Here is a 69,782-nt window from a genome sequence, read left to right as displayed (position 1 = left end):
CCTAGTGTCACATTTTAAAATCCAAAACTCATCAATTTAAATAATTTGGAATATAAATTATTTCTGCATCTAACTCTCAGTGTAATAGGACTGATCTCATGTAATTGTGTAATCTGACAATCATCACAACCATTACTCTCACCCACCCAAGAGTGGACTTCTCGTAAAGATAAAGATCTGACATTTTCATCCTGTTCCTTGCCCTCTTGCTTCACTTTTGGACCCCTGGATCTGTGTTACGTGAGAAACTGCAGGAACACGATGTAGTACATCCACCACTATAAAAAGCTAGGCTGACTGGTTACAGAATTTAAAGTGTATTATTTCACTTACGCTGCTTAAAATTAAAGCCATGTGTTAGCATTCGGTCCATTCTGTAAAACCTTTATTTTTTAACTCCACTGTTAACATTTATTGTGGTTTCATGCTTAAATATTTTGACACCATTTTGATTTGAGCAAACCTCGCCCTTTTATTTCCACACAAGTTTCATTACAGGGACACATATACCAGTCATGGAGGCGTTTCAGATTGAGTTCCTTGGCTTGGACTCTGTTTTGTTGTGTGGTTGTACATAACACAGAGTATCCTGTGCTCACCAGCTTAGATTTTCCATTTCTGTTTCGGGGGGGGGGGGGGGGGGGGGGGGGGGGGGGGGAACAGCATGGTTCTGTGATTTTGACCAATGAGCTTAAGTGGGAGGAACATTTACAAAATGGCAACTAGAGTCAACAACAGAATAAGTTGGCTGGAACTAATTCATGCAATTTATGTCTAGTTTCAAAAGCATCATTCCTCACGAACACTACTTTTTGTCATTGTTTTGACTAGCACTTTCTGTAAAGATGGCATACCTGTTGATGTTCGTGACCCTGCTACACCTGGTAACCCTGGCCATGCTCTTCATTGCCACCATGGAGAAGGTACAGTATATCACTTTAACACGACTCACAAAACAGCTTCTCATTTACCAGCATTCTTGCTTATGTTGACACACATTCCTCTTCTCAGTCCTGGTGGGTTTGGAACGGGATGGAGAGTTCCGATCTCTGGTACAACTGTCGGTATGACAACGACTCTGGAACCTGGTTGTGTGCATCCACTGAAGAGACAGGTAAACACTTTTTCTCTCCCAGGTACAGTAATCCCTTCTCTTTCACCAACCACCCACCCCTACCTGTCCTGCATTGTGATGGTTATGTGATGTTTTCCTCAGTGATTGTGATGTTTACGTCAGGTTTTCCTCAGTGTTTATGATAGTTATCGGATTTTTCCTAGTGAGTTACGTGATGTTTTCCTCATATCACATTGATATTAACTGGACGACATCAGTGCATTTGATGTTTACGAGATGTTTTCCTCATCTCTTCCTCAGAGTGGCTCCAGTCAGTCCAGGTGCTAATGGTGCTGTCTGTAGTGTTCTCCTCTGTGTCTTTCCTGGTGTTTCTCGGCCAGCTCTTCACCATGTCTAAAGGAGGCCTCTTCTACTTCACTGGGCTGTGTCAGGTTGTCGCAGGTAATGGAACTGAAGAAGAAATAAGCTCTCTATGCTTCGGTTCACACATACGAGTCGTGTTATCCAGCTGTTTGATAGATACTCTCGACACACCATCAGCAGAATCAATCTTCATCAACTCTCCCAAGAGTGGTGGACCATAGGCTCCCCCTTGTGGTGAATTGGGAAATAGGTGTAACTGCATTTTGGAGGGATGATGGGTGGATGGATGCATTGTTTGACCTCCTACTGTACATATTGGGCATATAGGTTCCATGATAGAAAATACTTTCTCTGGATAAATAAAGGTTAAATTAAACCTTCTCGCATGCCTCTCCCAGGTCTCACAGCATTCACGGCAGCTCTGATCTACACTCTGCACAACAAGGAGATTCTCCTGGACTCATGGGAGAACAAGTCAGGTCACTTCGGCTACTGCTTCATCCTGGCCTGGGTCTGTGTGCCCCTGCTGCTCTGTAGCGGGGTCATGTACATCCACCTACGCAAGAAGGAGTGACAGAGAAAAGAGGAATCGCATGAGGTGTTGAGCTGTGGTGGTTGACTGTCCACATCCACCAAATGAGGGGTGAATCAGGGTCAGGATCTGTTTTTGAATGGAATAGATGCAGCTAAAAATCCAAAGATATATATTTTTCAATATTAAAACGTTTTTTTACTGTAAAGATTTTAGATGCAAGTATATAATCTCCGGCTTTAGGAAAACAGGGTTGGGCTACTGGTGGAATATTAGTCTTTCTGGCTATTTTCTTTTTTTGTGTGTCTGAAAACACCTAGATGTACCGGTATTTATTGTAAATAAAGTGACTTAATTAATCACAATAGTTATGCTGTCATCTATTTTTCTACCAAAATATGATCTCATGTTATAATACAACAATCTGTATTATTTTGCTGGCTCTTTTTAAATAAAAGGTTGTAGTAAATTCATGAGTTGAATCTTCTTTGTTCAGCGAAGATGTTGCTTTCTGAAGTGAAGTTCTTAGAGAGGAAATAGTTCCAAGGTCGTCTCCATAGAAACTTAAAGGCGTCCGGGCAGAAACAAGGTGCTATGGTGGCTAGATACCTATACAAATTACATGAAAACGACCGAATAATTAAGTAGTGCTGGTTAACCTGAAGTTCTGTTGGTCATGTCAACCACGCTAAATCCACTTGCCAACCCAAGAGGAGCGAAAAAACTATGTGAGCTTTGTCAAAAACCCGCATACTTGCAATGCAACAATTGTCGTGTCACTTTCTACTGGTAAGTTGGCCAAGGTAGGCCTACTTTAATTTCAACATTCAAGTATGAAATCAGCGTTACGTTGCTGAATATAAGCGTATAATGTTGTTTATAAAGTCAATGTTATACACATATGTCGAGAAATTCTGAATGAGGGAATCTCAAAATATTTAGACACTAGGTGGCAGTGTTTTCAAAGCAATGAGGCCCATAAACCAAAGACAAATGGAAACTTGCTTTGCTTCTAAATGTGGTTAGAGAGAGGAACAGCTGGAATCTAAGTTATCCGGGATATATATTTATATATTTAGCTACACGAGAAAACTGTAAAGGAAGTATGCTTAGGCGATCATGTGGTCAGGAAAAAAACAAATATGCACTAGCTTTATGCAACACATCTTTCTTCAATCTAATTACAATGGTTGGTGTCAGTTCATAACATGTCAGACTCTGTCTGTGACAATTTGGGGAAGTAGGCTACTTAAAGCCAGCCATGTAGTTCTTGGTGACAGCCTCTACACTAAGCTTTAGGGGATGAGCCAGTAAATCTTTTGCCTTAGAGGAAGCTTAAAGCTACTTCTATCCCTGGCTCTCTTGTGTGGCTTCATGCCTTTAAAACGAAGCGTTTGTCTCATGTGATGTGCATTTTCGTGAATCAATGGAGCATTGTACAGATCGCTCAAGTATGCCACAAAACAAGAGACAGAGAGAGAGAGAGCGAGAGAGGGAAAAAACAACTGGTCCACCTCTGGGCCAGCTGTCGGCCTGTTTGGATTAATAGACTTGTCTCTGTGCCAAGCTACTGCATAAGATCCGTGCTGCAACACTATGACCAGGGACCTCTCCCCATTTCCCCTCCAATCCCTTCACAACCCTTACCTGCTGCCTGGTAGGAGTTTGAGAATCACAGTCATGGCAATCTCTGTCAGAAAGGACGGCTCCAATATCCTGGAGAGCCCCTTGACTTCTGTGTGAGTGCATGTGTGAGTGCATGTGTGTGTTCTGATGTGTGTGTGCATGTGTATGTGCATGTGTGTGTTCTGATTCTGATGTGTGTGTGCATGTGTATGTGCATGTGTGTGTTCTGATTCTGATGTGTGTGCACGTGTATGTGCATGTGTGTGTGCATGTGCACGTGTATGTGCATGTGTGTGTGCATGTGTATGTGCATGTGTGTGTGCATGTGTATGTGTATGTGTGTGCACATTTTCAGCCCTCGGCACCCGTCAGCCAGCCCATAGACTGAGTGTTATTGTTGCCATGACGTGGCCACTGCACTGCTTTTGAATTCAGACCAGTAAAAACACTGAGAAAGGAACATGCGCGCGCCGCAGACAGAGAACGCCATGCGGAGGGAGTCAGACCAGAGTTTCCAAAGCCGTGAGGAGATGTGAGAAAAAAGCAGGATGAGCAAAATTACAGACCTGTTATGTAATGACATACAATTTAGCATTCCTTTTGTGAAAGTGAAAATACTGCACACAAAAGAAAATAAGGAGATGGGGTGTTTCGGTGTCGTAACCGGTTAAGAACGCGTACCACAAGAGCGAAGGCTTTACTGCATAGGCCTGAAGCATTTTCTTTTAACCGTCGGGCTGTCTCAGACCCCCCCACATTAAGAATGTTAAAAGAAAATTATTTTGATTTGTTTTTGTATTGGGTAAAATTGGGTAAACACAACGATGGTTCGTTATGAACCTTTGGGTCATGTGACCCGAAGGCAGCACAAGGGTTAAGCTTCCACAGCGAAGCTTCCACCCAGCCTTGAGAGATTTACACAGCACAGGTCAGCGAGGGCAGAGGAAATGGAGAGAGAGAGCGACCTTTCTGGATTGGAATTCAGCCCTGTGTGTCTGTGTTTCACAGTGACACGGAGCACCAGCAGGCAGACTGGGTGGGGATCCACGACAAGGTCTGCCAGCTGCTCATCCCCATCCGCTCCGCTGTGCCCTTCCACTCCCTGCAGTCCGACAGAGACCTCCACCAGTCCCAGACACGGCACAGGCAGGTGAGGAGGTGGTGGAGGAAGAGGAGGTGGTTGTAGTGGAGGTGGTATTCCTGGAGTGAAACAGACAGACAGCATTCCATTTCGACGTCTTTAGTGTGTTCCATGTGCACTTTCAGTAGTTAACCCATCATAGATGAGTAACTCTCCTGACAATCACCTACACAGACTTCACACTATACCACTTCATATACTCACTCATATTCACTTGGAAGTTTATATCAGCACAACACAAACTGGGCAAGTCTCAGGAGATCAGAGCAGTCACATCGACACAGACCCACAGACTTCCCCACACTCTCGGCCTGACCCTTCTCTCCAGGAACAACTGATTGAGATCTCCAGGTCAGTGGCCCAGAACAAGCTGTTTGAGGGGAAGTTCCAGGAGTCTCTACCTGCCTCTCTGCTCTCCCTGCGCTGTGCCATGGACGTGTATGGCCCCAGCGCGGCCTCGCTGGTCCCTGCCTACCTGCTGTTGGCAGAGGCCAACGTCGGTGAGAACCCCCAGATAGACCACCTACCTGGATTCTTACGGAAATAATACATTATCGGCACAACCCAATGCCAAGTCGGTCTGTAAACATGTAATCTTAGAAGCCTCGACTACAGTGGTTCGTTTGCGGAACGCTGAGTCACGAGGCGTGCGTCCGCGCGTGTGTTTGTGTGCGTGTCCAGGTCTGGGCAGCCTAGCGCAGGCTGAGAAGTACCTGTCTCAAGCAGAGTGGACCGTGACCAAAACCCCGGACTGCAGCCAGGCAGTCCGCCACCAGCTACACCGCAACCTGGGCCGACTCTACACCTCCACCGGCAACCTGAAGGGAGCGCTGTTGAGCTTTGCCAACGACGTGGGTGGCACGCACCGGCCTGCAGTGTTTACCATAGTCAGCAACATGACATCATCACTCACTGCGAGGCAGGATCCTGGCAACCGACATAAACAAATCATTGAAATATGGATCTGCCAGGACCGCTTTAACAGGGGTGCTTCTAAGTCGAGCTTTCCGGGCACACCCACACACGGCTGAGAGCACATGAGGGGGCAGTTGACCGGTTGTCTGATGATGATGTCATTTCGCTGAGTCTTTGCCTTTTAATGTGGTGCTTCTACAACAGCTAGAGGCAGGGAAATCACTCTTATGCCCGTCATATTGCACTCTTATTTTATTGTAGATCTTTATATCTTACATTGTATAGTATTGTTTTAGAATTAGACTTGTACTTTTTCTACTTAAGATCCTTATATGTTTACCGTATGCACCTTCCTGCCACAGTAAATTCCTTGTTTTTGTGAACTTACAAGGTGAATAAAGCTAATTCTGAATTCAGAAATTATGAAATGTTAAATGATGGCTGTAGCTTTATTGGAGATGTACTCTCTGGCCTTCAGGTGTACTATGCCAGTGACGAGTACGGTTTGGATAACATAGTCACTAAAGGAGGTTACTTTCTCATGGCCAACGTGTTCATGAAACAGGAAAAGAAAGACATTGCCCATTCCATGTACGCCGAGGTAAACCACATCTCACATGGAAATGAACACATTTCAGAATGTTTTACATCATAATTATTGTTATGCTTACGATGATTTACAATTAAACAAAATGGGATGTAATGTGCCTATTTTATGTCAAATTTCTATCATAGGTGGCAAAAACATGGCACTCACACCTGACCAGACTCGTGGAGGCCCACACTCAAAGCTCCATATCACTGGAACCATGTTTTGGTGGGTGTGGACATTCATACTAACTACATTACTTACACTTTAATATTTTGAAAAGTGCTAGTAGCAAGCAGTTTTCTGACAATTTAAAGTGAAACTGGATCTGAAAGGCAACCATTGTTCCCGTCAACCTAATGGATAAGCACTCCACTCATGATATTCATTAGTCCCCCATTATGGAATCTCACTAGCAAACACTAGATGCAGCTAATGACACACTGTCACAACATGAGGTTGTGATGACACGAGCCCCAGCAGCAATTGGCTCCATTCGCGTATCATTCAAAAATAAGGTCAATGGCGCTAAATTTAGCTAGGCTAGCCTGACGTGCTATCCAAGAGCTAAAGCCCAGCTTTTCCATCAGCATGCCAGCGGCTGACTTAGACCACTCATGACACATCTCCGGCTGTGCGGCATCCGCGTCTCAACCGCCTCTCGCTGCTGCTGCCCTAGTTATAACGCTAAGCCTGTTAGCCTCTATGTAATTTCCCAGGCTTTTCGGCCAGCCGCCGCAGAGCGTGACCTTCCTGGGTTAGTTCACCCGCACTGTCTCCTGCTGGGTCATCGTCATACCGGTGTCTACGGCAGGCTGGACATGAAAACATAAAATGGCTGCGTTGTGGTTAAAATACCTTTGGTGGATGCTACAGCACACCTTGGTGGTGGATGACGTAGCTTACCATGATGCTATCAAAAGGCCTGTGTCCGTGTAAAGTGTGTGCGTGTTTGTAGCTGTACGTGTACTTACTCGTGTGTGCTGTCTGTGTGTGCTGACCCACAGACGAGGCTCAAAGAACAGAGGCAGATCAGATGCTAAAGACCATGCTGGAGGTTCAGGCGCAAAACAACAAACAGGATGTGGCCCAGATTGCTCTAGTGACCCACTCCTTGGCCATGTTATGGTTCCTGGGAGGATCTCGTAACAAGGTAAAGGCTTTAGACACACACGTACACAAACGGAAAACTAAAAACAGAAACACTCAGCTCCCTCCGCAGTTTGTCTGCTGGCACCATGACACGTTTCTTCACGTGCGCGGCTCCCATGTAGTGCTGTCTAGAGACGGGATTAGCTCTAATTGGTAAAGCCTTAAAGACTATCACTCGGGATTTAGCGGGAGTTTACGCGACTGGCCTGGTAGTCTAACTCCCGGTCTTGAGGCTCAGCCAAGACTTCTCTCTTATCTGGCCGGGAGGCTGGCTACTGTTGCAGGAGCTTAATGTGAAAGCAACCGGTAGGTGTGTTCTCTTGCAGAGGCCGGGGTTGCGCCTATCGGTAGGCAAATACCCTAGGTATAAAATAGGGAGTCAGGTGGCTGAGCGGTGAGTACTACCCTGTACTTACTGTAAGTCGCTCTGGATAAGAGCGTCTGCTAAATGACTAAATGTAAATGTAAATAAGATAGGATTTCATTCACTCCTGAGGAAAGGTGTCGACCCTTGGCTAATGCTGGGTGATCCCCAGTTCAGTAGATCAGGAAAGGGGGGTAGGAGGGCGGAAGAGATCAACCTTAACTGGGTTAATTTGTTAGGTAGCTAGAACACGCTTACCCTAACACGTAAACGGACATAACGGGGTTCAGTACCACCGCCGTACAGAAGACTGCCCCCTTTGTCAAGATATTATCGAAGTAGGGTGAACTTGAGTCGCCATTTTAGGTGCTGGTCCTAGGTCTGTCTTTCAACAGCTAAGATTTTTAAGAAATCTTCGGTACAGTATCCAAGGTAAGTAAGAATAAGACAAGTTGTAGATAATATAGGATCTAGAAACCTAGACAATCCCCCTGTTCTTCAAATAAGTATTATATTGTGTAGGAACAGGAGTGTGCCCTCACACAAACAGGTGTGATCATTTGACATGCCAAACCCTATATGAAGTCATGAAGCTAAGCTAACGGCTTAATGTCTTAAAATGGCCAGAGCAACCAGTTCAAGCCTGTTCTCCATAGCTGATATGTCAGCAGTGTCCTCAACCTACTCAGCTGACCTGGAGGGAATAAAAGAGACAAGAGCCAAGAAAGGGATTTGATTTCCTTCTCAGCCTTGTTATCAGTAGAAGTGAATGAAGGAGAGAGGAGGGGTGCGATCTACCGTTTCAGCCTACACAAATGTTAGGAGTCCCGGCTCTATTGTGGAAATTATCTTCCGAGGAGAACATTCAATGAAGGGCGTTCATTCATTCCGAGCCAGTCTTCTCCTTGGTATTTGTCACACCATATCCACATGTGGATTTTGTTTAGCTATGTATGACATATGAAATAGTGTATGTTAATTAAATGTATATTACATTTACGTATGTATAATAGTTTGAGTTTTATTAATAGTCATAATAAGGGTAATAATACCTAAATATATAATACTTATATAATTCATTATCATTCAATAGTTTAATGATATCGTTTTATACCTATTAATAGTCAAAAATAAATATTATAATAATTAACTTTAAAAAAAATGTTTGTCAACTGTTTTCTCTCATCCCTGCGTGTTGTACTTTTGTGTGTGTTCTGTAGTTCCGTAGCTCCCTCCAGCTCCTCATGGAAACCCTAAACGCCTCACCACGCCCCACTACGTGCGCTGCATCAAGCCTAACGACGAGAAGGAAGCATTCATGTGAGTGAACGTCTAAACATTCGACACGACACCAGACCCCAGTCTGACGGAGTCGCATCCAGCGACTGCTGCTTGTTGGCAGGTGCCGGACCCTCATCCTACCCAGGCTAGCTGACCAGCCGGCAGCACACATGCCCGATACCCCATCCACCAGCCGGCACCCCCACCAACCACCTCCACTGCCCAGAATTTAACAACCCTGGCTCCTGGGGTCAGTAGAATCTTGACAGAATAAAATATTCTAGAATTTGTGTGGGTTCTGACTGACAGTTATGTGAGATTAGGCATGACACTAATGTTCTGTATTAGGATAGGTTAGATTTTTGTTGTTGTTGTCCAGGGCTAAACACAAGACATCAAGTTCTAAATCCAGTTATTTCCTCTGGTGATTAGATTGTCTTTGATTGAATTGACATTAATAAAATAAGCTTGACATTTCACTGAATGTTGGCACTTTATTCCCCAAGTGAAATAAAAGACAGACAAATTATTCCTGTTTTCAATAATGACTCATTTTAATCCAAAAGAAAAGAAATAAAATAAAATAAAGAGGGGGTGTATATTTACATAATTTTGCACAACTTAATTTGCAAACCAAAACCAAATTTGGGATCAATTTTGCCATGCTGTCAAAATGGTTCACAGTAATGATAAGAGCAATGATTTGAACTAATTTTCTCACACAAATGTCTTGTATGACTCGTACCTCCAGAACGGCCTAAGCAGTTCAAAACCTCTTAACTTAAGGCTTTAACATGTCATCACACCCAATTTGAGGATGACCCATCTTCTCAAGATAACGGGATCACACTCAATTGATATTCTGGATTTTAACCAGCAGAGGAAGTTCAATTCTCCCCAAAAAGCATGTGACAGATCTTTAGTATTTTTGAAATTTACTTGACTATATGTTTCAATCTATATGGGGGACTGTTGAGCAAAGTCAGCTGTGTCTAACACATCCATGGATTAATGGGACTCTAAGGATCGCTTTAAAATCCTAAATATGTACATTTGAGATGTTTTTAATATCATTTATATCAAAACAAAATCAATATTAAAAACATTTCACTAGTTTTATTAGTACTGAATTATACAACAATGCTTGTTTTTGGCATTCAGATTCATCTTCTAGTTGTTGAGAGGCAACGAAACTTGGAATTAGTTAGATTCCTCATGTTCCCTTTTAAATATTTGAGCCAAATATACATTAGCAGCAATTCAGAAATAAATAGTAACCTTGTGTTGTGGTGCAGTACAGACACTAGGGGGGGGGGAGGGGTCACAAACCAGCCCGTTCCCATTGGTCAGTATGGCACACAGCCACACGGTGATGCGTTACATCATCAAAACGAGGACCACTTCACGACTTAGCAACAGTTCGTCTAAGCTGTGTCATAAATAGGCAGTTTGACCATCACTTGCTTCCCCTCCCTGTCTTGGTTCAGTTATGAGCGCTGACTTGAAAAGCTTGGGATAGCCAACCGGAAGATGGGTCTTAGTCTTTTCTGGGCTGAGCTTCTCAGATCAGCGCTCACAAACAAACTGGGACAGTAAGACAGGCGTTCTAATGTTTACAGGGCACAGATGTACTGAAGCAGGCCGACCTGTGTTGATGTGCTTTCTGGATAAATGCAGTAAAAAGTAGAGATACTATTTGAACAATGAATATGTTGAGAGCAAAATGGTCTTCGTTTCATTCTTTGCTATGGCTGGTCTTAAGGTCTAGAAAGGATATGTCCCATCTTTGATTAACATGAATCTACAAAGCAATGAAAGTGGAATGGCACAGGCTTCATTCTACACAACACAACAAAACATAAACCGGTTATTTGAAGGTGGAAAAAACCAACAAAAAAGGGGTGACAACTATTTTCAGATTGGATCTCCCATGAGCTGTGGTCGCTAGGGTGACATGTTGGTGCTCACACCCCCTAGCCTATCATGTCAAGTACAGGGGGGAGGGATTCACAGTTTGTTAACTCTCAGAAAGAGATTTCTTATGCTGAAACACATCACAGTACTGTATTGGTAACCTTCAACCTCCAGAGAAACCGCTGCGTCACTTAACCACCAAGACTTCTGTTAAAGAAGTCACCTTCTAGTACTTTTGTTTAATTAATTTTTCCTTTCTTTATACGTCCTGTTCGGATTTGGCACGCTTGTGGCTCCTCCCTCTTACAGACCCGTGAGATTCTAGCCGGTTAGTAACATTTTCCCCACAAAAAACAAGCTTCACAGCGGCTTCACGTTATTGAGACGAGATTAGTGCACACAAACCACTTTTTCCTTAAAAAAGAAAAAAAGAAATACCATAAATTAGGAGAAAAAACACTGAACATTATAAAAACAAGCAAGGAGAAAAAAGAACAGTGCATGGTACCATGGTTCATGATACACCGCATCTTTTTTGTAGTTAGAATTTTTTTTTTTCTTCTTCAGTTTGTTTGTCGATACACATGTTTTAGGCAGATCTCTAGCTAGGATGGATATGTGACATGCCTTGAGAGGGTGAGAGCGAGATCCAGGCTGCTTCCCTGAGTTGGGTTTGAGTCTCAACTGGCGGACTGTTGGGCTGGGAATCTAAACACTGGCTCCAAGCCTCCCTCATTTGGCTGGGCTTGTGCTTGTGATAGTGTCGTTTCAAGATGTTTCTGGCTTGTTTTGTTTTTGGTTTTAAGGGCAGATGCCCCAGGCTTGGTAGCTATGGTGATTCCAGGTGTTATTAGAATAATCTACAGACTAGAGAGGTGAAGAGAGATGCTCTCTGGTCCAAACCGAAATTGTTTTCCTGTTGAGGAAGGAGAACAAATTGATTTGCATAAGATGTTTGGTGAGTTGAGAGTTCAGCTCACTGTTGGTGGGGGAAAGGAGAAAACATCTTTGTCTTTGTTTCAAACTACATTCAGACGAATTCAGAAAAGTTCTAAAAAACTTTTTTTTGTTCATACTTTATTTTCAATATTTGCAGTTCTGTATAAGCCAATTGTACACAATACTGTAGCTTCTCAAAATACTTAAGTTGAGGAAGGTAGCAGTTAGTTCAGCCATTACTAATCAACCAGTCTAGCCAGCGTAAAGATTGCTACATTATCATTCACAAACGACACGCTCAGATGTCAACTATTAACAGGATATGAGAGAAAGCTTTTAAAACCCAGGCTCATTTGAAACGACCACGACGCTGGATGAATGACTGCTTGCAGGACCAGTTTTCTATGGCAGTGAGAGAAGTTCGGTTTGTTCTGAGGTATATTCTGCTTGTAGGTGTAGTGGCAGCTTTCCAACCACATCCTACCCAACGTAGCCAAGTTCCCAGCATGCAATTCATATGTTTATTATAAAGTGCTTTATTTCAAATGAAGGTTAAAAAAAACAGCATTTTGGGCAATAATAGTCCGGCCGATAACTACTGTTTGTTGTATTCTAAAAAGCTAACGAAACGCTAGCCACTAAAAACATGAATAAAATAAAAAAGAATCCAAGCACCTGTTGTGCTCTTTTAAGTTTGTGTAACTTGGATTGACATTACTGTGTTTCTTCAGAGGGCTTGTTCAGAGTCCAAACCTCTACAGGACCTATGCCACCACACACCTTGCAACAGAGTCCACCCCCTCTTCCACAAGCTTGAATCCGTCCTAGAAACCGCTACACCTCATCTGACACATTAGAATCAACACTGACTAGCAGTCCACTTAACAATCTGTCTCCGCCCCCTCCTCCTCCCCGCTCATCTCTTCATGGAGAAAATCACTTGCAAAAAAACTTCATGCCACTTCCAATCAGCTGTCCCCCTGGCTACTGTACGCCACCCAACTCCTCCCCCTACCCCGGACTCGGAGTGTGTTGAGCTGGATTAGATCGAACCACGTTGCGCTGGTCTACATGCTGGTGTGATGGATGAGTCCCGCAACCCCCTGGCTCAACTGAACCCCACAAAGCAATAGAGGTGTGTGTGGGGGGGGGGGGGAGAACTGCCAAATTCAGCTAGCTAGCTAACATTCTGTGTTCCACCTCTGCCACCACAATGCAGCGTGTAAACTTTCGTTGTGAGGGAGGTGGGTGGTGGAGGAGGGGGGGAGGTCCGTGTGCAGTTCAGGGGAGCAGCCTCAGATCTCTGCGTTTACATGGGGTGGGGGAGCGGGGACGAAGAGGGCGAGTAGTTAGTATGAGAAGGAGCGTGCGTCTACATCTGTTGGTAGTTATGTCAGTTTTGGTGGTCATGGCATGTTCGTGTGTCGCTGTTTTGTGTGTTTTGTTTGTTCAGCTCATGCAGCTCATGTAACATCTGCATGTAACATCCTGCCTGTGTTACGTGTATAGGAGGTTTGCTGTGTGCTTGTGTGTGTCTGTGTAACAGGAATGTCCGTTGCAGTGTGTGTGTGTGTGTGTGTGTGTGTTATATCTCTGTGTTATACATCTGTGTGCTGTGTGTGCGCGTGTGTGAGCATGGCCAATCCCCGCTCACTCAGTCAATAGTTTGATCTCGTTGGCGAGGATGGTGTTGAAGTTGTAGGCGGGGTCGGGGAGGTTGGGGAGGGCGGAGCTGGCGGCCTGGCGCGGGGAGGACTCGGCCAGCTCGGGGTCGCTCTCGGAGGAGGTGGAGCCCACGCTCATGTTGCACGCCGCCTCCGGCAGGACGCCCACGCCGCTGGGCGCCGGGCACACGGCGCACACCTCTGGCTCGCTGCTGGTCTCGCTGGTGCTGGACACCACGGACAGCAGGGACATCTTGCGCGTGAGGCGGCTGGGGAGCAGCGACAGGGCGTAGTCGGCCACAATGCCGGCCACGTCCATGCCGCAGGCCTGGTCGAAGGCGATGAAGCCCACATTGGCGTTGGCCTCGCACACCACGAAGGAGCCGTCGTTGAGCTGCAGCAGGTCGATGCCGCACACGTCCATGCCCAGGATGTTGGACACCTGCACGGCCAGCTGCTTGCCCTGCTCGCTCAGAGGGCACATCATGCCCACGCCGCCTGGGGGGCAGAGGGAAGCCGTCAACACACACGTCTACAACACACACATACGCTCAAAGAGTCATTACTCTTCATGCTTAAATGTCCTATAAAACAAAATCCTGACGTAACTTTTTGGATGGATGATGCATCATTAATATATACCATTTATAACAATAAAACCGTTCAAATCGACCTCTGCACATGAGCCACAGACATTTCCTTCCAGTTGATTTTCTCCCAATTGAAAATCGCTTGAAACGGTAATGTGATACAACTGTGGTGGTAGAGCAGCCTCAGAGAGGCTAACGAGGAGCTGCACTCCTGCTAGGCCTCCAGAGCATCATGCCAAACACCATGTGACACTTGTCACATCATGGCGGACCAATCAAAAGCCGGTGTCCCCAAAATGTCACAGTGCATGATCGTGCCGGCGTGCCCTGACACGGCAGACGCTACGACAGCGGTCAGATAGTTTGTCGTCAGAGGGAAAGCAGCGTCTGGTAATGTCCTGAAATGACACTGAGGGGGATGGAGGGACAGGCCGTGGCCAGCCTGTGCCCCAGCTCCCCCTGCCCCAACTCCCCCTGCCCCAGCTCCCCATCTTACCCAGGGAGCAGTTGCTCTGCATGCGTCCGTCGGTGGAGCAGCGCAGCATGGAGCCGATGACCCGGCCCCCCACCAGCACCACCCGCACGTCACGGCCGTGGGACTCCTTGACGTACTCCTGGAACAGGTAGGGGGCGTCGTGGCGGATCAGATGGCTCAGGTCCGACAGGTGGTGCTTGTCCCTGGCCAGGAACACCGCCTTACCTGGGGGGAGAGGAACATCAGGAGGGAACGAAGGAAGGAATAAAGGAGGTATATAAAGGAAGCAACAAACAAATGGTCGGGTAAACAGGAAGAGGAGAAAAAAACGAACAGGAGAGAACGAGTGACTCATTGGTTTCCACTCGTCCCCAGGACTGTGAAACGCAGCCAGGCGGTGAGACTGAATGAAACCTGGGCAGTTTGAGACTCCAGATCTGCAGCACAAGCTGACTCACCCTTTCATAGCCACCACAGGGATTCAGCACAGTCATCCCTCCTCCTCCTGCCTAACAACTAACGCTCTGGACACCGAGTGCTTCTCGCACAGCCCGGAAAGAAATGCCTGTTTTAATTAGCACTGCGTTTGTCCTTGTGCTAAGAGGCACGTCCTGTGACCCTTCCACAGAACCAAGAAGATCAGGACCACCTCACTGGTGTGTGTGTGTGTGTGTGTGTGTGTGGACTGGCTGCCTACTTCAGTATGTGGCGGAGGTTGTGCGTGCAAACAGGACAGTAAATAATGACACAGCACTGCCAGTCTCACAGGACGACCGTGTATCTAACATCTCTACTGATTATCCCAGCCCTACCTGTCTCACAGCCCTCCCTTCCTGTGTCACAGGACTACAGCCTGTCTCACAGCCCTCCCTTCCTGTGTCACAGGACTACAGCCTGTCTCACAGCCCCCCTCCCTGTGTGACAGAACTACAGCCTGTCTCACAGCCATCCTCCCTGTGTGACAGAACTACAGCCTGTCTCACAGCCATCCTCCCTGTGTGACAGGACTACAGCCTGTCTCACAGCCATCCTCCCTGTGTGACAGAACTACAGCCTGTCTCACAGCCATCCTCCCTGTGTGACAGAACTACAGCCTGTCTCACAGCCATCCTCCCTGTGTGACAGGACTACAGCCTGTCTCACAGCCCCCCTCCCTGTGTGACAGAACTACAGCCTGTCTCACAGCCCTCCCTTCCTGTGTCACAGGACTACAGCCTGTCTCACAGCCCTCCTCCCTGTGTCACAGGACTACAGCCTGTCTCACAGCCATCCTCCCTGTGTGACAGGACTACAGCCTGTCTCACAGCCATCCTCCCTGTGTCACAGGACTACAGCCTGTCTCACAGCCCTCCTCCCTGTGTGACAGAACTACAGCCTGTCTCACAGCCCTCCCTCCCTGTCTCACAGCCCTCCTCCCTGTGTGACAGGACTACAGCCTGTCTCACAACTCCACTGTGTGTCACAACTCCACTGTGTGTCACAGCTCCCTGTCTCACAGCTCCCTGTCTCACAGCTCCCTGTCTCACAGCTCTGCTCCGTCTCACAACCCTCCATGTCACCAGGCTACACGACACTCAGGGAGCTCAAAATACGACTTCACACAAATATAATATAAAATCGTTCAGACGCCAACTATCAAGGATTCTGACTGAACGTTTTATAGCTTTTGCCAGCAAAACGTTATGCGCCGGGAAACTTATGAACATTTTCTGTGGAAAACGCTGTCATGTTTCTGCCATGTTAACGGTTGCTTGGTCCCAAAAAAAAAAACTTGTGACCAACAGCTGTTGTTCCTTCAGCGAGCCTTTGTATCCCTCATCTACCTTGCCCTCTGGCCTGCCTCCATTGTTTCCCACAGAGACAATGAGATGGCCGGAGACGACCAATCAGAAGGGTAGGACGAGCGGTCAGCTGACCTCAAGGAAGCACCAGAGCCTCGAAACAACTGTGACACGAGAGACTCGGAGTCCAGAGGAGCGAGAGCAGATCAAAGCAGGTGACGGTGGAAGACGGGCCTGAACAGGGACAGATGTTGCGCAACGCTGCAGGATGCTGGTCTGCTGTCTTCTGACCACACGACACTTCTAATCACTTCACACCGCGCTGGGGAATGTGTGACCAGGGTGGGCCTGGCTGGCACTGGGGAAGCAGATTGCTGGGACGAGGGGGTGGGGGGTTCTGAGGAGGAGAGGCATGTGTTTGGGGATGAACTGCTTGGGGACGAGGGGTTGGGGGCAGGGTGAGAGGGGGGCAGGGTGGGGAATGACTGACCTCGGTGGCCGCGTGCGTTCTTCACCACCACGGGGTAGCCCAGCGGCTCCGCCTCGTCGATCATCTTGCGGAAGTTCTCGTGGCCTCCTGTGAAGAGCAAACACAGACACAGTGAGACGGAGGTGTGAGGCAGGGATGTGAGGCAGGCGGGTGAGACGGAGGTGTGAGGCAGGGATGTGAGGCAGGCGGGTGAGACGGAGGTGTGAGGCAGGGATGTGAGGCAGGCGGGTGAGACGGAGGTGTGAGGCAGGGATGTGAGGCAGGGATGTGAGACGTTCTTCACTCCTCTCCTGCTGAGAGGAGTGAAGGCTTTTCTGCTTTATGTTCCCCTCCTCATCTACCCAGAGCCTTTAGGTTGGTTATCGGTGCTGATATATAATTTTGTTTACATTTTTCATATGAAAAAGGCCAAGCAAGTTGGATTGGATCTGTGAAATGTGTGGGGAAAATCCCATGAAGCCTTCTGAGCCTACATGACACAGTTGTTGATTGAAAACTGAAGCTTATTCTGATATAAAAAAAGAAACGCCTTATCCATGTAACATCTACCACACGTGATCCACATGACCATTGCGAACTTCCATACGTGGGAACAGGCTTCATCTTCCCCTCTGAGGGTGACAGCTTCATAACGTGTGGCTAATGCTGACCTCTCCTCGCTCTGATCTTCCTCTCTCTCTTTCGCTTTCTCTCTTTTCCTTGCCTGTTTCATGCGTATCGACAAGACCAGATGTGAGTTGGTGAACCAGATGCCTTTTCCAAAATGCACACGGCCGCACCAGTGTGTGTGTGTGTGTGTGAGGGGCGAGGAGAGGAGCACAGCAAATGTCAGCCAATCACGTCACCGCTTTCTGCAAGGGGAGGAGGAGAGCAATGGGGGACTCTTTTATTCCTAAAGTCATGAAGGGAGGGAGGGAGAGAGGAAAGAGAGGGAGAGAGAGAATGAGGAAGGGAGCGAGAGCGGGGGTGGGGGGGTTATGCTGGTTACATAAGCGCTTCAGCCTGTCTGTGCACCGCATGGTCCTCTGAGCTGGGAGAAGAGTGGAATTTGGGACACAAACCTTCCCCCCCTCTCTCTATCTCCCTCTCTCTCTCTCTCTCTGTATGGCTGTCTCTCTCCCTCTCCACTCCTTTCCGAAACAACACTGGATTTCGCTGCGGCGCACAAAAACAAAAATACGCCATGGTAGCTGTCGACTCTGGTCTCGTCTTAACGAAAAAAACAAAAACAGTGTGTGGTTTTGCTGGCTCCAGGCTCCGAAGCCCCCCCCCGCACCCAGCACAGCCTGCTGGGGGCCCGGGCCCTCCCTGACCCCCCCCCCCCCCCCCCCCTGACCCCCCCCCCTCCCTGACCCCCCCCCCTGACCCTCCACCTCAGGACCCAGCGCACCGACGGCACACATGAGGAACACTGATCACCAGAAAAAAATATTAGGATTAGTGTGAGAGAGGATATGAGAAAAGCTGGTACAGGGATCAGAAGAAGACACGCTCTTGTTTTGATGCATGCAGAAGATAAACTATTGAATAACCGTTGTTTATCCCCGACATTCTAGCTATATGGTGAGTATATATGGGGAGTGTGTGACGGAACACACTTGACCGGCAGTTTAAACCGTTGTCAACAAGGGAAAAAACACTGCAACGTTAAGACAACACAAGGCCGGCAAAACCTGAAACAACGGCCTGGCAAACGAACCAACCGACCTGGTCCTGACTACTTATAGCCTCTGTGATACATACATACGTTATGAAAAGCTGGGAATGGCGGTTTGTCATTAAAAGGGAAAGTTATGGCAACTTAAAGGGCATTACATGTCAACGCATCCACACAGGCCCTTCATAAAGTATTCAAAAGCATTACAGCCCAATAAAAACTGGGTAGCTTGTGGCTGTTGACACAGGCGTTAATTAATTCCTACGTGGGTCTTTCAGGGACAGCTTATGACTGAGTGCGTTATTATCTAGGGCCCCTGATAAGTCCTGAATAAAACCCTTCAATGCTGCCACAGTAAGACCGCAGAGAGAGAAAGCTTTCCTTTGGACGACAAGCAGAGAACCCTTCCTCACCTAGCTGTTGTCGTGAGAACTACGTGAGAACCACAGTCTGTACAGCAACTGACATCTCGAAGAGCACAGCCATACCAACCGTCAACAAACCAGAATGGAATCAGATAAAGGCGAGTAGGGTGAAGTGCCTTGCCCAAGGACACAATGTCATTTTGCACGGCCAGGAATCAAACCGGAAACCTTCTGATTAATGGCCCGATTCCCTAACCTCTCAGCCATCTGATCCCTTTTTAGAGGGAGGCGGAGCTGGTCTCAGGTGGCCTCAGCCTTAACCAACCAACCCCCCCCCCCAGGGAACGTTTTTTGGGGGAGGGGGGCCTGGTCTCAGGGGGGGGCTGGTCTCGGGGGGGACTGGTCTCGGAGGGGGCCTGGTCTCGGAGGGGGCCTGGTCTCGGAGGGGGCCTGGTCTCGGAGGGGGGCTGGTCTCGGAGGGGGGCTGGTCTCGGAGGGGGGCTGGTCTCGGAGGGGGGCTGGTCTCGGAGGGGGGCTGGTCTCGGGGGGGGGCTGGTCTCAGGGGGGGCCTGGTCTCAGGGGGGGCCTGGTCTCAGGGGGGCCTGGTCTCAGGGGGGCCTGGTCTCAGGGGGGCCTCACCGTAGGAGAAGGTGTCAGGGAGAGGCACCCCGTGCCCGGCCAGCTCCTGGAAGGTCCAGAACTTGTTGACGCAGTTGAGGATGGCCTGAGGACGGTTGACCAGCCGGCAGCCCATCTTCTCAAGGTGCCGCAGGACGGTGATGTCGCTGTCCGACTGCACCCACGGCGTGGGCACACGCACCACCGCCACCTGGGGGTAGGAGGTCACCACCTCCTGCTCCACCCGCAGACCTGGAGGAAGGGATGGAGAGGGATATTTGAGCATGTAGAAAATGAAAATGGCCGAAGCATTCAGCACGTGTCCTGTGGTGGAAATGTGTCTGTAATAAAAAGGTTCACGATTCAGGAGTTGTATTTTCTTGAGTTTTATTAAGCTTGCTAGCTAACACACAGACATTAGCGAAAAGGCAAACACTGTGTTTTCCTCACAGGCCCGAGGCCCTTTCCCTCCTCAATCTGAACATGGGAAGGTCAGCATATCAAAGCCCGTGGCCTTAGACTCTCCACTCCGACTGGGAAGTTTTGTTTAAGAACAAACTGTACTGTAATCATTTTTGATTTATTTCGTTGATGTTGACCCTCGACTGGGGTTTCATACGAACGGCGCCCATTTACAGCACAACAGCTTCACAAGGCCTTGAAGAAACACTGTCAACATTTACATTTAGCAGACGCTCTTATCCAGAGCGACTTACAGTAAGTACAGGGACATTCCCCCGAGGCCAGTAGGGTGAAGTGCCTTGCCCAAGGACACAACGTCATTTGACACAGCAGGGAATCGAACTGGCAACCTTCAGATTACTAGCCCGACTCCCTCACCGCTCAGCCATCTGACTCCCCTGTCAACAAATGCTTGTTTCTAGAAATCTCTGAATAAAATTGGAAAGACCATACGCCAATTACCCAAATGCCACATGATTGAGCAATTGCCTTAATACTCCTCCACCCCCCCACCCTGCCCTGGGGGGTAGAGAGCAGGGATGGGGCCCTCCACCATCACCCTGCTGACATCAATCCGTCATTTGGACCTGCTCCTGCCAGGCACGCTCGTTCACACCACACACACGCGGCCCTGCCAAGGGCTCCGCCCCCTTGTTAGGGGGGGGGGGGCAAGGCCCCTGGGCAGGCTACCTCCAGGCAGACTGATCACTAAAAAAAACTGTCTCAGAGATGCTAAGCAGGATGGTTTATGAAATGTATGACGCAGATCCTGCTCATTTTGAACCCAAAGGAGATCGGGGTTTAAATACATCTCAGGTATTCCTAAGAGGGCAGCACACACACGAGCGTATGCGCACACACACACACACACACACGAGAGGACGGCCACCAGAATCTAGCCAGACAGCTTATTTTCGTACATGACTTCTGAGGTTTCCCCTGGTTTCCTTTCCAGACTGTACCTTCCAGGTGGAGGCGGCAGATAACGTTAAAATATTCAGCACATTTGCTATGCTGATGTAACTCTACAGCTAGCCGGCCCCTTAGCAATTCGGACCAGCTCCTACCAGCCTGTTGACCAGCCATTTTACGGCAGGGGAACACCCAAGTGTTAGCAGAGAGGCACATAATGGTGGCACAGAGAGACGACGCGCTAAAAAGGGAGGAGGGGGTGCACACGACGAAGGAGGGATGGAGGGGAAGAAAGAGGAGGTGTGCTCAGTTAGGATATGAGCCAGGGGGCTGTGGCCCAGCCGCTCAGCAGGGAGAGACAGATGGGGTGATGATGGGATGAGAAGAGGGGGAGGAGGAGAGGAGAGAGAGAGAGGGAGGGAGGGGAGAAGGAAGGAAGGAGGGAGGGGGCTGTAACTGACGCAGCACTCTTCGCTCTGCCACTCCGTGACCCGTTTTCCAGCCATCTTAAGATCTGCGTGCTCGCGGAGACGACGGCTCCAGGGGCCGGCGGAGGGCTCCCGTGTCCGAGGCACAGCGGGCCGGGCCTGCAGGCGCACGCTTAACACATGCTTAGCACATGCTTAGCACATGCTAACGAGAGTGATGCTGTGCAAGGACAGACATGGAAAGGAAAGACAATAGGAGAGAGGAGAGGGTGGAGCAGCAGCGCAGAGGAGGCTGTGCGGGGGGGGGGGGAGAGGAGGCATCACAGCGGCAAGACGCACGGCCTGCCGACAGCCACACATCCCCCCCGTCGCCGTCTCCAAGGAAACCAAACGCAGCCGGTGTCGTGGCCGTGAATCCCCCCCCCCCCCCCCCCCCCCTTCACCCGAGCAAGCGTCCCTACTGTACGGCTTCGCTGGCGCCTGACCTGGTTCTCTGCAAACACTCGACCCTTCAGGACGCATCAGAGGTCACTGTCGCAAAACAGGAGGTCATAAACAGCCACAAGTGTTTTATTTTCAGTTTGAGCCGGGAGCTTATTTGAGATCCTGCTGAGATGCAGGTCCTGCTTAAACATGAGGAAGGCTTGTGTACTTATGGTCAGCTGAACTATGCACAAACGTGTGTGTGTACGTGCTTGTGTGTGTACGTGCTTGTGTGTGTGTTATTTATGTTCTGGCTAACAGGCCCCATAACTGCTGAGTGGGGGGACTCCCTCATTCTGTACATTCCTTTGTGACGTCACAATGCGGCTGGGCGCTGACACGCGCCATGCCGGGGTCGGCTTGGCGGGTCCTGGCAGCCTGGGGCAGCGACACTTCCTCTGGGCACAGAGGTGGGCGGGAAACAAGGCACAAAAGGTCCGGGGTTGTCCGTATGCGACGGGCGTGTAACGGACACCCGTCACATGCCTGAAAACACACGTGACCTTGGCTGTGTAACGGTGCCTATCCAGGGATGGGGAGGGAGGGGGGGCCCATGCACAGTCATACACACACCATGTAAAAAGCACACAGGCAGACAGACAGAAGCCACACACAGACACCAGCTGTGATGTTCAGACGTGACGCGTCACGGAGACTCGACCCCGGGGCGAAGACAAGTCAAATCCAGCGCTCCCATCAAACCCTGCGGTCTGCGTACTCAAGACACGGCAGGACACGAGTCTCGCTTTCCTCCGGAGGACACGCAAGCGTCTTGGACGAGTGGGAGAAATGTCGGGAATTCATGCATTCACTGAAATTCCTGGAATTCTCCTTCACTTCGGGTTGATCTAAGGAGCCTTCTTTCCTCTCTCTCTCTCTCTCTCTCTCTCTGTGTGTGTGTGTCTGTGTGTGTGTGTGTACACACATTCATCTCTGAAGGTACTGCGAACCACACTCTGGCATCAGCTTTGTGGAGTAGTGCACATGTCAGCAAGCAGGAGGCTGGGCTGGAGAGAGCCAGCAGAACCAGCTGAACCAGAGACAGCCAGTATTTGGCTGATGCAAGAACTAAAGATTTGTTTTTTTTAAAGGGAGGAGGAGAGAAAACAGGGATGGAGAAGGTGCATGATGTGAGGAGATGAGTGAGGGGGGGGGGGAGAGAGGGAGAAAGAGAGAGGGACAGCTTGTGCATGCGAGACCACACTAAACCAGATCTGTGCAACAACACCTTGGGCTTCTCGAAACCTACTAAGCCTAGTTCTGTCTGCAGGCATGTCAGGCCTTGTTGTTGCATCATCGTAACCTGTGAGGTCATGCAGTGTGTCACCTGGGGGCATTTAACAACACCTACAGATGCGCATCCTTTCCTCTGCTGGAGCCGACAGCGTAGAGGTCATAAAAAAATGACGTGCTAGCTCCCTTTTCAAATCACCTTGGATGGCATTTTCAGTTACGCTTCGGTTAAACCATGCAAATACTTTCCCTCTCACTTCAGGGCATACAAATGAGTTTTCGTGACATTGGCTGGCCTCTGTGAAGCACGAGGCTTTCACAAACAGCTGGCCCGGTGCTTCACACAATAACAGGACTGGAGGAAGTCGGAGAGACTGGAGTTGAAAGCATACCTCTAGGTGATTACACACTAAAGCAGATTCACTGGGCATTGGTAGCTATGAAACGACAATCAGGTGACAATCCACTCGCTATAACCTAGACTTGCTTGCGTTATTTAAGGATGACGAAGACTGATATGTTCCCCCCCTTATTTACTCAATAAAATGTTTACAATCCACTATTAAATAACAGTGAAGCTTACACTTAGATATATTAAAAAAGGCTTGTTGCACGCTCATTTCAGTAATCTGTTTTGGGTTTTGCCAGTGATGAACAGAGATAAACAATAACCTACTCAAAGGGTAGGTGCTCAGATTAGGATTACGGGAATCTAGCCAACACTAGATCCCGCCTTTAGCTAATAGGGAATTAGGTGGCTGAGCGGTTAGGGAATCGGGCTAGTAATCTGAAGGTTGCCAGTTCGATTCCCGGTGGTGTCAAATGACGTTGTGTCCTTGGGCAAGGCACTTCACCCTACTTGCCTCGGGGGGAATGTCCCTGTACTTACTGTAAATCGCTCTGGATAAGAGCGTCTGCTAAATGACTAAATGTAAATGTAATGTACCCTAATTGTTCCACGGTCACATGACCAAAACGTCACTCAGAGTTCCGCTCGGTGTTCCTGTGCAGAATAACACACAGGTGCTGCATTCCACATCAGGGAATGAAGCGTGGGCCTGTCGCAGTAGACGACACGAGGAGAGCCAACATAATTCAACATCTTGGCATTTCCTGTGATCTGAGCTTACGCCTCGGCAACATGAAAATCCCCCCCGGGCGATCACCAGACTGGGGCCTTTGACATATCTAAAAAACAGATATGTCAAAGTCTTTTTTTTTAACCCTTGTGTTATCTTCGGGTCGTTCTGACCCATCAGTCATTGTGACCCACCGTCGTATTGCGACAACTTTACCGCATACAAAAACAAAGTGAAGCATTTTCTTTTAACCGTTGGGCTGTCTCAGACCCCCAACATTGCGAAGGTTAAAAGAAAATTATTTTTATTTGTTTTTGTATTGGGTAAAATTGGGTAAACACAACGATGGTTCGTTATGAACCTTTGGGTCATGTGACCCGAAGGCAGCACATAAGTTAAGTCTGTTGTCAAGCTGTCCTCTAGCTGTTAATCCGTGATGGCTCTCTAGTCTGCATTGACGTCTAGATCCGGACCCAGTCAAGACTACAGCCAGCCCTGCTTTAGTTGAGGGGCAACTCCTACAGGTCCAGACAAATGTCTACCTTGCTAGCTATCTAGGCCATACCCTCTCCTCCTCTTCCTCCACTGGGTACATCCATTTCCCTTTCCAACTCTTTCTGTAGTATGGCAGAGCCTGTGGCCAGTTACTTTGTGGCCATTAGACTTGATACTGAAAAAAGTATAGGTAAATTGAGACTGGTGCCAGCTCCTAAGATGTGCAATGAGTCATAGAGCAAAAAAATATATCCATTGTTATGTGTAACAATAAACATTCTTAATTAATCTGAGATATATAAATATATATATATTTTTTTTTTACGTAAATATCCTTTCAGAGTATATAATTTGAACCAATGGGAGTACAGTATGAGGGTTATGGTGCTTTAAGTGCTGCCAATTTCACTTCTATGTGTCAATGAGACATCTCCTTATTAATATCCTACAGACTGCGCTAATTGAGACCGTCCCTGATACCTATAACCCCCCACCTTCTACCACTCCCACAGCCTCACTGAGTGAAATGGCCCCTGCTCGCATCTCACGATGAAATTCCATGTTCCCTGCCCTCTGTGACTCTAGTCTTGTCACTGGGTTATATTTATACATGTCTAACCTGTATAAATAAAAGTTGAAGGAAAAAAAAACAACACCACCACACCAAAGGTCAACATGTTACTAGTAGCGTTACAATAACCATCATGATAACTGAACAGAGGCAGTGGTCCACGCGTACTCAAACTGATAATGACGCGATGAGGAAATAAATAAATAACAGCTAAAACAAGAGAACCAATTCGTCGATTTAATAGCGGGCGTCAGATATGTAGTTAAGATATGTAGACTACGATGTTCGAAACCTTCTCGTCACGATAAGTCGTGTCACTTAGCTAACTTCCTTCAACATGAAGCCACAACAATTCCATGGCGCTGTCTCTCATGTAATGTAATCTACTGTTTAGGCTAGCTAGCCATCCATGCCTCATTTAGGCTCAAGTAGACATGAACATTAGCTAACGTTTTGAGATAACCTAACCCAATTTAATTTATATTTCCATATCGAACATTTCACAGCAAAGCCAGCGCAATAACTCACAATTTACAAGTCTTGGTTTTAGCCAGTAACTGACTTAGACCCGAGACAACCTGGAAACTGGGTTAGGCGGTCACCGTTAAAGCTAAGCTACTAGCTAGCTACCTAGCCAAATACGCTAAGCTACCTCCTGCAATGGTGCCAAACAATACCCGCGTTCGTAGGCAACCGTGACTACCCGTGTTCGTGGTGAATTACACTGTATGAATTTCAAATGAAGTCAACTATTTTATTCAAATTCCCCACTGTACAATGTCTTGTTAATTACAGAAAACAACTTTAAATGCCGGTATGTAGTTATACTTGCCTAATTGTCCATCGCTGATGGTGAGCACAATTTGGTCCATGAGAAGAGAGCGGAATTCAACATCATCTTCGGCGCAGCGCTGTTTCAGTGCACGAAGGATTTGGACTTGAGGATACTCCTGGTGGATGCGCCGGTCGGTCACAAACCAAACCCGAGAACACATTTTATCGAATTTTGTGGTGTTGATTTAGAATTGGAGTGAATACACAGGCTGTGGGTGAGGGGGCGGCGGGCGTGCGAGAGCGCGGGATCGGGCGACGGGAATAACCGAATTGCACAAAGATGTACACACAATGGAGTGCAGCTACACGAACAACTATAATGTGGCTGAGGGAAGCAAGACCACGTAGAGCGGTTGTTTGCAGCTATAGTGAAACCGAATCGATTAATTCGTCGTCCCTCTTGTTTCCCCTCATTGGCAGGCAGTTAGTACCGGTCTCATCCGATTCAAGATCCCACTGAATGACTACTGTCTAAATTGCTCTTAAATGGCTTCACTGCCAATAACTTGGGAGCAGAGAGGCTAAGATTTGCTAGCTAGCTCCTTACTTTTGCCCGTTTGGGGCAAACAAAGCTCCTGCGATTGCGTCTCAAATCCTCCACTCGATGAATCCCTGTTTCAACTAAGTTATCCGAGGAACACGGCAGTCAGTACGACTGTATAAACCCACAAAAATGTGGTGGCTAGTTATAACCGAGGTTAATAGCTGGTCAACGTCTGTCCGGTCTATTCTGTTGGCTGCTATCCACAGTGTCGGTGCTGAAAGGTGCACGCTTATTCCCAGTTCTGCGTCTTTCTCCTAGCACGCGCTCCGTTTACAACTGTTCTTCTCCGCGTTCTCAGACAATAGATGGCCAATCGTATTCAAGGTTTTGCTACCTTATCGACCAATGGTAGTTTGTAAACCAACGAACACAGACACGTCTACCGTGCCTTATAGACCAATCAGGACGACGAAGGTGTGGAGGCTCGCAGGGCGCTGTGAGCCAATCAGGATGCTCAAATAGGCGTAGGGTTGTGTCCAACGAGAGCGCGCGGATGCTGTGATTCAGTGCATGACAAAGATGCAGCAGAGAAAGGGGTGCGCGAGTCCGCGCATCACTCGAACCGGTTCAGACCGGGTACAGGGAGGTTTGTTGAATACCAACGCCTGTCTCCATGATGAAATGGCAGTCAGGATCTAACATTGCCTCTACAATCGGATGTTATGGTCATATGTCAGCCATTGTGATTTCGCTTTTCATTTTCTGTATTTCACTCCCGGACGTCGTTGCCAAAACAACTAGTTTGTTTTGCGATCTCATTAAGAGGGCCCTGTGTCTTGCCCTGCCGGTTTATGCTAGGCTACACCCCCCCCCCCTCCCCTTTACACCCCACACTCGCGATACGATTTTTTCTCTTTTAATAAAACGGAAATAAATGTACAATATACGGTTATTTATTAATCTGTCAGGAAGCCTTATTCTGTATCAGGCTGTTGAACGGCTGTGCATCACACATGTGATCATCACGGGCGAAATTATGCCATCGCAATGACCCACTTCTGAGAAGGAGGGAGGGAGACGGTTTGTCTGTTAGTAGAATATTTACTATGGATACAAGCACAACTGCCCCCGTAGGTCTGTATTTAACTTACAGGATCAACACAAATAGCTCAAGGACTCTTTATGTGCTCTACGTCCAACATACCGTCTTATGCTGATTCACTTTTTAACTGATATATTTTTCTCATCACTTGTTACTGTAACCTTGAAAATAAATAACGTTTTACTTTGTGGTTTACATGAGCGAGAAGGCTATGTGGTTGAAAATGTGTATGTTGTGTGTTTATAGAACCTCACATTTATACAACCCCCGTGATCTTCTCCCTGCCACTACCCTACCCATGTTCATGCACAACCACATCAATCATGGACAAAACAGCCGCGCGCCAGCCACTGGCCAATCGCAGGGGCCGTAGAAGGAGGGCCTCGGGAGCATAGTGGTCAATTATGTGTACCCAGTAGGACCCTGCTGAATGGAATGCGCTCTATACAGAACTCTCAGAAACGCCTTTCTTCCAATTCAGAAGAATAAAAAGCCGCTCCTCATTGTAATGTTCTTAAGGCTTTCAGTGTATGCTGTCTCGTTATTTCAACAGTAGGTCTTTAGACAGAAGAAGATAAAGGCTCTTTATGTTTTCACGTTGAGAACGTATAAAAATGAAACTTACAACTTGGCCTACAAACGGAAAATTATTTAAAATATCGAGTTAGCAAATCATTAAAACCACAACATTCCCGTAATATTTTCGCATTTGCATTGCATTATCAAAAGTAATACCACGTCAGTAACTTTGAGGTGAAGAACATCCAATGTTTTATGTAATCAAAAGTATGCAAAAATATATGTACAGCAAAAATCTAGAAATCCAAGTAAAACGTGATGCATATGTAAATAAATGCAATTATATGTATACAAATAATGACATTTCATCCTTAAAATTATTAATCACATAAACTTGACACCCTGTCCTCAAAAGGTATTTATGAGGTGTTGTCCAACACATTATTTAGTCTAGAGCACCCTCTAGTGGTGTCTTGACAGACTACAGAACTGACACCCCTCTCTTCTTTATTTGTGTAACCTACTGCAGATATATTTGTGAATAATGTCTAGTTTTCGACCAATAAGTCCTGTTTTTCTTGTAGGATATTTATTTTTTATCTTATTTTCTTCTCTCGCATCATTTTTTCATTGTATTCTCATGTTGTATTAGGTCATTTTAGTTCTTGAGTATTGACATCTCTAAAGCCCTCTGTGACACTGACTATACAAAAGACGATACCAACTTCGTTTGGTTTGAATGTGCTTTTGCATTCCAATGCATTGGCACACACAATCCAGGTGGATGCAGCATTGAGTAAATATTCACAATTATCCCTATACCAATGGTCTCAATTAGCTCCAAAACACAAACACCAATATAAATGTATTGTTTTCTTTCTTTCTTTATTCAAAAGGATCCAATGGCACATTCAATGATGGTGAATTGGATGTTTTTACTAACTGTATAAACCAAATCACCGATCATCATAATATTGTTATCGGTCTTGTTGTTATAGGGCCAGATAGTATTGTTCCCCATGTTGAGTAAATGTAGGCCACATCATATGTTTAAAGTGACGAAATAGTCGATTAGCAACATAAAGCATGCATTCATTCCTCTTAACACAAAACTATATGAAAAATAATTTTTGTAATACAAGAGTCATTTAAAGACGATTCTGTATACAATACTTAAACGTAGGACAGCGTACATTTTCTATAATAGATGGTAAAGTCGTCTGATGTTGATAATAATCGGGATGTTATTAGTGATAGGGTTAGGGTTATTATAAAATATGACGCCTATTTTTGGATCAATATATCAATAGACCGTCCTCTTGCAATTACAGATATTTATTAACAGCAATATGCACTATATCTATGACATGCTGTTAATTATAATAATAATCGTATCTGTAAAAATGATCATCATGCTATTTGCAGTAATAACAATGTGAAGCTGTAAAAGTTAATTAAGGACGGGAACTAGTTTAAATGTGATTTCATTTGTCCTGATTGTGTGGTGCATGAATTCATCTTCAACGTGCTCCGGCTGGCATTGGAAGTAGTTCCGGTGGTTTGGCTAGAGAGGAGAGAGCGGAGTAGGGAGACCCGGGATCCTGTTGTTGAACGAGCAAATCAGAATAGCGGGTCAAGTCTCACAACCCAACGGACTCAACTGACCACAGCATTGATCTACCTGACGGTGTAACGAGTCATGCACCGAAAGTGACAGCTCTAGATTCAAGTTTAAAAGCCTCTTCCAAGAAGGAATTTTTCAAGTGCAGTTGTGGAACCGCTGAACCTCCGTACATTTTGAACCTGTTTGCAGCCATCCACTGGGTAAGTAGTCTCAGCAAAAGAATTTGGGAATGTCAGTAAGCAATGCTCGGAGAAAAAAAATCATACTGACAGGCAAATACACGTTTATGAGTTCTGGGATTGAGTTGCAAACAGGTCTTGACAGGTTTCCTGTTTGTCATTGCTGTCTGTGCCCAGACAGCTCATGGACATAATGGTTGAACTTCTATAACTTGGCATCAGACTATTGATGTTATTTTTTTTGTAAATCGGTAACACAATGTAGTATTTGCATAGTAGCCTACCGTATACCAAATTAGAAATGCGGCTATTGGTCTGTTCGTGTTCTCTAACGAATAACGGACATTTGTCGGTACATCGAATATAATGGACCAGATTAAGACAGCATGGGCGGGATACAGCCTAACTTTTGAAGTGTGGCCACTGAAGCTCATTGCTGTCATTAGCGACCTAACAAATTCCAGCATTTGTCTGTGCCCCAATCAAATCTTGACAGTAAGTTGTCAAAAGTAGCATTTTAATTTCTTCGACGACATTGATTTAGAGCGATTTAGGGTAGATAGTCTGTTAAAGTTTTCAAGAATTAGCCCATCTCAAACTGGAGGTGCGCTTTTTATGGTTGGTGACATCAGCTGGGTTAGTGTAAAAAAAAAAAAAAAAAGATGACATTAACTGACAACGTTTAATTACTAAACCCGGTTTTGATAATCAGGTATGGTACAGAGTCCACAATGAAGTGTTGAAGCTTCTCGTTATCAGGCAAAAACCTATCACAAGTGTATGCCCATGCCAGCACATTCTCATCTAAAACTGCAAGGGTGAGATTGAGCTCGTGAAAGACTGTGGGGCTGGTAGCATGAATGCAAACTCCTCTACCCATGAAGTGGACAAGAGTCAAGTCTGTCCAAGGGTAAGGTTCCTCACCTGTTTCCTTTTCTGTCTGAGTTTTTACTAACATCCTACATCAATTTGAGGTTTTGTTTACAACTCAATTGACACCATTTTGGGAATAAACAGGATCTTAATGAACGAACCAAACCTTCTCATAAGTACCGATTATATTCTGCCACAAAGCTTCTCCTGGTCAAAATGACCCCATCACTGTTGTGTCTATTAAAAGATCTCAAGACATTGAATAGCTGTATTGAAGATACCCAGTACTTGTAACAGCACCTCAAAGGGTGTCAAGCAACTTCCAATACCAATATTCCTTTCTGAAGAGAGTCCTAGTTCCCAATTTGATACGAATATCTTCTTCCCATCAAGATGAGATCTGCCTTAGCAGCCTTTTCTCATCATTATTTGTGCAGAGATTTACGTTCGCTCTTAAATGGTGTTGATTGAGGGTAATTTGGCTTTTTAATTGCAGAACAGCTGCCACACTCTCTACTGATTGCCATTGTAGACATTCTCAATAGATCACTCATAGACCCCTTAATGCCTCATTAAAATATGTTATGCAGAATCACATTAAAATGTGCAGAGAAGGAACCCTCATAATGTTTTCTGATTTGTATTTTAATATCAGAAAGGTCGTTGTAATTACTGTCAATGTCAGCAAATGCACCACTGCTATAAAATTAGTGATTGAGCATGAGGGAACTTCAAGTGAGTGGAATTACAATTGATTCCCGGTCTTTGCAGATATACAGTATGAATTCAAATGTCTTTTTTTGTACATAAGCACTATGTAGACACAATATGAATCAATCATGTTTGCGTGGTCTTCGTTACGTCTTGTATTGAAACTAATGGTTTGTTCCTTTGACAAAACAAGATGTCACTCACTGCCTTCAGTCCAGTAAGAGCTTCTATTTCAGTCAGCTGTACACCCAGCAGTAACGGTCACTTGTATTATCCAGGGAATTACAGTAATCTCTCACATAGCATGTTCATGAATATTACAGCCCTAGCATGATACCAATTTCATTGTTTATAATTTCAGCTCTTTTTCTGCCTGAAAGCATGACTAAACAAGACCCTTGTTAAAGTGATTATTTAAATGACCCACCATTAGATGGGGTAACCAGACCCCTTGCAGATGGATGGACACTAGACCGACTGTGAGTGCTTTTAACTTCTTTATTCAGCTTGGCCTGCTCCCTACATGGTGCCTCTAACCAACAGTGGAAGTTCTTGGAGTTGAATTCCCCTTTTTAAAAATGAAATATATTCTTGATTCAGTTTGAATACGATTTATGGGGTTTTGATGTTAGAACAAAATGTGATTCAACCAATTTTTGCACACACTACTACTACAGTAGAGTAGTTTCAGATTTATAATTGTGGCAAGCTTGCTCATTAATCCAAATAATTCCTTCAATGAATCTGACAGTTGGAGTACAAGCTGCAGTGCAAATTCTGAAGTTATAGAGAATTTGTGAGAGATGAGGGATCTAGGATAAACATTTCTGTAGAACGATTCAGACATATTATGCTGCTGCCATTCATAGTTTAAGCTCTCTTGTGTGATTTTCAGGTAAAGCCTCAGTCTTAAGGACTTACTGCTTTATTGCACCCAAGTATTTATGTTATAATGAGTAGCAATTGTTAGACAATTTGTATGTAAAACAACGTAATTATAAATAACTATCAAAAAGCTGGAATACGTGAATAAAAAATGTAAATTACTCCCTATTATAAAGTGCAACACAACCTAAGCTGTTCCTTCAAGCCGTCGGTCTCTAGGTTTTGGGGGCTTGTTACATTATTAATGCTTTTCACAAGCCAAACTTTTTCAGTTGGCGCAGTTGGGCGCTTTAATCTATTTTTGCTGTAAATTAATGAATTTTTAAAGAGGAATACTCCTTGCAGAATACAGCTGGATCTGGGAATGCGGTTTCGGTCTTGGTGACGCAGAGCTTTAGCTTCTCTACTGTGCTAAGTTCACAAACAGCATCCTTCCCTCCCCAGAGACCCTTCTCAGGGGGAGTGTCAGAATGCTGCACTCCCATATTTTATTTATGACAAAATACGCCTTTTTTAACATTGCCGTTCGCAAGATCTCAGTTTTGAGGATGGCTGTTCCTGGTTGTTAGTGGTAGCCTACACGTCTGTGAGTGGTTGGCCTTGGCCCTCTTCGTCTTGTTTCAAGATGTCACGTTCAGAGTCGACCGCGTACGGTGTTTCCTTCAGGTTGTCTTGGGATAGGCTAAAGCTTTCCATTATGACATCAGTCAGTTCCTATTGCGGTTCTGAGAACCGGTGCAGCCTGATCTCAGCTGTTCCCAGTGGGTCTGTTCGGTCCTAGCTGCTGTTGGGATTGGAAGGGCCTCGCACCGTGTATACCATGCTGCCCTGAGAGCACAGCAGTGCGTTCACATCAATGCGCGATCCAGGTGAAAATGTGGGTCAAGACGTGGTTGCGTGCGTCTTGGATCCAGCCCTCAGAGAGTAAACAGGATAACATCAAAGACACACTATGGTAATGTCTATTTAAGAGGGCTTCAATAAACTTCATTGAGAGATGAGCAGAAGAAGCATCCACCCAAATATGAGCAGCTGCATTTGCTTCAATATGGTAGAACTGGGCTTTTTGCAACCATAAGTTGTGTCGCATTGAAGTGGAAAGTAATTACAACTCTTGCTTTGGCTTTTTGGACCCTTTTCTCTCCTCTTTTTAATGCCCGGTTCTCCCAGACATGACAGCTTTCGGTACGCCGCCAGGCTTCTTTTGACACATTAGCCTTCCCACATGACACAGGCCCTACCCAGAATCCTTCTCAACCCCCGAGCTCGACACCCTCTGGGAGGCGTGTATTTTGTCATTATTTTGTCTTCCTCTGAAAATATTTTGATACCATCCTTTCTTGCTCTCTTCCACACACACTCTTTCTCGCCCTCTCTCTCTCTCACTCTTTCTTTCGCTCTCTCTCTTGCTCCCTTTCCACTCCATTCAGAGTTCTCTATTAAAATGCAGAACTGCAAAGCCCCTCTCAGTCTAAAAGCCTGTGAGCAGCAGGGGGCTGTTAGCTGTTAGTGATGCATTCAGCTGAGTGAGTGCATCACAGCTACAAAGTCTAATGGGTGAATACATTCAATCACACACAAGCCACACCGAAACTCTTTTAAAGGGTCAATATGCCCAGTTATGAAAGCCTTGTGCCCAGTGTAGAGAGTGCTGTGTCTGTAGACTGACTAGGCTTTGAATAATGCGTTCACACTGTAATTTTTCAGCCGGTTCAAGTCTAAGTCGCCACTCTCTGTGTTATGCTAATGCATATAATCTTTTCCTTGAAGTGTAAACTAATCAGTGCTCGTACAGAACTTCTGAAAGTCTCATCGCTGTTTAAGTCCGGTGGCGCTTGGCCCTTGATGACACAGTGGCAAGAGGTGAACGAGAGATCCTCAAACCTCGCATCAAAGACATTCTGTTTTCTGAACAAATGTGTTAAATAGTCAGGTCAGAGTCAGGTGGCTGAGCGGTTAGGGAATCGGGCTAGTAATTAGAAGGTTGCCAGTTCGATTCCCGGCCGTGCAAATTACGTTGTGTCCTTGGGCAAGGCACTTCACCCAACTTGCTTCGGGGGGGAATGTCCCTGTACTTACTGTAAGTCGTTCTGGATAAGAGTGTCTGCTAAATGTAAATAATGACGAGAGCGGGCGTTTATTCACTAATCAAATCAAATTGTATTTGTATAGTCCTTTTTACAAACAATGTCACTACAAATATTTAGTAACTAACTGTTACTAACTGTCCAGGAAATACTGACCTGAGGATCCACCTTCCTTCCCTCCTGCCTCAGGACCGTGGGCCTACTGCTTGTGTTTCTGTTCCCTCTCAGGGAACAGGAGTTAAAGACTGCAGTGTGCTACTGCTTGTGTTTCTGTTCCCTCTCAGGGAACAGGAGTTAAAGACTGCAGTGTGACTTGCGATTGTAGTTGGTTGGAAGACACCAAAACAATGCATTCAAATGGTGTCTCATAGTCCTTCTGCAAGGAGACGGATTCACCGAGCAGTAGTGCGGTATACAGGGCTCGACGTCATGTGACGAGGAACCAGGAAGGGGGGAGTCAGAAGGAAGCATGGTCAACGCGGCACCTGTAATACGCGTGACTGGAAGAAACTTTAAGAAATAAGTTACAAGTTGTTATATCTTTGTCATCGTGAGTTTCCTGAGCAACAAGAAACACAACAAGTAGCATTTTTAACAGTAATATTTGGAATCTTTTTTTATTTTTTTTATCTGAAGCTCTCAGTTTTCTCTTGGGCTGTATCTTGAAGGCTCACAGCACGTAAGCTCTGCGTTTCTTTCATCAATTCATTTGAAAGCTTTTAATTACTGTAGTTGATTAGCATTTGTTAATGAGTGCATTGGTGGTCCTTGCGTGAAGTCATCTCTCTGTGAAATGCCAGAGTCCCTGACTCCTTGTGTCTCACCTGGAATGATCAAGCTCCCAGGTGGACCTTTCGTTGTGACACTGACTGTGGTTGTGGCCAAACTTTGTTTCTTGTTTCATATCTGTGGTTAACAAATGTCTGCGTTTAGGCATGAACACACAATCCACAATTCAGAGGCTTCAAAACGGTGGAAGGCCACCACACGAAGCTCCTCATTAACTGTAATATTTAAGTCCTCCAGAACACACAAGCTTGGGCTTTCTTCTGCGGACGCGAACAAGGCAAAGAAGAGCAGCAACTATACAAACACTTAACGGCAACAATAGGCGCAGAGCTCGCAGGTATGCTGGGATTGTAGCAGTCGCTGAGGGACCAGTTGACTGGGTAAGCTCCGTCTGCCGGTACCACGTCCTTCCCCAGCAGCAGAGTCATGCCCTGTCTCTCTGCTTGCTTCCATTAGTCATGCCAGCCCTGCGCTAGGCTAACACCGGCGCTACCGCTAGCTACCGCAACTGTGCGGCCCACGCTGCAGAGCTCCCGACAACAACAACAATAACAGCCATAGAAGAAGCAGGACAGCAGGTCGGGGCTTGTGGCAGGCTGATTTGCAGCTCAAGCCTCCCCTTAATGAGGGGAAAATAAGAACTTGTTGTTGTGTGTTGTTTTTTTTTTCTTCTCTCCCTCCCCCTCTCCCTCCACCACCTTCCCCTCAGCCAAAAGGTGGACTAATTAAGATGGCTGCCTGGGATGGGGGGGGGGGGGGGGGGGGGGGGTGGTAGGCTCCGGCTTCTCCCAGAGTGCCAGGGCCTCGAGGAAGAGAAGGGGGTGGTGGCACAAAAGCTATACTAGGCATTTTGCCCCCTTCCTCCCTCCTTCCTCTCCTCCCCCCCCCCTTCTCCAGCCTGTTTGGCTTTATGAGTGTGTGCTAAACATTTGTTTTTTCAACTTGTAATTAAGCCGGTTTGCTGGTTTGCAGGAATATTTCCCAGTTTTTATTTTGTGCATTTTCTTTCTCTCAAGGGAGATCGGTAGAGAGCAGACAGTTTGTATTCCTAGTGGACAGTCTCATTGAAGTTGCGCTAGACGCTACGGTGCATGTGAATGTGTGGGATGGTGAATTCTTTTCAGTTAAAGGATGCTTGAAGGTTATCTTGTGGGATCATAGATGCAGGTAATACTTTTGTGGTGTTTGTAGACTCATTGTCGGTTGAAAAATAGGGATGTCTGGTCCAGATTATATGCCCTTGACTCTGACGAAGCGAAGCCTTTGAATTAAATTTCCCTCGGGATCAATAAAGTGAATTGAATTAAGTGCCGTATATATATTCCATATGTTCGTATACGATGTATACATTGCCTGGGTTTCCTCATAAAACCACAGTTGCGTCAGTGTACATGTACAAGGATTCAACACCTCTCCAGATTAAACCTACAGCCGAGAATCCCTGTCTCATGACTCACATTCCCATGCCCCCCATCCCAAGCCATCCCAAACAGCATGCCAGATTTGTGACTTGACAGCATATTTCAGGTCTCGCTGCAGGTATTCGCCAAAGCCCAACCGAAACCCTCTCAGCTCACACAAGTTTGGAGTAGGACCCCTCTAAAAATAGCCTGCAAATTAGGAGGGGCCTGCAAGGCTGCCTCTCAAGCACTCTCATTGTTTGTGTCCGAGGCTGTGTGTTCAGATCATGGCCTGAAAGTCAGGGCGGGAGGTGGGGGGTGGGAGGTGGGGGTGGGAGGTAGGGGGTGGGAGGTGGGAGGTGGGGGTGGGAGGTGGGGGTGGGAGGTGGGGGGTGGGAGGTGGTGGTGGGAGGTAGGGGGTGGGAGGTGGGGGTGGGAGGTGGGGGGTGGGAGGTGGGGGGTGGGAGGTGGGGGGTGGGAGGTGGGAGGTAGGGGGTGGGAGGTGGGGGTGGGAGGTAGGGGGTGGGAGGTGGGGGTGGGAGGTAGGGGGTGGGAGGTAGGGGGTGGGAGGTGGGGGTGGGAGGTGGGGGTGGGAGGTAGGGGGTGGGAGGTGGGGGTGGGGTAGAGGAGTTGGTACTGGGGGGCTTTTTGGGTTCCTCTGGAGAGTTGGAATTCCTCCAGAGCAGTTCCCCCCATTTGGCAGGCACTTGTGAAAACAATTCCCCAGCTTTTAGTCACTGCAGGCCCAGTTGCCTTTTCGACTCCGGAGCAGGAAGAAATGACAGAGCGTCAAGACACGGTTAGAAAAATTGTGTTTTTGTTGCTTGGCGTGTACAGTGGGATATCTACACAGAACCATATCTACGGGTTTTAGATATCTGAATGTGGGTTCACTCTGTACAGGCCATAGATATGCTGCCGTTCACTGTGCTTCTCCTGGTTGAGTGTGGTGTGGCTTTGACTGGGGGTGTCTGTGTGATGAGGGAGTCAGATGGCTGAGCGGTGAGGGAGTCGGGCTAGTAATCTGAAGGTTGCCAGTTCGATTCCCGGCCGTGTCAATTGACGTTGTGTCCTTGGGCAAGGCACTTCACCCTACCTGCCTCAGGGGGGAATGTCCCTGTACTTACTGTAAGTCGCTCTGGATAAGAGCGTCTGCTAAATGACTAAATGTAAATGTGATGAGTTCTCGGTGTTGTTGCAGGCTAGGCCCAAGCAGCAGCTACATGAGGACGATGTGAACATGGGCCAGAGGACGCCTCCTTCAGACGCCGTGGGTTCCACGCACGCTCAGAGCCGTGGAGGGATGGAACGACATGGAGACGGTAAGAACCCAGAGTCTATATCCGTAACCACCATTCACCAAAATGTTATTCGGTTATAAAAGATAATGGATTTGACCCAAGCCGAGCGGCTCAGAAATAGCAAATGGATCACCTCTATTCCAGCAAAACCAAACACAGTGTGTGGGCTGTCATAAAATTAGAAAGTTAATACTTGCATACTGCTGAACCCGATCACCCAATCCGTTCCACAATCCCCAGTTTCAGATATAGCTCTAACAGTCCTGAAACAAACCTTCTGTGGTCCGCTCCCACAGACTTCAGCATTGGTCGCCGTGCAAACGCCATCCAGTGAACTACCAGAGAGTCTCCTGCCCCCCCGCCCCTGAACCCCCTCGCCCCCCCCCCATCGCCGACCTCTGACCCTCCAACCTCTCCCACCATGACCTCTGAACTGGAGAGCAGCCTAACCTCCATGGACTGGCTCCCCCAGCTCAGCATGCTGGCAGCCATCCAGAAGTCAGACGGCGGGCATCACCGCGGTGGGAACCACGGGCACCACCACCACCACGCCCACCACGGCCACGGGCCTGGGCCGGGTAAGAAGGCCGGGCAGCTGGACCCGGGCACCACCCTGGACCAGGAGGAGGCGTCTCAGCACCGGGACGGCAAGCCGCCCTACAGCTACGCCAGCCTCATCACCTTCGCCATCAACGGCTCGCCACGCAAGAGGATGACCCTGAGCGAGATCTACCAGTGGATCTGCGACAACTTCCCGTACTACAGAGAAGCTGGCAGCGGCTGGAAGGTAGGACGCCGGAGAGAGTGTGTGTGTGTGTGTGTGCGTGCGTGAGTGCGAGAGAGAGAGAGACGCTTTAAAGGATCATTATCACCTTTTGGTACCTTACTTTGTTTTATTATTCCTCCTATAATTTGCCATAGAAATCCCTTTTAAATCGAACATTTTCCTCAAGTGACGGTCGAGCCACAAGTTCCGGGCTTTGCAGCAAGCCGAAGGGTTAGAGGTCACAGCAGTGAGTGATGGGATGAGCTTCCATTCAAGTGCCTTTATTAAAGCCTGCGCTGAATGTCAATGCTGCTATGTAAATCCAAGGCAATATGAGGAGGAGAGGTGACGGTTTTGTGGGAGACAGATTAGTAGGCCTGCTGCCTGAGTCTGGGGAATCCTTCTCCTTATTAACCGAGAGATGGATAGATGCAGCCCTTTCTCTCCCGCATCCAGGACTCTGCTGACGTTCCTCAAGTACCCTCGTTTAATCTCTCTGAGATTTCCTCATCGAGTCTTTTCCCCCCCTCCACTCTCCTTGTGACAAACCTGTGTTTATTTTCAGGCTTTAATCTCCCACACACTGTTCCTGAGCTAAATTGTATGCCAGCCAGACGTTGGGGGTTGAAAAAAAGAAAGAAAAAGGGTTTGATAAACCAAGTCAGCTTGTGTAGCTGTACGGGCTCTGTGTAGAGCCGTAGGAACCCAGTCAACTCACAATCCATAGATCGAAGAGCACACCTTTCCGTCATTATGAGCAATCTCCAAGTGCGTCCTCACCGACGCCATACTCAGATTTCACTCCCTTTCGAAAGCCTCTGGACCCTCTCACGCCATCACCCCACTCACCGCCATCACTCCTGAATCACATTTTAAACGCTTGTAAATAACGAGGCCGTCCTGTGTGCGGAACGCCAGCCCGTCCCTGTGGGGTGAGGCTGGGGTACCTGCTAACGTTTATCCCCCGGATGCTGTCTGGCCCTGTGGCGGGGAGGCTGGGGTGGCACACCAGCGATCAGCATCAAAGGGGAACGCAGGCGTGCTCATTACAGCCCAGGTGATGAGGTTCAGCTGCACACAGCAGGGGGGCCGGCAGCACGACTGTCTGGCTGCCTCCGAGATGAGGACACGCCGGGAACACACAGGAGCAGACACTAGACGTGTGTGTGTGTGACAGACACACACGTATACACGCACACACACACACATCAAGTAGACAGCATGTGCTCTAGATCTCCCCACACTCAGGTAGGCCTCTGTACAGGTGTGTGTGTGCCATCTGTAGACGGCCTCCGTACGTGTGTCTCCGTACGTGTGTCGTGTACAGATGACGCCAGTGCAGCTCGGCAGGAGCGAGGAGGAGGAGGAGGAGGAGGAGGAGGAGGAGACAGGGGGGGGGGGGGGTGCGGGGTAGCGGAGCCAGAGTTTGCTACCCAACACACGCACTCCGTCTGCTCACTATGATAATGTGGATGTGCTGGAGAGGCAGAGTTGAAACCAGGACAACACTCTCTCTCTCTCTCTCTCTCTCTCTCTCTCTCTCTCTCTCTCTCTCTCTCTCTCTCTCTCTCTCTCTCTCTCTCTCTCTCTCTCTCTCTCCCACATACACACAGTTGATCCTTTGAACACACTGGCACATTAGCCACAGGATACATCCAGTTATTATAATCAGATAACTCGTCAAGGTCGCAAGATGTCTGCATCCTATCAGGGAGAGTGGAAAGTGTGGAGGGTTCTTGACTTGTTGAGCCAAGGTGACTGGCATGTTGTGCCACGGTTGCTCTAGAATGTTCCATATCCTGTAAAAGTTGCCGCTTAAGTCTGCTAATAGATTGTTGTTGCATAAAACTGGGCTGAAGAGGGTCGGTGTCCAAGTGATCTGTTGTTGTTGTGGGTCTATTGTCTTGGAAAAACTCTCATGGATCGCGTGATGTAATTTCCTTGTGGTTCTTTTTTTTTTATTTTGCTCCTTGATGTTACGCATGTTGTGCTTTAATACGGGTGTGTTCTTTTCTTTTGTTTTACTGTTGTGCTCTTAGAATCCTTGTTTCATCTTCCAGATCTTGTCCTATTTCCCCTCAAGTGACTTTTACCACTTGCCAAGCTGCCATTTTAAATGAGAATTTCTTAAGTTTTTCCTGGTTAAAATAAAGATTCACCTGAAATCCGTAAAGGGTGGTTGTGCAGTGTTTTTTCCTGCATCAGACCCCTCTGATCAGCCGCGCTTCCACGCGTCTCCACCAGGGCGGCACTGTCCCCGGAGAAGGCTCTGTCTACATCCCCGACACCTCTCTTCCAGAGCGCTCTGCTGCTCCGCTCTACTTTCCCACGCCCTCTGCTCTTGCCCCAGCAGCCCTTTTACACCCACGTATCCCTGCGCTCTGGCCAGCTAGGCCCCACTGGTTAGTGTGCTGCTTCGGAGACGGACCATCTTTTCACTGATTGGTCGATAGATTAAAGTCTGAAAGCTCTTGCCAACCATTGGCCCTCCCGGACGAGTTAGACCCACGTCGAGCCAGCCTGGCTGTTAAACTGTTCACTTGACCCTTTTCATCCTTGCGTTGTTTAACCTTTCCTCACACCAGATTAGCCTAATCTATCGAATCGTTTTTACACAAATCTTTTTTCCACTGCTTTAAAACACACTGCGTGCTTGGTTGCTTACACTAGCCATTAGCCTTGCGCTATGCTGCTTGACCTGACCCCATATCCAGAGGCTATCTCTCCCAGCCAGCTAATTGCCGATGAATTAGCGGCCTTAATGTGATGGTGGAAAAGGCGCTCAAGCTTAGGTGACCTTTGACCTTTCAACGGCAGCCGAGTGTCACAACTGTGACCTCAAACGAGCACTGGGGCCTGACATTGCGGTGGCTTCCTCCATCTTTCTAGCTGTTGGTCTGGCTGGGGATTCATCAGACTCACACTGCACTGAAGGCCAAGGCTCGTGTGAGGAGGGTGTGGTAACACCATGTGTCTTGAGGGTAATGTTTGTGTGTGTGTGTGTGTGTGTAAAAAAAAATAAAGTTGAACTGTTGAGTAAAGTGCATCAGTTTGTCGGTGACAAACACTTTTTTGTTGAGCTGGGCTCACCTCTGAGTGTTTATTCTCTGTTGCCGGGCAACCCAGACATTGCTGTTACATGCATCCCAGCATTCCCTGTTAACATGTCACGCCTGTCCTGTCTGCCGGCCAGATGTGTGTGTGTGTGTGTGTGTGTGTGTGTGTGCGTGCGTGCGTGCGTGCGTGCGTGCGTGCGTGCGTGCGTGCGTGCGTGTGTGCGCGCGTGTGTCCAGATGCAAACTCCTCAGGCACCTGGGTCAATAATCCTAATACTGCCTTTTCCTTTTTAGCAGATTGATGCTATTGATGACGATGGCTCGCATTTTCATGCAATTCTTTTTATGAAACCGGGATTGTAATCATACTCGAAGCTGTGAGGCTGGTGTTAGTTACAGTAGCACTGCTACCAGTCAGCAAACCGAACAGCTAAGCAGCACTAATGAAAAGAGATTTTCAATATATACGACTAATTACTACCAGCCTCAGGATTCCATTCTTCATTAACACTAAGGGAATCCCCTTGAGTATAGCCCCTCTACCTCACCCTTACCCCCCACCCCCCCATCCACTGTCATAACTGGCCTGGGGAGAGGGCGAGGGGGGGGGGGGGGTGTCTGGTGGATTATTGTATTATCTTGTCAAATGTCTAATGATGGGTGTGGAGACTGTGTTGGAGTAGACGTCTCTGCAGCAGCGACGTGTCTGTGCAGTATCTGCCTGAAGGCACAGTTGGCACCTTCTCCCACATTCCTCCTGTTCCTACACAAGCACGCTGCCAGGGGCGGGGCCTTTGCCCAGGGGCGTGGCCTGCATCAACAGGCAGGGCCTTCACCCAGGGGCGTGGCCAGGATCAAGGGGCAGGGCCTTCACTCAGGGTGTGGCCAGGATCAAGGGGGAGTGGTCATGACTCAGGGGCGTGGCAAGAGGGGCATCCCAAAACCATCCCTCCTTTGAACCCCTTTAAGATTCCCCTGCTTCTTCTCCGCTCTGACAGCATAGCACTGGTCTAGAGAGCCCTGCTTAGTCCAGACACAGCCCTCTAAGACTTCCACGTGCACTCTCGTTGTGCACTCTCGTTGTGCACACTCGAGAGACGAGGTTTGGGGAAGTGGGAGGCAGCAAAAGACCAGGGAGAACAGAGAAGGGGTGGGGGGGGGGGGGGAAACGCAGGAAAGGAAGCTATTTCAAACTCTTGGGACGGTGCCCGGTGTGTATTTGAAGTCCCTTCCCCTCCCCGGAGACAGCACGCCCTGACAGGGCTGTCACTTCAGCGCCCAGCTGTGACGCTAGCTCTGACCTGACGTTGCCCCCTGACTCCGCAATGTCCACCATCTTGAAACCGCCACGCTCTAAGCTGGGCGCCAACCCATCACGGTTGGAAGGCGGGCGATGCAGACAGAGAAAGCAGTTGATTATAGGAACAGGACTTTGTCATAGCTGGGGGGGTAATGTGCGTTGGCACATGCTTAGCTGTGTTAGTGATGTGCAGAGTGCTTAGCTACAGTGGGTCTCTGGGGGGAAAGCAGCTCCAGTTTCTATCTTGTCACACACACATACACACACATACACACACACATACCGACACAAACACACAGCTCTCGTGGATGGCATCTATGAAGTGACTGTGCAGTGCAGGGGGATGGGGGCATCAAATGAAATGAATATGTATTTGACCGTGTTGGATGCAGCCAGACACCCTCAGCATGCAGCGTGTGTGTGTGTGTGTGTGTGGGTGTGTGTGCGCGCGCGCGCATGTGTGTGTCAAAGCCTGCTGTTGGAGGATACCTCTCTTATTATGGGCTGTATGGAGCCGAGACGTCTCTAAACACTCAACCCAGCCTTCGATCATACGTCTTCTTTCTCCTGCTCCAACTTTAATCATCCACATATTGCCCCCCTCTCTCTTGTCCCCCCTCTCTTGCCCCCCCTCTCTTGCCCCCCCTTTCTTGCCCCCCCTCTCTTGCCCCCCTCTCTTGTCCCCCCTCTCTTGCCCCCCTCTCTCTTGTCCCCCCTCTCTTGCCCCCCCTCTCTTGCCCCCCCTCTCTTGCCCCCCCTCTCTTGCCCCCCCTCTCTTGTCCCCCCTCTCTTGCCCCCCCTCTCTTGCCCCCCCTCTCTTGTCCCCCCTCTCTTGCCCCCCTCTCTCTTGCCCCTCTCTCTCTCACTCTTCCTTCCTCCTCCTTCTTTTATTTTCTCCATTTCTCTCTCTCTCTCCCTCTCCCTCTCTCTCTCTCTCTCTCTAAAATTATTTTCCTGTCTTTGTCTGTCTCTCTTTCTCTCGCCCGCCCCTCGTCCCCTCTCTGTAACAGTCTGGCAGTGTGCCCTGGTCCTCCAGAACTCTGACACTACTCCAGCAGAAAGGGACCGGAGGACACACACACACACACACACACACACACACACACACACACACACACACTGAATCCTGCTGACTAGGGCTGACTGCCTGTCTGTGGAAGCCCTGCACACAGCACACCCCCTCTCCTTCAGTAGTGTTAACCTCACTGCTACCTCCCCACTCGTCTCACGCTGCCTGGCTTCATCTTCATCATCCTCCTCCTCCTCATCTCACTAGGAATGTTCTCTCAAAGTGAGATAACTAGCTGTGGTATTAAAAAATATTTGGACGTACGGAATCTACATACACTGTTGTCTCTGTCTGTCGTAACTGTTTTCCCCCCGTATTTCCATCCGACACAATTGACACATATTTTGACCTACATCCTGTGATTAGAAAACTATCAATTTGCCCGTTCCCCCCCTTCCCCAGCACCTGACCTATTTCTGAGCTTGGGAGCGTGTGTGGTCCTCCCAGCCCTCCTCACCTCGGCCTGACCTATATGTGGCCACACTGAGCTGATGCTGCCCCTGGCCTTGCCACTCTGCCACCCCCTGGCCTTGCCCGCCCAGCACCCCCCTGCCATCTGCATTCTAGCTATTTTGGGCCTATATATATATATATATATATATATATATACACACACACACGTGACCTCTCTTTCATTCTCTCCTTTCTCTCTACCCCTTGTGCTCTCTCTTGCTCTCCCCATCCCTCCCTTCATCTCTCTCTGCCAATCTCTCCCTTCCTTTCCCTGCCCATCTCCCCCTCTCTCTCCACATCCATCCCTCCCCCCATCTCTCCCCTCCATATCTGCCGCTGCTAGTGCAGTCCCAAAAACCTACATTTTAAAAGTCACTCATGCTTATGAAGCGCATCTTATGCAACAGACTGCGTCACATTCCGAATCCTCATCATCATCAGAAGGTCTAACCAACGCAGCCTCCACTAATAATAACCACGATGCTATCGAAATACCTTCATCCGTACAGCAAGCTGCTAATCTCCAAATCCATAATCCTCAAATATATCCAGAAAATAGGAAGTCATATTTTTACCCCTCCTTCCCTCACACACACTCTCCTGCCGCACACACCACACACACATACACACACACAAACCCTCCTGCCACACACACTCACATACACACCTCCAGCTCCCCTGCAGGATGCTTTTCTCTGAGATCCATTTAGCGCTGGGCAGCCGAACCCCAGCTGGGCCCAATAAGCTCATTAATCACTGAATGCCATCAAATGAGTGGGAGGACTCGGCGGCGGAGCTACGAATTGCATTATCTCAGTTTGTGTCGCAACCACTCAGTGTATTACTGCCATCTCCTAGTGTCATGACAACATGGGTGCTTTCAGGGAGGGGTCTGGAGAACAGGTCTCCATTGACGGCCGTAAACCTCACAGCTGGGCTTTACTGTACGTGGTGAAGAGGCCTCATTGTGAAGAGATGAGGTCCATCTGCAGATAGACAGCTGTCCTCTGTCGGGCTATGATGTCATCCCCTCCGCAGACAAAGAGGCGTGTGTGTGTGTGTGTGGTTGAGTAGGAGAGATTGCTGGTGTGTGGCTGTGTGTTTGTGTGGAAGAGGTTGGTGGTGTGTGTGTGACAGGAAGGTGTGTGTGTGTGTGTTTGTGTATGTGTACATTTTCTCTAGAACTATTCAGGATGAGCAGCTACATGTGTTCATTGTATTCCTCCTCCCAGGTAATACATTTGCTTCCACTTAATTTTCAGAATTATTGTACTGGAGATGGTCTGAGGTGACAAGCTAGGTTCCCTCTGCTCTGCACTGTTCCATGCCCCCCCCCCTCTCTCTCTCTACCTCCTCAGCCCTCTCGTGGAGAAAGGAACAACAGCTACTCAGCGAGGAAAGAAAAACAAGATGAAAGAAAAAAAAAAAAAAAGAGAGAGAGAGAGAGAGATGAAAAAAAGAGGAAAGGAGAGTTGGACATATGGTAGAGGGAGGTACTGTATGGAAGGGTGATGAAGTAAACATGGAGGAAAGGGTTGTGGATGGATTGAAAGGTATAGCAAGAGAGGGAGAGAGGAGAGGAAGGAAAGAGCCACGGAGAATATAGGTTCCCTCCCCTGTAGTATTAATTAGCAGCTCCAGATGAGTGCATGGAGCCTGGAGGAGAACAGGTTCATGTCAGGCCAGCCTTCACTGGGCCTCTCTCTCTCTGTACCACACACACACATAAACACACACACACTCATGCACGCGTACACACGCACGTGAATGTACGCTCGCTTTCACACACACATACATGAATGCACACACACATATTCACACACACACACTATGACGGAGTATGCATGAACCCCTGGGGTTTCTCACAGTACTGCAGCATAGTCAGTGAGAGCTGACAACTATATTGAATATTCACATAGAAGAAAGGTGCTATGTCCTTGCATTGACCAGCTGATGGAAGGTGGACTATTAATAATGTATTGAGAAGTTTTATGGTCTGGACTTGGTAGCCACTACAAATCACTCGTGTCCATGCTGAGGAGATGCCTAGTTTTGTCGCTTCATCTATTAAAAAAGAAAGTTCTGCTTAAGTTTGCATCGATTCATGGTTTGCTTCCCTTTCCACCCCCCCCCTCTTTCTCCCCCCCCCCTCTTTCTCTCCCCCCCCTCTTTCTCCCCCCCTCTCTCTCTCCTCTCGTATTTTCTACTCACAGAACTCAATACGGCATAATCTGTCCTTGAACAAGTGTTTCCTTAAAGTGCCTCGCTCTAAAGACGACCCTGGAAAAGTAAGTATTTATTTTATACATTAACGCCCATGACTTTACATCTCACATCAAATTACAGCATATTTTATTCAAAGAAACAAAAGGCAAACCAGAATGTTATTTGTAAAATCTTAGTATTAAGGTTTAACCACACACACACACTCACGGACGGACACACACATACAGACTCTCTATCGCTCTCTCACACACGGACACACGCACACGCTGACACACACATGCACTTAAAAGCAATTTCTAGATACAGAGACTGCCGCGCTGAATACCAAATGCTGGTTTCGCTGCTGTTTGATGCTCCCCAGATATTGACTGTGCACAGTAATAATGTGATACTGGAGTAATGAATAATATGGACGAACATGTCTATAGACGCCAGGCTCATTCAACCATCGCTCTTGCATCGGGGCTGCTGCACCGCTCCCCCCATTGTCCCCTCCTCCCCCCTTCATAACCCCCGGCCCCCCATATCCTCTTGACCTTTGAACCCCAAGCATTCTGTAAAGCCAGAGGAAGCCGGGGCTGTAGATAAGTTGCATCAGTTCTAGCTACCAGAGATGCGCAGCTGCGATATGAAATATTGAACACGACGATGTGACTGGGAGAGCGTGGTGCTTGGAGAGCGTGGTACTTGCCAAGTCAGGTTGGAGTGGCGCACTCTGGTCCTCACTGGCACTGCACAGGCCAAACTAAGTAGCATAACGTGTTGAGTAAAGCCCCTCATTTCCAAAGTTACAAACTAATCTTACGCATTTCCAAAGTTAACTAAACTTGCAGTTACTAAACGAAGTGTAGCAGTGGAGTCCAGTTCTAAAGGTTCCCGTATTGAGTTTATGTAAAAGTGCTGTCGTTTGCTCTTTAGGCTGAACGTCAGCCTCTCCAAGTTTCCAACAAAAGCCAAGTTCTGCTCACCAATTTGGGGGGAAAGTTTCTCCAGGCTGTGGGGATCGGGGGAACCATTGAAAAATGAATTAACAGGAAAGAAAGACTAAATAATTCAGTCCTCGGCTGAGGCCTGTAGTTGAAAAAAATAGGGAGAGACGTTCCCCTGATTAGCCTTACTTGAACCAGGCCAGAACCATACCCAACATCAATGTTCGTACCAATCAATAGGATCTAGGGGGGGGGGTCGGGGAGATTCTGGTTTGGGGTTGTGGAGTGCAGCCACAGTGCAGGAGGAGGGTAGACTGATTCTGTGTTGTGGGTTGAGAGGGGTACCTTAGAGATGAACGCAGATAAATCATGTATGTACTCATATTACGTGCCAAGCGTTGTTGGGTCTGAGAAAGAGAGAGGGGGAGAGAAAATGAGCGAGTGAGAGAACAGAAAGAGAGTGAGGTGGTATATAGGTTTCTATCAGAGATTGATTTACTGGATGTTTTGTAGAACCTTGTTTCTGTTGGAAGATTCTGTGTTGTTTCAGCCCCGTCAAGGAGGGCTGCAGCTCAGCAGAAGATTCTATGCAACGGGAGACAAAGTAAAAATAAAAGTTGTGAATACCTTGGAAATGACCCTAAATTCTAAACAAAAATACATCTGTGTTTTGTCTGTGTAAAAAATTCATCTATTTCTTTGAACAGAGGGGGTGGCCAGGTTTAATTGGAGGAACCGTAGGGATAGCAATTTCTTCCACAACATTTACATAATCGTTAGATACAAATGGTCTAGGAATTAATTCAGTATAAACACCAAGACTTCTACATCAACCATACAGTACGGCCTGGGTTTAGTCTGAGGTGTCTTCTGTTGTGGTGTTTGTGTGTGTTCTGTTGTGGTGTTTGAGTGTGTTCTGTTGTGGTGTTTGTGTAGCCCAAGCATGGGCAAAAATGTGTCTGGGGAAAAATCTTCCACGATAATACGTTTGAGACTTTACACTTACATTTAGTCATTTAGCAGACGCTCTTATCCAGAGCGACTTACAGTAAGTAAGTCGTAGGGCAAGTAGGGTGAAGTGCCTTGCCCAAGGACACAACGTCAATTGACACATTTACAAAACATGATTACTAGCCCAACTCCCTCACCGCTCAGCCATCTGACTCCCATTTTATTGTTATTTTCAAATCCGTTTTCCTTTACCTACCAAAATTAAACACAAACAGCTTATTTTTCATGTGGTTGACGCATGTTTCTGGTGTTGTACCGAAATCGATAACCTATCAAAAACTGGGGCCAGGGGTCGCTGTACAGCAACGTTAGGTGACCTGCCATTCGCGCTCTGAGTAGCCTTGCACTTCTAGTGTTATCCACTCCAATCGTTTGGATTTTGAATGGCATCGGTTGTTCTACAGGACTTGCGATCAACATTTGATAACCCTCTCGTGGTTTCTTGCTTTAATAATCTATCAGTCCCACCACTATATTAGCTCAACAGCGCAAATACAGGGGAAAAAAAAGCTAACGAAGTATTGGCTACTGGTTGGTAGCTAGCTGGCTACCAGTACATCCAGTGCTTTGGTGAACTGTAGCTACAGAAGAGCATGTCCTAGTAGGCTGAGTTTTGCTGCTAGTTTCAGACCTGACCCCCGGACATCTAAGTAACTTACAGCTGAGCAAACTATAGACTACTGCTGTGTTTGATTGCTAGAGCAGAGGTACGATGGGCGAAAATACAGGGTGTTGATATCACAGTCTAGTAGCTAGCTACATAAGATGTTATTATCCTGGCCTGTGCCTGTGACGTTTCTGCAGCTGTCTTCTAGTCGTTTTAGCTAGCTAGCTAGCTCCCAGAAGCTTACGGGCTACTGAACTGATTTTTTCGAAAGGTTAAAAAAATAATTTCGATTAGATACGTAAAAATAAAAAATAAGAGGGAATATGACAGGGCCGGGTGATATGACCCTAAATTCAATGCTGACGTGTTTGTTTTGTTGTGGTGTTGATGTGTGTTCTGCTCTGTTATCCAGGGCTCCTATTGGGCCATAGACACCAACCCTAAAGAGGACACACTGCCCACCAGGCCAAAGAAGAGGCCTCGCTCTGGAGAGAGGGTGAGTGCCCCCCCCCCCACACACAAACCCCCACATATAGTGCCCCCACACGCACATACATACACCCTCACGCACAAGCATACTGACAACACTGATCAAATGAGAACAGTAAGAACATCAAGTAGTACTAGCTGGTAGATCGCTGCACTAGACTATGCGCGCTCTTAGCTTGTTGAGTCGGTGCCGTGCGCTGCAGCAACATCGACGCAGTGATGTTGTGAGATAAACTGCTCGGCGCTGACCCCTGAAGAACGAGCTCCACACTGCCTCTGTTCACTGACCTGACCACCTGACTGAACACTGATGCAGCTGGATGAACACTGTACAGTACGCCCCCTATTCATCCACTCTTCCTCTGCATTTACCTCCTCTCTTTCTCTCTCTCACTCTTTCCCTCTCTCTTACCCCCTCTCTCACTCCACCCCCCTCTCTCTCACTCCCTCTCTCTCTTTCTCTCTCTGTGTCTGCCTTAGCCATCACCAGGGAAACCAACCAGAGCGGCAAAGTGCACAATCACTGCTGTTCAATGGGGAGAGGGGGAATTAAGAGAGGTAGAAAGTAGGAGGGAGGGAGGGAAGAGAGAGCGAGAGAGAGAGGGGAAAGGAAGGAGGTAGGGGGTAAGGAACAGGAAGAGAGGTTGGATGAGAGGGAGGGGAGAGAAGGGGGGCTGAGAATGGAGGGGAAGAAAAAGACACAAACAGAGACGAAGAGGGAAGTAGAGGATAAAAAGCAGAAGGAAATTCAGTGAGTAGAAAAGGAAGGAGTGAGGGATAAAGGAGACAAGGGAGAGTGGGAGGAAAGGAGGGAGGGAGAGAGTATTCTAGGCTTCTGTTCCAGTTAATTACCACTCAAGGCCCTAGGCTGCCATTAGACATATTTTCTTCTGCAATGATTTTTTATTACAAACATTAATTAATTCAGAGCCTTGTCATTTCTTCTTACATGGAAGGCCTTCGACCCGCTTATTACGCTTCGCTTACATCGCTGGCAGTCTTGCCAGAGTTGTCAGATTCACTCACCGACCGAACTGTGTTTAAAGCGCATCTAAAACACAACAGTCTGTCTCACAAGAGGTAGTCTATTCTGTATTAGTGGTAAGAAGCCTTTCTTTTTCCATTCAAGCCTGCATTCCATGTCCGTAGGTATGTACCTAGGTACTTTATGCTTAGTGTCGAGGTGTAGGTGTTTAGTTAGGTACTATATGTTTGTATGGTAGAAGGTACCGTGCACGGCACAATGTGCATGATGCTCAAGTCATTCTTATTAACTGCTCGGGTATAAATCACATAAAGAAAGTTGCTGTGTCACCATCTATTTCAGTGTGTAGTAGCTGAGAGACTCATCTGCCTGTCTGTTTCTTTCTTCTCCTTTCTTTCTCTTTGCACCCTTCTGACTTTTCGCTCTCGCTCTCTCTCTGCCCTCCCTCTGTTCCTCTCTCGCTCTCTCTCTGCCCTCCCTCTCTCTCGCTCTCTCTGCCCTCCCTCTGTTCCTCTCTTGCACTCTCTCTCTTTCTCTCTCCCTCTCTCTCTCTCTGCCCTCCCTCTGTTCCTCTCTCTCCATCTCTCTCTCTCTGCCCTCCCTCTTTTCCTCTCTCTTTCCCTCTCTCTCTCTCTCCCTCTCTGCCCTCCCTCTTTTCCTCTCTCTCTCCCTCTCTCTCTCCCTCTCTGCCTTCACTGTGTTCCCCTCTCTCTCTCTCTCCCTCTCTGCCCTCCCTCTGTTCCTCTCTCTCTCTCTCCCTCTCTCTCTCCCTCTCTGCCCTCCCTCTGTTCCTCTCTCTCTCCCTCTCTCCCTCTCTGCCCTCCCTCTGTTCCTCTCTCTCTTTCCCTCTCTCTCTCTTCCTCTCTGCCTTCCCTCTGTTCCTCTCTCTCTTTCCCTCTCTCTCTCTCCCTCTCTGCCCTCCCTCTGTTCCTCTCTCTCTCTCCCTCTCTGCCCTCCCTCTGTTCCTCTCTCTCTCTCTCCCTCTCTGCCCTCCCTCTGTTCCTCTCTCTCTTTCCCTCTCTCTCCCTCTCTGCCCTCCCTCTGTTCCTCTCTCTCCATTTCCTGCCTTACACTCACGCAGCTCTCTTCAATCAAGCCGTTCCTCCTTCTTCATATAAGTGCCACAGTCGTGAAACCTGCAATTCTCCTTCCTTCCCTGGAGTTTATCATAAATTAAATATTGCATTGCATTGTTGTCAACCAATCCTCTTACAGTAAGCAGTTTGAGAAAGCAGGGTAGCCATAAACATTGAAAGCCAGGAAAGAAAGTCTGTGTCTTATTCTCTGTGTGTCACACACCCTCAACCTTCGAATCATTTCGCACAGACCCCCCTCTGAAAAAGACATTTGCCTCTGTAGACACAGGAAAGAGGTTGTGCGTTAGAAACGTCTGGCTCAGTTTTCCTGAGGTAGTACTTGCTGTAGATGAGATGCCATCCTGTGTGTCCATGTGTGTTTGGCTACGGGTTAAGTTCAGTGGTTACGGCAATTGGCTACAGCTCGAGAAGTCGCAGGTTCAAATCCCCCACTGTAAGTTGCTTTGAAATAAAAGCATCTGCGGAATAAATACATTCTTTTTACTATTAATAATAATTTATATGATTATCGCTCTCACATTCATATAATAATGTGTGCATGGGATTATCCAGTGTGTATGACTCTGTGTCTGACCACTTCCTGCCTGCTTCCTCACTCTGACTCCTCTGTGACTCCTCTGTGACTCCTCAGGCCTCCACACCCTACAGTCTGGAGTCTGAGTCTTTAAGGATGGACTGCATTATGTCAGGGGGGGCGTCGCCCACCCTGGCCATCAACACTGTGACCAACAAGGTAGGACTCACTACAGACATGGGTAGGGTTAGTTAACAACACTACTAGACTAGACAGGGTTCAGATGATTTATAGGGTGTGGCCTGGGTATTGAATTCCTGAATGGGATTACAAAGAATTTGTCCAAAGAATTTGCTAGTCCAGGTGATCAGAAAACGCCCTTGATCTGAACATCAAGCTCTAGAAAATCCAGTCTGATGTAGCGATGTAGACCCCAGGATTCAACTCTCCTCTCCTTCTATTGATTTGTATTTTTACAACAGATGCACTTCTGTTCCCTTAACAACCAGAAGTAGCAGACTGCTCCACTTTAGATTTTGTTAATGAGTGAGTATCTGTGTGTGTTTGTGAATGAGGGAGTAAATGTGTGTGTGTGTGTGATGGAATGACTGTGAATGAATGTGTGAGTGAGCGCGTGTGTGTGAGTGTGTGTGTGTGGCGCTGAACTTCCCAACAGCAGCAGCCCTGATAGTTTTGACAGTAGCCACCCAGGCCAGGCCTTGTCAGTTTGTGTGAGGGTCAGGGATCAAGTAGCCTTGAGGACTTATGCTGTCTGTCTGAGCCCTCTCCACCTCGCTCAGCGTGTGACCCGCACGCTGACCTTCACCATGGAGACCGCTTGTCTCCGACCATCTCCGTTTAGATGTCACCTAGGTGACTGCAACCAGAGCTAATCCATGGCCATGGAATGGCTATAGGAAGAAGAGGATTGTTTTGTTTTGACTAAGCAGGGATCATTCTGCTCCCAGCTTTGCAGGCATGTTAGACCAGAGATGCCAAACTCACTGTTAGGATGTTGACTCTATTATGTTCCAGAGCTCTTTCAGTCTGTATAAGAGACTGGAGTTGTGTAAACTGGTTGGACCAGGGGGCGTCCTGGTAGCTCACAGGATAAGTGCGCTCTACCGTGTAGGCTAAGGCCCTACCGCAGTGGCCTGGGTTCGAGTCCGGCCTTGGCCCTTTTCTGCATGTCTTCCCCTCTCTCTCTCGCTGCCTATTCTGTCAAACTGTCCAATAAACCAACGAAAATGCCCCCCCCCCCCCCCCCCCCCAAAAAAAGTGTTGGACTTTCACTTCGCGACACCACTGTTTGTTCACGACCGCGGTCGGCCATCTTTGTTTCAGGTGGCGTTGTACAACACAGAGCAGGAGGGCAGCGACAGCCCGCGGAGCAGCCTAAACAACAGCCTGACAGACCAGAGTCTGACGTCTGTCAACCTCAACAGCGTGGGCAGCAGCAGCGTGCACAGCTACGCACCGGTGAGACGTCACCACACACACACACACACACACACTCTTTCACTCTCTCTCCTCTCTTAGAGCCGTGCTTCACCACAGCCTCAGAGTTGATGTGTCCCAGTGGCCGCTGTGTTCGTACAGAATCTCGGGGTGTTGTACGAACGGGCCATGTGTCCTCTGAACTTGTTGAGGACAGGTTTGGTTCTCTACAGTGACGCTAGGAGAGGGTGTAGGGTTGGGTACAACACTCTGGTCTGTAGTGGGTAGTGCCCCTAGTGCCTGTAGTGGGTAGTGCCCCTAGTGCCTGTAGTGGGTAGTGCCCCTAGTGCCTGTAGTGGGTAGTGCCCCTAGTGCCTGTAGTGGGTAGTGCCCCTAGTGCCTGGAGTGGGTAGTGCCCCTAGTGCCTGGAGTGGGTAGTGCCCCTAGTGCCTGGAGTGGGTAGTGCCCCTAGTGCCTGGAGTGGGTAGTGCCCCTAGTGCCTGGAGTGGGTAGTGCCCCTCGTGCCTGGAGTGGGTAGTGCCCCTAGTGCCTGTAGTGGGTAGTGCCCCTAGTGCCTGTAGTGGGTAGTGCCCCTAGTGCCTGTAGTGGGTAGTGCCCCTAGTGCCTGTAGTGGGTAGTGCCCCTAGTGCCTGGAGTGGGTAGTGCCCCTAGTGCCTGGAGTGGGTAGTGCCCCTAGTGCCTGGAGTGGGTAGTGCCCCTAGTGCCTGGAGTGGGTAGTGCCCCTAGTGCCTGGAGTGGGTAGTGCCCCTAGTGCCTGGAGTGGGTAGTGCCCCTAGTGCCTGGAGTGGGTAGTGCCCCTAGTGCCTGGAGTGGGTAGTGCCCCTAGTGCCTGGAGTGGGTAGTGCCCCTAGTGCCTGGAGTGGGTAGTGCCCCTAGTGCCTGGAGTGGGTAGTGCCCCTAGTGCCTGGAGTGGGTAGTGCCCCTAGTGTCTGTAGTGGGTAGTGCCCCTCGCTGATGTGCCCTCCAGGGGGCTCAGGATCAAACTATTTCTTGAGTAAATAATAAAATAAACAATTAATAGATTGTTTACTTTATTTACTTAATGAAATCTGCTTGGACTACTTGAATAGTTTGATGCAGTCAGTTTCCACAAAACGGTAGTGAGTTTACTGAGCTTCTGGCTTTTGCAGTGTGTGAGAGGCCCCATCTCAGCCAGCGTCCAGACCAGAGTTGGTACAGACCGCACCGTTCTGGGTCTGCTGCTGGATGTGCTGCTGGATGTGCTGCTGGATGTGCTGCTGGATGTGCTGCTGGATGTGCTGCTGGATGTGCTGCTGGATGTGCTGCTGGATGTGCTGCTGGATGTGCTGCTGGATGTGCTGCTGGATGTGCTGCTGGATGTGGTCCTTGTGGTGATGCCGTGTGTGTGAGCCGCTGTTATTGTTTGTGTCTGAAGCCTGGGTAGTCGACATTACCCATCACCCTGACACACACACATCAGACACGCGCACACGCTGACGTCAGATACACACATGCACGCAAGCACACTTATATAAGACACGCATCAGACACAGACTTAAACTCAGGCACACACATACACATAATAAACACACACACATCCGCGCCACAGTTTATTCAAGCAAAGACCCACCTGTGGTGTCTTTGTGTCTCCACGTCTGGCCCAAGCACCGCAGACCACCTCAGTTTCAGTGTACACCAAGGTTCAGGTTTGGCTTGATGACATTAGCTGTTGAAAGGATCTGTTATTCTTAAAAGTCCTTGGCCCATTTGAATCAATTTTCTTTTAAAGCAGCGAGTAGCTTTAAAAAATATCTCTCTGTGGATTCAGACAGTTTAAAATGCATTCCTTTATATATTAAGACAGAAAATCCCAGTCTACTTTGACAGCGGTTGATCCATTGTTATCAATCATTTCTACCCTGCTCCTCCCACCCACATTAACCGAGGTCAACCCAATTTCATCAACATTAACCACTGGTTTCTAGAGTCCACCTTTGTGTTTTCATTTCTCCATCCGTCTATCGCTCCCTCTCCCATCCCCCCTCCCTCCTCCCTGCCTCCTGTTCCCCAGACCTAATTTGCAGAGCAGTCATGTGGGATCAGGGTCAGTTCCGCTTTGTTAGCAAACGCAGGTGACACCCTCCTGTTTGAGGGAGATTACTGATGACGTCCCGTCCCCCCGTGATATGGGAGAGGGCTCCACTCTGACCCAGCCTGACTGAGGGGCCATAGGGGGGGGGGGGGGGTGTCATCTTGAAAGATGGATGGATCATGGCTCAGTGGCGATGTGCTGTGTTTCCCTTGTAGTTTGGTCCGGGTGTATTCAGGCTACAGTGAGTACTAAGAGAGATGTTGTGGATGTCGTTTGAAGACGTTTATGACACACCAGGGTCCTCCATGATTTGGTCTTTGGCTTACTGTTTGTCGTATTTAATATGATCTGTCTCTCTTTCTGTATCTCTCATTCTCTCTCTACCTGCCTCTCTCTCTCTTTCATTCCTTATCTCTCTCTACCTGCCTCTCTCTCTCTTTCTCTCCTTATCTCTCTCTCTCTACCTGCCTCTCTCTCCCTGTCTCTTCCTCGCTGTAGGTCAGCAGTCACTCTGAGCCTTCGTCCCAGTCCCTGGTTCTCCAGGCTCCTCCTCCTCCTTCCTCCCAGTACGCGCTACCAGACAGGGACAAGCAGCTCTGCTTCTCAGACTTCGAAGACCTCAGCGCCTCCTTCCGCAGTCTCTACAAATCCGTCTTCGAGCAGGCCTTCAGTCAGACAGGTGAGCAGTGAGACAGGTGAGCAGTGAGACAGGTGAGCAGTGAGACAGGTGAGCAGTGAGACAGGTGAGCAGTGAGACAGGTGAGCAGTGAGACAGGTGAGCTGTTCTTCAGTCGTATCTGTCCACTCAAATCCACTTATTATTGAATAGTTAAAATATGACAGGAACAGTTATGTGTTTGTCTGTTCCTGTGTATGTTTGTCTTGTGATGTGCCAGTACTTTGTTTCAAAAGAAAGAAAAAGCTCAAATCTATGTCACAACACTTGGACTTGTCACCACTTTGTTGATGGCAATAAAAAGGAAAACGTCGCCCTATATTGTATGTGCACAAACAAGTATTCCATTGTTCCACAAATCTACAATTGACAGCTTGCTCAGTCAAATGTGTAAAGTTAATTAAGAAGGGTTCAGTAGGGGGGAAGAAAACACACACATAATTTTTTAAATAAATAAATAAAAATGCATCCACAGTTGAGTGGAGCAAAGTGGAGCCAGTCTGAAGCTTTGATACTAGCTAATGAGATTGGCTCTCGCGTTCTGAAGTTTTTCTCTAATTGCTTCCTAAAGCCTCCTCCAGGCAGGTCAGATGGCCTCTTCCTTTCCGTATCTTCACCTTCCTCCTCTCTTCCTTTCCGTATCTTCACCTTCCTCCTCTCTTCCTTTCCGTATCTTCACCTTCCTCCTCTCTTCCTTTCCGTATCTTCACCTTCCTCCTCTCTTCCTTTCCGTATCTTCACCTTCCTCCTCTCTTCCTTTCCGTATCTTCACCTTCCTCCTCTCTTCCTTTCCGTATCTTCACCTTCCTCCTCTCTTCCTTTCCGTATCTTCACCTTCCTCCTCTCTTCCTTTCCGTATCTTCACCTTCCTCCTCTCTTCCTCCCTATCATCATCATCCTCCTCTCTTCGTCTCCCCGTCTTCATCGTCCTCCTTCACCCTCTCTTCCTCTCCTTACCTTCACCCTCTCCTCCTCTCCTCACCTTCACCCTCTCCTCCACTCCTCACCTTCACCCTCTCTTCCTCTCCTTACCTTCACCCTCTCTTCCTCTCCTCTGCTCCACTCTCTCTTCCTCTCCTTACCTTCACCCTCTCTTCCTCTCCTTACCTTCACCCTCTCTTCCTCTCCACTCCTCCACCCTCTCTTCCTCTCCTTACCTTCACCCTCTCTTCCTCTCCTCTGCTCCACTCTCTCTTCCTCTCCTTACCTTCACCCTCCTCTTCCAGGCTTTGCTGAGTGCTGGAATCGATGCGCTCTGTCAATCTCTGAAATTAAACTCTCACAAGCTTTGGAGAAATTAAATGAACTGTTCTCAAATGCGGATGGAGTTGTGAGCCGAGGTTTCTAGTGAGACCCGGGACCTTCTACCGTACCCCGGCCGTGTTTGTTACCCAGGTTTTGGAAGCCTAGAAACCAAGGCCCCTCATTAGAAATGCTCATGCCCCCCTCCCAGCTCTGAGACAGCGTGCAGTCGCCAGCCTGCCGCCCACAGAGACATGGTGTCAGTAGTCGTTCCTCTCAGGAAGCAGAGCCGTGACTCACCCAAACAGGGGCTCGTCCGCTCCCTGGAGAACCTCCGCGTGTCTAGACCCCCGCCTCTGACCCCCGCCTCTGCCGTCTGAACGCAGCCCGCCCAGCGACCTCTCCTTCACCCGCCCCAGCGACGCCCTGCGACGGGCGTGTCGCTGAAGTGGACCTGAGTGGCGAGACACGTCCGGCTCTCCGGTCGCTCTGCCGGCTGAGGGCAGCGCCGACGACCATAGAAATGACTAAACGAGCACTGAAATGCATTCTGGGAAAAGGTTCTGTTTGGAAAAGAAGATAAATGTCCCAGATATATCTGTCATGGGCCTAGTGCCAAGGCAGTATTACTCTCATTCATCATGTATGTACAGGATTTGTATGTTGTGTGTGTACATTATGTTTATCTTTATTTATTATGTAGAAGAAGGGAATAGATGATGCCTATATTGTGATGTATATATTGTAAGTAAGGTATGTATGAAAGTACATAATGAAGTAGTGTAGTAAGTAAGCGTTCTGTCTCCAGGGCTGATGGGACATCCCAGCGAGTCCAGCCAGCCTCCTCGGACCTCCTGCTCCTACCAGACCGCCTCCGGCAACGGCATCTCCCACCCCCACCAGCACAACCACGCCCACAACCACCACGCCCACCACCTCTCCCCCCACCCGCACGGCCACGGTCAGCACGCGCCCCATCCCCAGCATGCCCAGCAGCACCACTCCAGCCACGGGCAGCAGCGCCAGGGTCTGACCCTGCAGAGTCACGCCGGACAGCCTCAGCAGATGCCCTGCTCCAGCTCGGGTAAGAAGCTCCGCCCCCTGCTGGCCCCTCCTGGGCCTGGCTCCCCTGATGCATCCTGGGTATAGCTCAGGTGGGATGGGTGTAGGGGGTAGTGGGGATGAGTGTAGGGGTAGTGGGGATGGGTGTAGGGGTAGTGGGGATGGGTGTAGGGGTAGTGGGGGTAGGGGTAGTGGGGATGGGGGTAGGGGTAGTGGAGATGGGTGTAGGGGTAGTGGGGGTAGGGGTAGTGGGGGTAGTGGGGGTAGGGGTAGTGGGTGTAGGGGTAGGGGTAGTGGGGATGGGTGTAGGGGGTAGTGGGGATGGGTGTAGGGGTAGTGGGGATGGGTGTAGGGGTAGTGGGGGTAGGGGTAGTGGGGGTAGGGGTAAGGGTAGTGGGGATGGGTGTAGGGGTAGTGGGGATGGGTGTAGGGGTAGTGGGGATGGGTGTAGGGGTAGTGGGGATGGGTGTAGGGGTAGTGGGGATGGGGGTAGGGGTAGTGGGGATGGGTGTAGGGGTAGTGGGGATGGGTGTAGGGGTAGTGGGGATGGGTGTACGGGTAGTGGGGGTAGGGGTAGTGGGGATGGGTGTAGCTCAGTGGTAGAGCATTTGACTGCAGGTTCAAATTCCCCCCTTTATGTTTGTCTACTAAATGAAAACATTATAGTTTAATGCTAATCTTGAACACCACCATGTCCAGAGAAATAGACCCTACCACCACACCAACAAACCTGCTCTAAGTCCATCGTCTCAGTCAGTAATCCAAGATCAGATTCAGATGCTGAACCCCTGTTTGAATACACCAGAAGGGTTCCCTGTGCCTGAACCCAAGTCGTGCGTACATCCATGTGTTGTAAACACCGTAAGCCCACCTGAAGCTGCAGGCTGAAGCATAGCTGTGTGTCTGGGCTCATTTGCAGGTCCCTCTCATTAGAACAGGCTTTGTTTCCTGTGTGTGTGTCTAGGCAGGGGTGCTCAGCACAGAGAACATCTCCACACAAACAGCCACGTTTATTATCTGGGCGAGCTCCCCTCCACACTGCCTGGGATGAATGAAAGCAATCCCCTCGTCTTTGATTCACGGCTTCAAATGCAGAGTGATTTGGTTTGTGGTGGAGGCAGTGAATGCTTTTCACTTGCTAACAAACAGGACTGGGATTTATTTTATTTATTTATTTATTTAGGGGTGTTTTTCTTTTTTCATTCTTTTTTTTCACTGTGCGCCCAAGCGCCATCTTGTGGCTAAAGGCTGCAACCGCGTGTAGATCTCTGCATAAGTTGTGCTGCTGTTGTTGATCTGGAAGCATCAAAGAGGACTCTGGCACCCAGAGCTGTGCTCTCCACAGCTCTCCTGTCTCCTCCATGCAGCTCTGCTGCCCCCGCCCCACTGTGGGTCTTTACCTCTCGGAGTTTCCTGTGAGGAGAAATAAATGTGTGTGTGTGTGTGTGTGTGTGTGTGTGTGTGTGTGTGTGTGTCTACAGACTGGTACCCCAACCTGGACTGGCTGAAGGAGAGTTGTCGGATTGCTAGCAGCTACAACTGGGCTGATGTAGATCTCTCCCCGTTCCAAGGTAACACATTCACACAGATACACACACTCACTCACATGTGCACACAGATACACACACACACACACACACTCACATAAATACACATGCACACAAAGACGCAAGCATGCATCCAGATACATACCGTACATAGACACAGCTAACCGCACACACAAGTACTGTATACACACCGTGTTTGAACACAGAAAACACACGCAGATGGCTGTGTCAAAGGAAAAATGGAGGTGAAAAAAACATGGAAAATAACTGTCACCATGTAAATAACTCGTATCTCCAGAATCCATCATCCTGCTCCCCTTCCAGGTGTCTCTCACGACATCACAACTCATCGAGCAGCAACGCGTAGCAGCATTCCTAACAACAATATATTATTATTGTTATGCCGATTCTCCTTTTCTCTCTGTGGTGATGAGTCATCGCCTTGCCCCCCCCCCCCCCCCCCCATGTGTGAATAATCCAATTAGTCTTGGCACTGTAGCAGCTCTTATCAAGGTCGGCACACAAAGGGCCACATCGAGCCGGGATGGTTGACGGCGTCGGGGTGTGTTTGGACCCCCCCCCCCTCACGGTACTTGACCACAGTCACATGGGACCCACACTGACCACAGTCACATGGGACCCACACTGGTGTGAGGCCCCGCCACCCTGTCAGGGATCGCTGCTTCTGTCGCCTGCCTCAGGGACGACCAGAAGGGCTGGATACTGGAGCTCAGTGCAGCCAGGCCTCTCTCCCTTCAGCCTGATCTGGGTGCTGGAGCTCAGTGCAGCCAGGCCTCTCTCCCTTCAGCCTGATCTGGATACTGGAGCTCAGTGCAGCCAGGCCTCTCTCCCTTCAGCCCTGATCTGGGTGCTGGAGCTCAGTGCAGCCAGGCCTCTCTCCCTTCAGCCTGATCTGGATACTGGAGCTCAGTGCAGCCAGGCCTCTCTCCCTTCAGCCCTGATCTGGATACTGGAGCTCAGTGCAGCCAGGCCTCTCTCCCTTCAGCCTGATCTGGATACTGGAGCTCAGTGCAGCCAGGCCTCTCTCCCTTCAGCCCTGATCTGGATACTGGAGCTCAGTGCAGCCAGGCCTCTCTCCCTTCAGCCTGATCTGGATACTGGAGCTCAGTGCAGCCAGGCCTCTCTCCCTTCAGCCTGATCTGGATACTGGAGCTCAGTGCAGCCAGGCCTCTCTCCCTTCAGCCTGATCTGGATACTGGAGCTCAGTGCAGCCAGGCCTCTCTCCCTTCAGCCTGATCTGGATACTGGAGCTCAGTGCAGCCAGGCCTCTCTCCCTTCAGCCTGATCTGGGTGCTGGAGCTCAGTGCAGCCAGGCCTCTCTCCCTTCAGCCTGATCTGGATACTGGAGCTCAGTGCAGCCAGGCCTCTCTCCCTTCAGCCTGATCTGGGTGCTGGAGCTCAGTGCAGCCAGGCCTCTCTCCCTTCAGCCTGATCTGGATACTGGAGCTCAGTGCAGCCAGGCCTCTCTCCCTTCAGCCTGATCTGGGTGCTGGAGCTCAGTGCAGCCAGGCCTCTCTCCCTTCAGCCCTGATCTGGATACTGGAGCTCAGTGCAGCCAGGCCTCTCTCCCTTCAGCCTGATCTGACCCGTTTCCCCTTTAGCTGCGTTTAGTCAGTTTGGGTTTTTTTCTTATTATTTTTCCCTCCCGTTCGCCTGAGGACAAGGAGCCACCAGGCTTGCAGCTTGGTCGCAGGGGAACAAGGGTGTGGTAGTTGTGGTTCCTGGCAGGGCCTCGGTACGCGTTCTCTAACTCCCAGACACCCTGAGGAGAACACAGCGCTCCATGTTATTACAGCACCATCCACTCCATAGGTAGTCAGGTGGCTGAGCGGTTAGAGAATCGGGCTAGTAATCAGAAGGTCGCTGGTTCGATTCCCGGATGTGCCAAATGACGTTGTGTCCTTGGGCAAGGCACTTCACCCTACTTGCCTCGGGGGGAATGTCCCTGTACTTACTATAAGTCGCTCTGGATAAGAGCGTCTGCTAAATGACTAAATGTAAATGTCCATGTCCCCAGTCTGACTTAAAGAGCCGCTTTTGGAGGTTGGTGAGGAAGCGGACCTGGGTGCTTGGCTCCCACTGTCATGGAACACCTGGAGGGAGATCAGAAGTGAACAATGGGTTTTTTTTTCTCCCTGACCTGAAGAATTTCTGGACATTCATCACATCAAAAGTCTTGGAAAAGTCCAAATATCGAACACGCTACTGACAAAGACTAGGGTGAACTGTCTGTTCCCTGACTCAGGACAAGGGTAGTTGTTTGTTGCTTTGGATAACAGGCTGGAAAAGAGTCTCATCTAATATAAGTGTGTGTGTGTGTGTGTGTGACAGGTCTGAAGGAGAACATGAGGCAGGCAGAGCTGAATAACTGGTCCCTGGACCCGGGCCAGATGGCTGACCTGTGTTCCTCCATCAACCACTTCTTCACCGCTACAGGGGTCATCCCTCCACAGGGGGCAGCGCAGCCCCCTCACCAGGCCCCACATCAGCCCCCTCCTGCCCCACACCCCCGCCAGCACATCTCCACAGGTCAGTCCAGACCTGTCTGCTCTCCTGCTTGTGCTTGTTACAGAGAATCCCTGTAGGGGTTTACAAATACACAGTATGTCGTAATGTAGCCTGTGATTGGACCAGTGTAATGTTGTGTGTGTGTGTGTGTGTTCCTCATAGGGAATCTGTACATAGACTCCAGACCCAACATGTCTTCTCTGATGGGACCCCCAGGGTACCCCCACATGCCCCCCCTGAGAGCCACAGGCCCCCCCATGACAGGTACAACTAGATGGATGTTTGTGTGTATGTATGTGTGTGTATGTATGCATGTGTGTGTACCAACATGTGTGTTCTGACCCCGCCCCCCTCCAGGCCACGCCCACATGCAGATGCGGCAGCAGCACATGATGTCACGGGGCCACTTCCAGATGCGTCTGCCCACCGACGACATCCAGGACGACTTCGACTGGGACTCCATCGTCTAGCTCCGCCCCCTCCGCCAGGGAGGGAGGGAGAAACAGGAGAGAGAGAGAGAGAGAGGGGGGGGGGGGGGGGGAAGAGGTGTGGAAAACCAGTCCAGTCTCCTGTTTTGGCACAGGGGGAAACCAGCTGACAATCCAGCAGAGAAAGAGAGAGAAGCGAGTGAGAGAGAGAAGAGAGGACCTTCTTCTGATGGTGCTCTCACCCTGCTGTTCTACAGTAGCCCGCAGTCCAGCTGAGGACAATCACTATGAGACTAGTCCGTACTTACCTTGACTCGCCATGAGATGGCGCTGTCCGTGTGGTCAACCACACCAGAGGATGAGAGGAACTTTTGGAACCATGTCGTCTCATTGTCCGACTGCCAACGGGTTTACAAGTTGCCAAATTGTTGTCGAAAAACAATGTTGTTGTTTTAAATTTGTATCTTTTTCCTTTTGTACCCCTGTGCTTTCCCTCGTTCACCCGCTGGCGAATCAAATCTGAAGCTAACAGATTGAGCGCGGTGGCAGTCACTCCAGAGGACGGCGATGGTAGGAAGTTACTGGACAGAAATTATCTTTCAGAAAAACGACTTTCCCCCCTCTTGACGCAAAACAATGAGTGCACACATGCAAGTGTTATTCCAGTCTTCTGACTGGACCCTCATCAAGCACCTGTATTTCTAGAATTTACCTGCATCCGGGGAATGTTGTTGGCTGCCTCTCCTTCGGGAAAGAACTGGAGCTGAACACAGAAGAATGGTTAAATGGCAAACATGTTTACGACAGGAAAGCAATGCTACAATACTACTATCTGCTGTTAACCAGTGCACCCTGTGACCCCTGCAGAGTGACACCAGCATGGGTTGTTGTGCCATGTGTGTTGGAACTTTGAACATTAACAAAGATATTCCCCCTTAAACAAAGTACCATTCTGTCGGAACTGTTTTCAGAATTCATGGATGTCAAAAATAAATAAAAAATGTGAATGTGGGTCTGTGTTCCTCACAGCTGAACCTAACGCTTTCATGAGCAAGTGGTACACTAGATACGTTTTCTACATACAGAGTTTATTTCTTTTTCCGGAGAAATGATCGTCACAGGGAAAAGGCCATTTGTATGTACTATCAAACTCCCATTACCAATACTACCATGTTGTTTTGTTTTGTCGCTAGCTCTACCTTTTGTGTGTGTGTGTGTGTGTACGTACTCAGGCGTGTGCGTGAGTGTGCGCGTTTCTGGATTCTATAACAAAAGTGTTATGTCACAACTGTTTGTAACTCTATGGTGCCCTCAGGGTTTTAGTCTCTCTCTAGGAATGCAACTCATGCTTCTGTCGGTCCCGATTGAAACTTAGGGAGGGGGGGGGGGGGGGGCGGGGAGGGGGGCGGGAGGGGAGGTTGCAGGTGGGACAGACAGGGCACGCCAAAATGTACCACTTTATAAGCTACTCAAACGTAAAATACTGTGGATTTCAGTACAACAACAAAAAAAAAACGCCTTCCCTGCCTGGTGTCTATTCACTTAATGCTAATAGAGCCCTGTGAGGCCGAGGAATACATTACTGTTGAATACAACTGTTTAGCTGTGGAGATGCCCGCTACTCGGGGCTCATACAAAACATACAGCTTTCAGGCCGTACAATAGGACACGTGTCATAGGTATAGAGGCTGACTTCTAAGAAGCCTCAGTTGCAGAGAGAAGAGGGCATTGTTTTGCACAGAGCAGGGGCCGGTAGCCAGTCGAGGGGGGGGTGGGCGGGACTTCTCAAGACGTGTTCAGTGGAGTGAGGCAACGAGAGGGAGCTGGTGCGGTGCTGGTCTGACTTTTAACTGTGATTTTTCTGTTTTCTGTGTGCGTACAGGCTCTTTTTTGGTCTCTTTTTACCAAACGGTTCCATCACTTACAGTCTGTCCTCTCAGGACGAGTAAAATGTTAATCAATCAATATCTAAAGTATATATTATGATGATATATAATGAATTGAATATGAAAGCGGTACCCTAAAGTGCTCTTTTTCTTTTAAGAACAAAAAAAAAAAAAAGATGTTGTTGTTGAGACAGATTTTCATTTCGAGAAAAAAGAAAAGAAAAATGCTTTCTATCATTGCCATAAAGGGCTGGTTATGAATGACCAGCGGTTACAGTATATTGTATGTCTGTGTCGTGCTCATTGTAAATACCTCTTCATGTCTCCCTTTGCCCTTCAAAAACAGGACTATAAAATGAAAAAAAGAACAAAGGGCGGGAAAGTATTTTGTTATCGGTCCCTCAAAAGAGACACAATGTAAATATTCTCAGTTTATTGTAAATAAGTGATGAATATGCATCTGCTTTTTGTGTGTCACTATCTTCTGTGTACTGCAGTTCCACAGTCCAAAATGTTTCAATGTTTATTAAAATGTTATTGACCATTTTTAATTCACCTCATATCTATCAGTTATTTGTAGTTATTCAGCTTCAATTCAACAGTATTAACCCAGAAGAATCTCCAAGTGGAATTCAAGACATATTTGGAGCACAACTTTCCTCCCTGTACCTCCTTCCGTTCCATCTTTTTCGCTGTTTCGAGGAACCAGCGACCCCCTTCAGCTTGTCCTCCTCCTCACTTAGCTCTCCAGTGATCAGTGATTTGATAATTCCACAGAACACTTGAGACAAGTGTTTTAAGAATCCCCCTTTTGACACACCTGAGCACTGTCGGTTATTCCTCCCCCTAACACATTTTAACCACCAGGTGGCGCTGTTGGGTAAAGCAGCCGCTTGCTGGCTCTTCCTCGTGTGTGAAACCTATAGACCACCATGCTTGCCTAGTAAGTAACACAATGTTCTAACTCTTTTTACCACTCCTTTTCAATGTCCAAACGGCTTCAAATCTGATGGTGACTACTGTCTGACGACCACACTGGCATTTGTCGCCTGCTGTGTGGAGAAACCACGAGGTTCTGTGGTAAAACAGCATATGAAACCTGGAGTCTTCTGAGCATGAATCAATGAACACTCCTTTTAGTAGGATGGCGGTATTGAACTGTAGAGGCAAGGGACTGTCTGTTAGCTCTAACTTCACCAAGGAATGATGGAGTGTATTGAGCCATTCTCATCTCGGGTTCATCTGAATTCAACTTGGTCGACGTCATCCATTAAGAAACAACTAAAACAATCCATAGCTTATGTTCACAGGGTATATCATACATTTGCTATTCTTTTAACGTTGTTAATTCTACAGATGCCTGACAGTTTTTGCTTGCAACTTCTTGTTGCTGTTGTGCCAATGTTTCCTCGTGTGGATAAATCTACCAGCCTATTTATTGATGTTTTCTAAGACTGCGTGTGCTGATATGGCAGTGTAGCAACAGGCTGAGACTGGAGGGAGGACTGGCCCTGCATTGAGAGTGTGTGTCTGACTCGGGACTGGCCCGCTAGGCAACGGAGGCAGGACCTAGGGGCTGAGACCACCTTACCACTGCCCAGCCCCCCCCTCCTCGGCCCCCCCCACCAGTACCAGCACCCCTCCTCCACCCCTGACACACTCTTTCTCTCTCCCTCGCTCTGTGTGTGCATGTTCCTCTCCCTCGTTCCCCCTCTCACTCCATTCTCCAAGAGGCAGCTCTCCTCTCCCTGCGCTCTCTCTCTCTCTCTCTCCACATCCTTGCCGCGCTCCTCGCTCGTTCTCCTCTCAGCCTCCATCTTCCAGGCCGGCTCCCTTCGCGTCTGCCAGCTCGGTCCAAGAAGGAGGAAACTTCTCTTTACTTAAACTTCTCTGAAGAAAGTTTTTTTTATTTCTTATTTTCACACTTCAGATTTTTCGGTCACCCCTGGAGCGGCCAGCGAGGGCGGTTAGTGTGAGAGTGTGACCAGGGGTCTACAGTGTTGCTCTACGCTCAGTGGGGTTCCTCCACGTCGTGACCTAAGGAAAAAAAACTACTGTCACCATGATCAAAGTCCAGCTGCTGCTTCTCCTGGCCCTTGTCGGCCCCTTCTGTGCCGTCGCACGCGCAAGTAAGTCAACTCTTAGCTCCCCCAGCTAACTTAGCACACCATGTCCTATGTGTGGTGTGTGTGTGTGTGTGCTTCTCTCACACTTTCACATACACACCACACCTCGCTCCTCACTCACTCTTTGTCTGGCTTGCCTGGGTAGAAAAGTCCTACACGTTGGTTATTGTAAACTTCAGGGAAAGAAGAAGGAAAAAAAACACTCAAAATTCATTGAGCAAAAAAACAAAAAAAAAAAAAAAAAAAAAAAAAAACTTTAATTCTCAAGTCTATTTTCATTCATTTTTTATTTGTTCAGCTCTGGCATCTGTTCTGAGGACTCTGCTTTGTGGCCCCAACAGCCTGCTCAGCGCTAAATTGCTTTGGCTCATCTTGGAGGGAAGGGACAAGCTTTGGCAGAGGGTGTTAATTTAATAAAGAGGGGGTCCGACTAGGGTGGATAGTCTGTGACGATTTTAACAGTTAGCCTCTCTCACTCCCTCCCCTCCCTGTGCCCTGGGGAGGAGGAAAAGTTTGATTTGGAGACGAGGGGGAATGTGATGTAATGGTGCTAGGTTTTGTTCCTCGTGCACATGAGCTCTTGGCTCTGGCCGAAGGGAAGGAAGGAATATCCTCTGGAAGACTCCCAAAACAACTTTTCTGGAGAAGTGTGTTGTGGGGGGGGGGAGGGGGGGTGCATACGCTGAGGGTGGTGGTGGGGAAGGGGGGGGGTTCATAAGTATCTCATTTCTTATCCTCCATATCTTTCTATGTTTTTACCCAACTCCACGTTAGTCTGTCTTGCATCCCGTTACATCTGCCCCTCCTCCCGTTCTTTATCTCTCCTGTTTTCCCTCTTTCTTTCTGGGAAGGAGAGTGACCGAGGGCCGGGTGGAGAGGGGCGGAGGGCGTGGTGGAGAGGGCGGTGAGGACCGGGGGAGCTGAGCTCAGAGCAGGGTTGGGCAGGGCTGCTTCGCTCAGGGGTATTAATAGAGGGCAGCTTTATATTTTAAGAGGGTCAGCGGGATGGGAGAGAGAGAGAGACAGAGAGAGGAAAAGAGAGAGAGAGGGGGGGAGAGAGAGAGAGAGAGGGGGCGAGAGGGGGGGAGAGAGAGGGGGGGGGAGAGAGAGAGAGAGGGGGGGGGGGGGGGGGAGAGAGAACACCCGGTACGTGAGGGTTTTACTGAGCGTGCCCCACCCCTACCCACATGTTATGTCTACCCCGGCTCAGCCTCCACCACCCCTCCACATGTACCCATCTTTGGCAGGATATCAAGCTTTACTGCCCCCCACCCCCTCGACACCCTCGTCCCCCACCCCCCATCACACTTAGCCCGGGGGACAGTGCTGGGATGGAGGGGGGTGGGGTGGCCAACACGGGGGGCTGAGTTTATTTTTAAATGCCAACCCTTACCGAGTTTCGAGACAGGCCCCCCCTCCTATTCCAGACCTCTCTCCGAGACTCCTTAACTCTGAACTCCAACACCTCGGTGAAATTAGAAAGAAAAGTTAAATAGAACTCCCACGCATATGCGCTCAGAACAGAGCTTGTTTGATTCACGCCTCTCTCTCTCTCTCTTACTCTATTTCTCTCTCACACACACACACATACACATAATGAGCTTTGTCTGAGTTGCCACTCTTGTTAAGGGCTCCTCCACATCTGGCTGTTTCCAGGGTCAATGGCCTCTGTCTGTGTCTACTTGTAAAATGACTCAAATATTGGCCTCATAGTCCAAATATGAGCCACATGGCGGACAGAAAAAAACCTCACGTCGGCAGGAACGTCTTTCAATTTTTTATTTAATTTGAATGCCCAAAAAGCAAAGTCATATCTTTGAGAAACTTTTTATTTATCCTGTGAGGTGAAAGTCGACATCTGCTTGCTGGAGATTAGGGAGGTGCCCTTTTAAATGTAGCGTGCGCAAGCCAGAGCAATGAGCTGACTGAGTATGGATAGTGTGGCCGTCGTTGACAAGAGGTTAATACAAACTCGCCATTTGCTGGAGTGGCAACTCCCACACACACACACACACTCCCACAACATGGCTGCCAACCCATATGTGCGTGTGGGAGTGTGTGTGTGTGTGTGTGTGTGAGTGTGTCTCTACTGTCAGTTGCGACATGAATGTCTCACGTCTTTAGCACCTACGTACGTTGCAGGATGAGACCTGGAGTGAGGGTAGGAAATACACAGCCAGGTTTTCAAGCTTTACACCTCTGAGGACATTCTAGTTTTCTCCATTTCATTTAATGAACCCCTCAATCAATCCCATCACCCAACAGTTTAACAGGTACAAAAAAAAAAACAG

The 69,782-nt window shown here is 48.4% G+C and overlaps 4 protein-coding genes across 4 annotated transcripts in view; 3 read left to right on the top strand and 1 right to left on the bottom strand.

The window, feature by feature from the left end:
- Positions 1 to 2,433, top strand: part of emp3b (epithelial membrane protein 3b (MAM blood group)) — a 2,822-nt gene extending 389 nt beyond the window's left edge. Inside the window, exons 2-5 of the mRNA XM_067239973.1 lie at positions 832 to 923; positions 1,012 to 1,114; positions 1,376 to 1,516; positions 1,837 to 2,433. Coding sequence (XP_067096074.1) covers positions 846 to 923; positions 1,012 to 1,114; positions 1,376 to 1,516; positions 1,837 to 2,012 — 498 coding nt within the window. The 5' untranslated portion in view covers positions 832 to 845 and the 3' untranslated portion in view covers positions 2,013 to 2,433. The remainder of the gene's footprint in view (positions 1 to 831; positions 924 to 1,011; positions 1,115 to 1,375; positions 1,517 to 1,836) is intronic.
- A 116-nt stretch (positions 2,434 to 2,549) lies between these two features.
- On the top strand, positions 2,550 to 9,081 carry zmynd12 (zinc finger, MYND-type containing 12). The gene is made up of 8 exons (XM_067239152.1): positions 2,550 to 2,759; positions 4,605 to 4,746; positions 5,066 to 5,237; positions 5,419 to 5,588; positions 6,131 to 6,253; positions 6,388 to 6,469; positions 7,249 to 7,415; positions 8,986 to 9,081. The coding sequence occupies exons 1-8, from the start codon at positions 2,647 to 2,649 to the stop codon at positions 9,079 to 9,081; spliced, it is 1,065 nt and encodes a 354-aa protein (XP_067095253.1). The 5' UTR covers positions 2,550 to 2,646.
- Positions 9,082 to 9,543: 462 nt separating this feature from the next.
- On the bottom strand, positions 9,544 to 26,821 carry rimkla (ribosomal modification protein rimK-like family member A). Its single transcript, XM_067239559.1, has 5 exons — positions 26,027 to 26,821; positions 19,553 to 19,783; positions 16,892 to 16,978; positions 14,642 to 14,845; positions 9,544 to 14,053 (listed from the first exon to the last, which is right to left on the bottom strand). The coding sequence occupies exons 1-5, from the start codon at positions 26,187 to 26,189 to the stop codon at positions 13,542 to 13,544; spliced, it is 1,197 nt and encodes a 398-aa protein (XP_067095660.1). The 5' UTR covers positions 26,190 to 26,821; the 3' UTR covers positions 9,544 to 13,541.
- An 11,568-nt stretch (positions 26,822 to 38,389) lies between these two features.
- LOC136946034 (forkhead box protein J3-like) lies at positions 38,390 to 63,552 on the top strand. Its single transcript, XM_067240208.1, has 11 exons — positions 38,390 to 38,769; positions 46,840 to 46,914; positions 49,812 to 49,895; positions 52,602 to 52,703; positions 53,829 to 53,963; positions 56,494 to 56,674; positions 58,722 to 58,997; positions 60,457 to 60,546; positions 62,875 to 63,072; positions 63,214 to 63,315; positions 63,409 to 63,552. Exons 1-11 carry the CDS (start codon positions 38,404 to 38,406, stop codon positions 63,519 to 63,521), a joined length of 1,722 nt encoding a protein of 573 aa, XP_067096309.1. The 5' UTR covers positions 38,390 to 38,403; the 3' UTR covers positions 63,522 to 63,552.
- The last annotated feature ends 6,230 nt before the right edge of the window (positions 63,553 to 69,782 follow it).

This window comes from Osmerus mordax, chromosome 7, assembly GCF_038355195.1.
Source record: "Osmerus mordax isolate fOsmMor3 chromosome 7, fOsmMor3.pri, whole genome shotgun sequence".
Lineage (NCBI taxonomy): Eukaryota > Metazoa > Chordata > Actinopteri > Osmeriformes > Osmeridae > Osmerus > Osmerus mordax.
This window is presented reverse-complemented; position numbering and strand designations above follow the sequence as displayed.

Excerpts from the sequence above, each read along its gene's own strand:
- zmynd12 (XM_067239152.1), top strand. The coding sequence starts at position 2,647 with ATGTCAACCACGCTAAATCCACTTGCCAACCCAAGAGGAGCGAAAAAA. Across the intron at positions 5,589-6,130 it reads TGTTGAGCTTTGCCAACGAC|GTGTACTATGCCAGTGACGA; the intron begins GTGGGTGGCACG and ends TCTGGCCTTCAG. Across the intron at positions 7,416-8,985 it reads TAAAGGCTTTAGACACACAC|CTCCCTCCAGCTCCTCATGG; the intron begins GTACACAAACGG and ends GTAGTTCCGTAG.
- rimkla (XM_067239559.1), bottom strand. The coding sequence starts at position 26,189 with ATGTGTTCTCGGGTTTGGTTTGTGACCGACCGGCGCATCCACCAGGAG. Across the intron at positions 16,979-19,552 it reads CCCTGACACCTTCTCCTACG|GAGGCCACGAGAACTTCCGC; the intron begins GTGAGGCCCCCC and ends TGCTCTTCACAG. Across the intron at positions 14,054-14,641 it reads GCAGAGCAACTGCTCCCTGG|GCGGCGTGGGCATGATGTGC; the intron begins GTAAGATGGGGA and ends TCTGCCCCCCAG.
- LOC136946034 (XM_067240208.1), top strand. The coding sequence starts at position 38,404 with ATGACCTCTGAACTGGAGAGCAGCCTAACCTCCATGGACTGGCTCCCC. Across the intron at positions 38,770-46,839 it reads AAGCTGGCAGCGGCTGGAAG|AACTCAATACGGCATAATCT; the intron begins GTAGGACGCCGG and ends TTCTACTCACAG. Across the intron at positions 58,998-60,456 it reads GATGCCCTGCTCCAGCTCGG|ACTGGTACCCCAACCTGGAC; the intron begins GTAAGAAGCTCC and ends GTGTGTCTACAG.